General features: G+C 49.8%; 4 protein-coding genes across 6 annotated transcripts; 3 read left to right on the top strand and 1 right to left on the bottom strand.

Annotated features, from left to right (window-relative positions):
* Positions 1 to 214: 214 nt before the first annotated feature.
* On the bottom strand, positions 215 to 5,004 carry LOC120824099 (mitochondrial coenzyme A transporter SLC25A42). Of its 2 annotated transcripts, none has more exons than XM_040184682.2 (8): positions 4,455 to 5,004; positions 4,116 to 4,281; positions 2,913 to 3,024; positions 2,717 to 2,742; positions 2,072 to 2,238; positions 1,832 to 1,948; positions 1,599 to 1,750; positions 215 to 1,487 (listed from the first exon to the last, which is right to left on the bottom strand). In XM_040184682.2, the coding sequence occupies exons 2-8, from the start codon at positions 4,200 to 4,202 to the stop codon at positions 1,162 to 1,164; spliced, it is 987 nt and encodes a 328-aa protein (XP_040040616.2). In that variant the 5' UTR covers positions 4,203 to 4,281; positions 4,455 to 5,004; the 3' UTR covers positions 215 to 1,161. The 2 variants fall into 2 exon arrangements, with proteins under 2 accessions (XP_040040616.2, XP_077964766.1); XM_078108640.1 differs by having other exon boundaries at positions 4,526 to 4,932.
* On the top strand, positions 4,986 to 13,659 carry mau2 (MAU2 sister chromatid cohesion factor). The gene is made up of 18 exons (XM_040184358.2): positions 4,986 to 5,835; positions 6,145 to 6,228; positions 6,444 to 6,539; positions 6,787 to 6,881; positions 8,014 to 8,041; positions 8,225 to 8,380; positions 8,467 to 8,613; positions 8,993 to 9,083; positions 9,182 to 9,285; positions 9,363 to 9,440; positions 9,894 to 9,959; positions 10,064 to 10,147; positions 10,780 to 10,829; positions 10,947 to 11,024; positions 11,111 to 11,222; positions 11,806 to 11,896; positions 12,041 to 12,168; positions 12,351 to 13,659. Exons 1-18 carry the CDS (start codon positions 5,479 to 5,481, stop codon positions 12,423 to 12,425), a joined length of 1,920 nt encoding a protein of 639 aa, XP_040040292.1. The 5' UTR covers positions 4,986 to 5,478; the 3' UTR covers positions 12,426 to 13,659.
* A 1,554-nt stretch (positions 13,660 to 15,213) lies between these two features.
* gatad2ab (GATA zinc finger domain containing 2Ab) lies at positions 15,214 to 33,540 on the top strand. Of its 2 annotated transcripts, none has more exons than XM_040184576.2 (11): positions 15,214 to 15,489; positions 25,314 to 25,625; positions 28,484 to 28,607; positions 28,710 to 28,841; positions 28,950 to 29,021; positions 29,108 to 29,224; positions 29,323 to 29,523; positions 30,241 to 30,490; positions 30,580 to 30,968; positions 31,059 to 31,287; positions 31,392 to 33,540. In XM_040184576.2, exons 2-11 carry the CDS (start codon positions 25,327 to 25,329, stop codon positions 31,523 to 31,525), a joined length of 1,947 nt encoding a protein of 648 aa, XP_040040510.2. In that variant the 5' UTR covers positions 15,214 to 15,489; positions 25,314 to 25,326; the 3' UTR covers positions 31,526 to 33,540. The 2 variants fall into 2 exon arrangements, with proteins under 2 accessions (XP_040040510.2, XP_040040509.2); XM_040184575.2 differs by having other exon boundaries at positions 15,409 to 15,810.
* Positions 33,541 to 34,460: 920 nt separating this feature from the next.
* yjefn3 (YjeF N-terminal domain containing 3) lies at positions 34,461 to 58,084 on the top strand. Its single transcript, XM_040184843.2, has 6 exons — positions 34,461 to 34,958; positions 48,905 to 49,013; positions 53,683 to 53,793; positions 56,362 to 56,475; positions 56,946 to 57,096; positions 57,314 to 58,084. The coding sequence occupies exons 1-6, from the start codon at positions 34,891 to 34,893 to the stop codon at positions 57,508 to 57,510; spliced, it is 750 nt and encodes a 249-aa protein (XP_040040777.1). The 5' UTR covers positions 34,461 to 34,890; the 3' UTR covers positions 57,511 to 58,084.
* Positions 58,085 to 60,948: the final 2,864 nt, after the last annotated feature.

Genomic DNA, 60,948 nt, shown 5'->3' with positions numbered 1-60,948 from the left:
AGAGAGAAGAGCCCTCGATGCTGCCACCTACCGAAGGTGAAGGGTCACATGGTCTCACACACACGTGGCTCAGGAGGGATCCATCAAATTATACGTCATTCATGCTGCAATCGTACATTGGATATAGTGGATATCATCATTCAATATTTAAGTCAAGGAAAATACAAGTTTTTTTGGGGGTGGAATAACCAAGAAATAACCAGTCAATAATATATTATTGATTAATATAAATTGATTTTATTCTAATGTAACGATGAAAAAAAACAAGACATTTGTTCCCAACATGACAGAACATAAACGCTGGAGATCTTTGTTGTTGTTGGATTATTGTAACTGTTCCAATTCCAATTTGAGAGCCATCTGACAATGTGATTCCATTTCCTTATCATGTGACGCCCTCAGGTGGACAAAATCACTCATTGATATTATTATATTATATACAATACTCAGCAATGAAAGCAAAATTATTCACACAAAACCTATGATTGAATGAAATACTTTGGCATTTTTATGATTTTGCAGGCGAGTAAATCGTTGAAAAAAGGAGTCCAAAAACGACCCCTTAATAATATGCACATAAAACAAACCCTTGTACACATGTGGATTTATTTGTCATATATTTGATATGCGTTGCACTGAATAGACGTTTATATGACTCCTCGCTTCAGGATGGACAGAGGAACTGTGCAGTCCTGCTGACATAATCACCCTCCTATACGACCATCAGTCAACCTCAAACCCCCGCTGACCCCCGCTGACCCCCCCCGGTCGTGTAACTGGATATTTAAATAAAAACATATTGCATGAAGAAGTTAAAATCCATACCCCGGCATGATCAGGCTATTTGAAATGATCACCAGCAAAACAAATTAAAATCCATAAAAACTCAATAAAAATCAAGTTATTTCTTGTAGGTCTCATAAAGTCCATAAAGTGCAACATTATCTTATTAACACAACACAAAGTACACAAAGTGATGCTCATTGTCCTGGTTGTGATTGCGTGAACGACTTAAAAGATCCGTTTTCCTCGGCTTCGCGCACCTTTTTTCGTCAGGGAATCCTGACAAACTCTGTTCCTTCGTCTCCGGTCTGCCCCCCCCCCGGACCCCCGCCCCCCCCACGACCCATCGCTGCCACGTGCACCTGAGTCCCAGGTGACTCAGTGGGCGAAGTAGCCCATCCGCTGCAGCTTGAGCAGGAGGTCGTGCGCGAGGTCGAACGTGGTGAGGCTGATCCCCACGGCGACGGGCCCTTTGACCCAGTTCATGCTCAGCCCCTTGTACAGTCCGCGCACGACCCCCTCCTGCGCCGCGATGGCGCGCGCCGTCCCCAGGACGGTGGCGTGCGACCAGCCTGTGACGCCGGCCGTCTGCATGCGCCGACGCACCACGTCCAGAGGGTACGAGGTGGACTGCCCGATGAGGCCCGCGCAGGCGCCGAAGGCCAGGCGCTCCAGAGGGTACGGCTGGGCCCGCGACGTTCTTTCTGCGGCGGGACAAGGAAGAAAACCCCAATGTCACCTCGCCGACGTGATCGCGGACATTAAAAAAGGGGCCGGGTTTGAATTGTGTCAGGGGCGCATTCAGCCGCCGGTACCTGCGTGCAGCTTCTTGAGGGTCTCGTAGGTGAAGAACGTGATCCCCGCGTACGGGATGACGCCCATGATGGTGGGGGTGAAGCCGCGGTAGAGCGTCCTGACTCCCTCCTCCTGGGAGATCCGCACAAAGACGTGCATGATGTTGCTGTACCTGTTCCAAGACAGACCGGCGTTACCGTTGTGAGGGGTTGTGAGGGGATTATATGACGTGGGGGGGGGTCATGGGACTTACATTTCTCTGGCCGTGACGGCCATCCTGGCTCGCACCATGTCCAGAGGATAGGTGAGCATCGCGGCGGTGGTGCCGGCCAGCGAGCCCGCCAGGAAGCGTTGGAAAGGAGGCAGAGCTCTGAGAAAAGAACAAAAGCAACACAACAACCCCCCCGCCCCCGGTGAATAATCGCTAACATGCTCAAAACGAAAAACGACCCGTAGGATCCCAGCTGTTTAAGAAGCCAAACGCTCCACTCACTTGCCCTGGTAGCCGTAGTAACCCCCCAGCAGTCTTTTGTACTGGTCATGCGAGCAGAACTGGATGGCGGCGTAGGGCATGACCCGCGCCATGGTGGCAGAGTTCCCCCTCCACAGGCTGAGCAGCCCGTCCTTCACGTAGGAGCAGTAGATGAGCCGGAAGGCCTCCTGGTGGGGGGGGGGGCACGTCTTAATAATCTCACCTGGATCTCAATACGTCCAAAGTGCACCAGGAGTGAGTGTATGGACGCGTGTGCTGGGACATAAATGAAGTAATACTACAGCAAAGATCTACCAGATTCTGTATATCCTGTTCTGGGAGGGTTTCAATATAGAAAATGTCAAAAAGACAAACATTGTTATCTTATCTGACAACACATGTATGCATTTCATCCATAACACATGTTTGAAAATAATTGTGTGGTTTTTGTCGGGATTTGTACCAAACAAAGACTCACAATGTTGAATTCATATGTTGCATTTAACAACAAAAGGAGCAAATAACTATGTGAACACAAAGCAGAATGAGTTTGATGGTTGTGTGGATTGGTATGAAACAGGAAATGTTCAGATGAGAATCTGCGATGTTATTTAAACTTGATGAAGAACCACTGACCGGCACGCCGAGGCGGGAACCTGAACTCACCTTGGCGGAGAATCTGTTGGAGGACACTGCGGAGAGACAAAAGAAACACAGTGAACCTCCGGGGGCGAAGCGACACGCGGTTAAACATCTACTAAGAGGATCAGCTGCAACTTAAGGGCGGTTGCAGCGGCGCTCGGGGGCGGGACGCGGGACAGAAGCCGCCGGCCGGCCTCTCTGCGTTGGGGTTTTCGCTCACCTTGGAAGATGATCTTGGTCCGATCCAGAGGCGCTATGACGGTTTTGGCTACGGCGCCGGCGAACGCGCCGCACAGCAGGGAGTCCAGCACCGTCCATCTGGGCCTCAGGTCCTGTGGGGACACCGAGGTCACGTCGTGACGTTAACAACCCACTTATAGATAGACGGACCGGCCCTTTCAGACAGTGAAGAGACGCCCCGTGAAAGGCTGTTTTTAAGCATTTAGCCTTTTTATCTGCGGGGCGTTTTATCCTCACAATCAGTCCACGGGGACGTCACGTGCTTATCAACACTCACCCTGGCACAGTGAAATCTGCTCAAAGACTCAACTGTTGTTACGGAACAAAGAAGAGATAACACCGACTGCTTGAGCTGTTCCTTCTGTTGGGAGGGACAGTCGGAGCCAATAAAAAGAAAATCAGAGAGCGCCCGATAAGCAGCGCAATGCGGCGCGGGGTAAACAGAACATTTCACAACTTGGCCCACGTGACGAAGGGACGGCCGTTTAATCAGGTTCCGAGTATCGCGGTTAATAATGGAGCCAAAGTCCCACGCGGACACACGGTGATGCTGCTGTCCCCGACCGTCGTGATGCTCCGCACACTACAGGGACGGATTTAGATTGCTGCTATTTACGGCGCTGGTCGGGTTGAGACGTCGAACCGGAACGTCTCGGTTACACAACATCATTACAGCTCGCTTGTTTTCTCTTTTTTTTCAGGGGGAGGGGTTGAAATCAGATCACATTTGGACAATGGAACCACTCGGAGAATAATGGCTTTTAAAAAAAGGAGATTGTGTTTCGGTCCATGTTCATAAATGGACATAAAATTTTCAACTATTAAAGAAGAAGAAAAGAAAACGATTCCGATCCGAGCTTCTAATTAAATGTGAATATCATCATGGACCGAAGCAGTGTTGAGAATCACAAACAGCTCTCAGCTTCCATTCAGCGCTTGTAAACAAGGTCAAGGGGGTTCCATAACACCCCCCCCCCCCCCCCCCCCCACCAACCCCAAACCCCCCTGAACTGGATCCTTTTGATTTTCGAGGAAACAAGACATTCCAATAGTCCTCTTGGACTTGGTCAATGTTACACAAGTAACACAAATCCCAAGTGAGCTTTTATAAACCAGGTCACGGACACTGTAGATCCTTAAGACCCCCCCCCACACCCCTCCCAGCTGCTGTCCCACCACTCACTTTTGCTTGGCTGGAGGGGGGCAGATCCAGCACGGCGGCCTCGGACACTGGCAGGGGGCTCTGGTGGTCGCTGACGCGGGGGGCCATGTGTGCCCTTCACGGATCACCAAGGCCGTCGGGAACACTCAGTAACTCATTCAGGGGGGAGAGAGGGGGGGGGACACCGCTGAGGAGGAGGAGGAATAGAAACATATATATGGAGGAAACATAAAAGAAGCCAAAACAACAGTCCGCCACGACGCAGCCTGCGTGTAAACAGATTGTTGTCATCCCGCGAGCTTCGCCTTTCAATCCGATTACTTTGCAGCGCGTTCGACTAACAAACCGGGGGACACTTACCGATCAAACAACCCGCTGGAATCGTCCCGAGCAGAGAGCGTGCCAATAAAAAAACAAGCCAGCAAACGCACCTGGATGCAGCGGGGCGTCGATCGCGCTGCGTTCGGTCACCTCCGCTTTGCGTTAAAAAAAAAAGACCCCCGTGTTTACGGGTCCGACGCGGATTCTTGCACGCGTGTCCTGCCCGCTCGCTCCGAGGCTTTTGCCCCAGACTCTGTCGCGTTTACAACAACTTGCACGTAGCCCCCGCAGCCCCCGCCTGGTTGCTGTTGTTGTTGTTGTTGTTGTCGTCGTCCTTTATCTGGAGGAGGTGGTTGGAGCCGCGTGACGCGCTGCGGCGGCGGAGCGTGTTGTCTGTTTGCAGACGAGGAATATCCCGCCGCCGGCCCGGTTCCGCGCACGGGATTATTGACGGGTTTTCAAAAAGGTCTTAACAAACCAAACAAGCTGGGGCAGTGTTTTGGACTACAACGCCCAGGAGCCAGTCCCGTTGCTCGGATGAAATCTCGCGAGGTTATCCAGAGCGTTGGGTTGCCAGCTGTGCTCACGTCTGAGTTAAACTGTCCCCGTTCTATTTTGTTGCCCTAACATTTTGAATATGAGAGCAGTTTCAAAACAAATGGATATTGATGTAACGTTACATTATTATACCAATCCATGTGATTAATTTCAAGAATTAAAAATATCGGTGGGTAGAATTAACCAGAAATTACTTACAGCAGTACTTTTGATGTTAACATCTTCCATGTAGTTGAGATACCACATTTGTGTGTTGTATAGGTTTTGCACTCACAACTAAATGTCTGCGGTGCTTGGGGGAATAGGATCTCTTCTACGTTGTGTTTGTATCTTTATTTTTGTTTAAATCCATATTCATTCATTTTTTAAATTCAATTCCATACATGAATCAATAAATATATAATAACACATTATCAATTTTTGTAGAATCAATGTATACATTATTATGAAAAACAAGTATTTTTATTGAACCATTTAACAAATGTTAGCGATCACACACGATTAAATGTTTCATGAAAAAGCGATGGATTCGGGGGTTTACACACTCGGGTTGAGGCCTTTACTCGACCAAAACTGGCAACCCGGGAGTCCGGCCATAGCGCTGAAAAACTTGTTGTTGTCGGGGAAAATGGCGTCAAACGTTGAGGCCCCGGAGCGCTGGTACCTCGCCCTTCTCGGCTTTGCGGAGCATTTCCGAACGTCCAGTCCGCCCAAAATCCGTCTCTGCGTGCACTGTCTACAGGCGGTGTTTCAGTTCAAGCCGCCACAGAGGATCGAGGCCCGGACACATCTTCAGCTCGGCTCGGTCCTCTACCACCACACCAAGAACAGCGAGCTGGCCCGCAGCCACCTGGAGAAAGCGGTGAGGGACGTTCCATTCAGGAAAGAGCGGGGATGAGGACGGGTGTAGGCCGCGGGCGGCGAAACGCGAAACTCTTAATAGTTTTAATTCAAGGAGGTTAAATGTGTTCGGCGGTTTGACTTTACGGGTTTTTGGCTCGTTTTGGGGGGGTTTAAATATTTGTCGCGGGCCGGTTGCTTTCGCCCGTTCAGCGATGGTAGTGTTCGCTGTAACAAGCCGCTGTATGGGATTATTTTTGGTTCATAAAGATACTCAAACAGCGACAACGTGACGCCGCTAATGTTCAATATATGTTTGTTTTTTTTGCAGTGGTTTATATCCCAACAAGTCCCCCAGTTTGAAGATGTCAAATTCGAAGCTGCCAGCATTTTGTCAGAACTCTTCTGCCAACAGGTAAATTACATCGATACGTTTTTCTCCTCACATTTGAAGCAACACGATCGTTAGCTTTGCCCACTTTACATCCGTCACTTTCTTCCCACTGCGTGGAATTGACGCGGTGTCCCGATGGTACGTGCAGAATAGTGTATGCACGGTTTGTTTTTTCTTTCTGATGTGATTATTGACAATCGATCCTTTTTTTTTTTTTTTTTTAAATCAATTTTCAGAATTTGGTGGACTCTGCGAAGCCGCTCCTGCGCAAGGCGATCCAGATCTCCCAGCAGACCCCGTACTGGCACTGCAGGTTGTTGTTCCAGTTGGCGGTACGTGCCGGAGCCTCGGCGTGCACGCCGTGCACAGGGGTCACATTGTTGCAAAAGCCACCGTGACGCTCAGTTTGAATAAGAGGAACACACGTACGACAGCCAAGCGTGGTGATTGTTCTGTGTGATGTTTGCGCGCACTTGTACTTTGTGCGTTTGTTCATTGGATTTCTGTTGTTGTGAAGGTGCAGACTCTGGGATCAAATAGCAAATGATAGGAATGATTTTTTTTTTCTTCTTCTTTCAGCAACTTCATACACTGGAGAAAGACTTGGTGTCAGCATGTGACCTGCTGGGGGTCGGCGCTGAGTACGCCCGAGTGGTCGGGTCGGAATATACCAGGTAAACGTCACACGCGCCCCTTGTTGACGGCACGTTGCCGTCTGACATTTTCTTAACTTGGAAGTCGCATTGCAAGCGAGTCCCTGCCGAGACGATGTCAAGCGGCAGCAACGTCATCACGTTATAGAGGCGGCACAATGCATCGCTCCATAACAGGGCGGCGTTGCTGCGGCGGCGATCAGTCACTGCTTCCCTTATTCTAAGTTTAGAATTATTTAAAGAGATACGTGCTTGGCATGCAGAGCCGTAGTAGGACGGGATTGTTTCGACGACCCTCGAGTTCTCATCGATATGAAAACCTGATATTTAAGGAAATGCATCTTTGGAAAATGACCACGTGAGATCAGAATGCTGCAGCGGTGTGAGGGGCAGCTGAACCTCCGTGAGGTCTAATCTGTGACGGGTCCCGATCGTAGAGCCAGAGATACCACAAAGATGAGTGATGAAGACGACGTGGCTGTTGTCACTGAAGTCATGGGGGGGGGGGTTACCTTCATGACGTGGAGAGCAGGACACACAGACGACCTTGTGTTCATTTAAACTGGATTTTCCACAAGGTCAATGTGGTGTTTCAAGTTAAGTAACTTCTTACTGTCCCGATTCTGAAGCGTTAACGTTGGTCAGGGAGACATTCATCCAAATAACGTAAAGGGTTGGAACCTTCTTTTCAAACGGGAAAGTTAACTCATTTTTATTACTAAGAATTTGAGGCGCGCAAAAACACTATTTACAAACCAAACATGAGTAAATGGTGCAGTCGGCCGGTTGATGAGGACGGTTCGCCATCTGAACGCCCGTTTCAAACCGCGACAACAGACTCCGTACAGAAAGGCCAGAGCCACATCATTTGAATTTCTGAGATCATATATCCTAACCCTATGCGAAAAGGCTCTGGCTGCTTTTTGTAGATGTTATTTTCCACCCCTCTAATCACGTATTAGCATTGCAAAGAAAACAATGAGGTCTTTGTCACCCATTTGATTAAAAGCTGGACTCGGTTAAGCCAGTTCTGAGGACTTGTAACTCGCCGTGGTCCCCGAGCGCCCTCTGCTACCAAAAACATCTGTGGCACAAAGTGCGTTTTCATATAAGAAATAGTGACTGACGTGGTGTTTTCTTTCCTGCTCTTTAGGGCGCTGTTTCTCCTCAGCAAAGGGATGGTGAGTCATCGGCTCCACTTTACTTTTCATGCTCTTCTACGACATTTTACTGTTACAACGTGGCAGAATAAACAAGAATATACCAACCAAATGCTTGTTTTGTTCACACCGTTTAGGAAGTGTTGTTTTAAACCCAACATTTTATCAAGTTTTAACTGTGCATTTCCATGTGTTTCTCCGTAGTTGCTGCTGATGGAGAGGAAGCTGGGGGAGGTGCATCCCCTGCTCACACTGTGCGGCACTATAGTGGAAAACTGGCAGGGAAACCCGATCCAGAAGGAGTCCCTGAGGGTCTTCTTCCTGGTGCTGCAGGTCACTCACTACCTGGATGCCGGGCAGGTAGGAAAGCAGACCTTTTTTTTAATTTTTATTTTAACTACCCGAAGCCGAGCACGGTAGACATGGCTGTGTTGACGTCCCTCCAGGTGAAGAGCGTGAAGCCGTGTCTGAAGCAGCTGCAGCAGTGCATCCAGACCATCTCCACCCTCCACGACGACGAGATTCTGCCCAGCAACCCGGCGGACCTCTTCCACTGGCTGCCCAAGGAGCACATGTGTGTCCTGGTGTATCTGGTAAGGCCACTTCCGTCACTCCCGGGTCGTCCAACAGGAAGGTTTGCTCCCCACTCACGACGCAAGCGGTTTCTCCCTTTAAAAAGAAAAGGCTTAATAACAACGAGGTTATCAGTTGAGTTTTTTACAGATCCGCCGTAGCAACAATAAAGTGTAACTAACATAAGTTCTCCAGCTCCTGGTTTCTCTGCTGGTTTGGACCTCATGACAGATGGTGGGCCTAAACTACAGCATGTTGAAAAGAGGATGAAAATACTGTTTGGATTATTCCTTGAGGCTTTTCCTCTTTACGATGCATCTCGCAGCTTTGAAAAGAACAGAAAACCATCGTTTTTAGGAATCGCTTCACGCCGCTTGTTCTCTGCTCGTCGTCTTTCAGGTGACCGTCATGCACTCCATGCAAGCGGGCTACCTGGAGAAGGCTCAGAAGTACACCGACAAGGCTCTTATGCAACTAGAGAAACTAAAGAGTGAGTCTGGATATTAAAAATCTTGTTAAAAAAAAGGCCGTTGCTTTTTTTTTCCTTTTTTTTTTATGACTGTAAAAACAACCCTTGTCTTCCCGCAGTGTTGGACTGCAGCCCCATCCTCTCCACCTTTCAAGTCATTCTGCTGGAGCACATCATCATGTGTCGGCTCGTCACGGGCCACAAGGCCACGGCGTTACAAGAGGTGCGTTCCGCTCGCTTTGCCGCAGCGCGGTTTTCAACGAGTGCCCGTGAAATGAACGCTCTGCTCCGTCCGTCCAGATCTCGCAGGTGTGTCAGCTGTGCCAACAGTCGCCCCGACTCTTCACCAACCACGCCGCTCAGCTCCACACGCTGCTGGTGAGTGGCTCCTACCAGAGAGCCAAAACACAAAGTGTCTTCATAATGTCCACTGAAAACACACCCAGACATCTTTTAGTGTTCCTATTTAAGTCTACGTTCACAAAAAACATTCACCATTTCATTAAGAGGTATTTTCATTTTGGATAAACTGTTATTTTTGAGTCATTTACATTTGAGAATTCCCAATTAACAAATATCTCTACTCATTACAATTAGAGTTACCTTATTTTTTGTCACATATCATACATTTATATGAATATTGGTAGGGTATATACACCAATAGATTATATATATATATATATATATATATATATATATATATATATATAATCTGTGTTGAACGTGCACATGTGTGGACCAGCCTGAGAAATAAACTTCTGTTTAACATTTGGAAACCTGTTATTTTAAAGGAACAATGATTTGATTACCGTGTTTTCCTAAACGTTCCAGGGTCTGTACTGCATCTCGGTGAACTGCATGGATAACGCAGAGGCACAGTTCACCACGGCTTTGCGGGTGAGTACGTGACGAACTGTCGTCGGGCGGCGCTCTTGCCTCTTCTACACGACGCCGCGCCGGCGCTGGCTCGCTCTTAATCCCAAGATGCGGTTGCGTTTCAGCTCACCACACACCAGGAACTGTGGACGTACATCGTCACCAACTTGGCCAGCGTCTACATACGGGAAGGGAACCGACACCAGGAGGTCAGTGAAGTAATAACGGGGCACTTCTTCAAGTTCCAACCATATGTACCACTGAAATGAGGGCGGTAATATTCATTATATCAAGTTAGTGACGAGAGAGCTGCACTTTCACGATTTGTCCACCAGAGAGCGACGTTTTCAGGTCTGAAATGTCCTCTTGTCGTCAGTGAGTCACCGTCATCAAAGCACGCTCTTATTTTGAAACCCGATTTAAAGACAACCCTTTTTTAATGAGAACTAACCGGTGCACTTGTAAGCCAACAAACCGTTTCGCTGCTTGGTTAGTGAGGTTTGTTTGAGCCAGTTAGTTTGGACGCTTTGTGTGACAGTTTTCTGATAGCAGATAACGTGATTTTTGGCATGATCTCATGAGCTAAAGGTGGTGCTGAGGAAGTGGTGTTTATAGTTGGTCTTGGAGAGGCCATGTACAGGCTGTATGTATATTCATTGTACTTCGTCGCTGCAGTAACTTCACTTCCTTCAGTCCGTGTTCTCCCATCACGTGTTGGTCGTTTCCGAGCACGTTACTCGTGATGCAGGACGACGATGGTCCGAGCTATCCAATCAATCGTGTGTCCTCCTCACAAACCGCAACCCCTTTAAACTCATTCTCTGTTTCACGTCTCCTTTAGTTGTACAGCCTCCTAGAGAGAATCAATCCAGACCATAACTTCCCAGTGAGGTAAGAGGCATCCGGTGTTTACAGCTTGTGTGTGTACGGCACAATACATCAAAGCAATGCGTTTTGTTTCCACGGCTTCAGATGATTCAATTAAAAGTTTTGTTTTTGGGGATTCAGCTCTCACTGCCTGCGTGCTGCGGCCTTCTACATCCGAGGACTCCTGTCCTTCTTCCAGGGGCGATACAACGAGGCCAAGTACGTCCAATCCTTAGCTGCTGAATGCGATCCCTCCCCCTTCTGTACATCCTCTCATCTGCCCCCCCCCCCCTGTGGTCCTGCAGACGCTTCCTAAGGGAAACCCTGAAGATGTCTAATGCTGAGGATCTGAACCGACTGACCGCCTGCTCCCTGGTTCTGCTGGGCCACATCTTCTACGTGCTGGGAAACCACAGAGTAAGAAACCCAACTTCTGCTGGTGTTCTTTGTCCTTTTCGCGCCGATAATCTTCCATGAGCAGCTAGAGCTTCGTTTGTAAAGCCTTTGGCAGAAATGTGCTTTTATAAAACTGAATGCATGCCTCGTCTCGGGCCTTATTACCGCCTATAATTCACTTTAATGCCGCGCGTGACTGTGAATACAGCACATAAGCCTGCTTGTTTTTTTTTTGAAGTTCTAAACTTGAGTTATTGGATCATAACTACGTAGAAGTAGAGCCAGCTCAGGTTCGCTGACTCATCGACAGATAAGATGACAAAGTCCTCGTTTTAAGGCCTCAGGCTGAAAGCCCAAATCAACTGAGGAACCATATTCAACATTCTATCTAGACAAGCCGTTGCTTAGCAAACGCGGTTGGAATTAATCGGATGAATCCCGGTCCGCACCCCCGGGGGTCCCGCTCCTTAGTCCTTTTTATTGTGATTATTTACACCTGTGTTCAACCTTTGCTGGCACGTCAAAATGGCCGCCGCGGAGGGCGGCGGTTTGTAGATGTGCATCGTGGTTTCCGTCCCTCTTGATTTCCCATTTTCTCTTTTAGGAAAGCAACAACATGGTGGTACCTGCCATGCAGCTGGCCAGCAAGATCCCCGACATGTCTGTACAACTCTGGTCCTCGGCGCTGCTGAAAGGTACGTGACGACCTTTCCTTTTATGCCCTTCGACTCCCCAAGGGGCCCGTTTGAGTGCCGGAGTACCTTTCCGTCCCGCTTGAAGCACTGAAGTCTCCGTTCTGGAGGTGTGGTGGAATGAAGGTGTGCGCGCTGTGCTTGCAGACTTGAACAAGGCCCTGGGGAACACCATGGACGCCCACGAGGCCGCCCAGATGCACCAGAACTTCTCCCAGCAGCTGCTGCAGGACCACATCGCCGCCTGCAGCCTCCCCGAGCACAACCTCATCAGCGTACGTGAGAAGCCCCCGACTGCTCCTCGGGGGCTCGTTGAATGACGCTCTCTTCAATGGGTTTCCGATACTGTTTCAGATATTTTAGTGCAAATGAAAAGGCTCAAATTGCCGGCCCATATTTGTACCCGGATCTATTTTCTGCATCTTGCTGACTGACTTTTTTTTCTTCTTTTGTTTAGTGGACTGACGGCCCTCCTCCTGTCCAGATCCAAGCCCAGAACGGCCCGACCACCAGCCTCGCGAGCCTGCTATGAGGAGAAGAAGAACAAAAAACGTGTGTGTCTGGCGTATGGCGGAAGCTGCTACATCATCATCGAAAAAAAGAAGAAGAAAAAGAAGAAAAAAAACCCAGATTGGAGCCTCGACCCGCCATCAGACCGCTGCAGCCCGAGAGGATTCTAACAGGTCGCAGAGTTCCGGCCTTCACTTTATTAGTTCCTCAAGATTTTGCTTCCTGATTGTCCGCCACTTCTTTGGTTTGTTGTAAAGCAATTACAGCGACGGTTGTGCATGTATTTCACGCTCTCTGGCGGCACGGACGCGCGTCGATGCGAGCCGGGGGGGGCGGGCAGGCAGGCGCACGGCGGCGGGCAGGCGCACGGCGGCGACCGGTAAAGCCACGCCAGCTCTGTGGTCGCCGGGTTTCTCTTCCATTGGTCGGGGGGAGGGAGGAGGGGCCAGATAAAGGAGCAGGCAGTAAAGAAATGTAGAAGAAATTAATTTATTCATGTCAATATTTTTGTATCTGTTGGTAAATATTTTACATCTTGCCTTTTTTGTATGAATCCTGTTTTTTTTTCATGCATGGAAGTTACTGACGTGGACTCCCCGTACAATAGTTTGGGTTGCAAACAATAACTCCTGGTTCTGGTTTTCTTTGCACAAAATCTATATTCGAAAGAATAGAGACATCTTGTAATATATTTTCACACATTAATCAGTTAAAAAGTGTCACGCTATGAATAGGCGCTGCTCATAGTGTCGGGGGCCGAAATATCGGACGATGTTTAAATACATGCGAGTTTTATATCATTTGGTGGCTGCGAGTTTTGCCACGTTCCCTTTTTAAAGCAACACAACTGATGTATTTTTCCATAATATAAAAATTCCTTGCCGATGTATTCATTTGTTTTAAAATCAGATTTAGACTTTTGGAGCTCACAGTAATCTTCAGATATTCAAAGAGGCAAATTTATTTTATTTTGTTATATTTTCATTTGTCTTGATAGCTAAAAGGTTTCTTTACAGTTTGTTTGTATAGATTTGCCACTTGTTGAACCTTTATTGTACAGTGACATTTTATAAAGGCAATTTAGTAAAGTGTGATATGTATTTTTAGCTATCCTGTGTAGAAATCTCAATGCTTGGTATTTAAGGCACTCTGTAAGGACACGGTATAAGCTTGAGTACTAGCCATATTCTATCCAATGCCTATGTTTTTAATGCTTACATTGTTTTCAATAATTTTCCAATAAAAATATGATTGAATACAGTGTGATTTACTGATTTTAGTTATGGGTGGAGATTGTGGGAGGAAATGGCAACAGAAATAAGCGTAAATTCGGACGTCTTTATGAGATAGTTTGTGAATTAGTGGTGTTGACGTTTTCTAAGTTACCTGTAGGTGGTGCTAGAGTTCTCCCATGAGTTTGCATGCATTCAATTCTAACATTAAGGTTTCTTTGCAAAATATGTAAAATATTAATTTTTGTGATGCATGCTGTGTTACATTTCGCTGTGCTATGTTAACGTGTCCCAGGGAGGGAACGCACAACAGTTAAAGGAGTTTTTGACATGATTTATCTGCATTTAACAAAGCCAGCTCATAGACAAGTTAAGGATGCTTCTTTCACTCAACGATCTGTATTGAGACTCTTATTCAACAAACTAACATAAAGAAGTAGTGAGATGTGACATGTGACCACTAAGGAGTAGACAGTTAAATAATCCACTCGAGGAGCCATTGTCAACCAGGACATTTGTGCCCACAGTGTGAAAGAACCACGGATCTTCTGCACCATCACCTCCCTGACTCGAACCCCTTCAGAGCAGATGGTGCACATTCAGAGAGTGTTGTGATTATTAGCATGGCCGTCTGAGCAGCCAGGACACATAAATATCTCAGCGAGAGATGATAACCACAGGAATTTCCACACCAGCACCCACTTACCTGCATGGTGAGTTAATCATGTGGTCCAGAGGTGTCACATGATGCGCTGGTGGCTATGCGTTCACGCACCTCAGAGAAGTTTGACACTGGACTCTTAACAGCAGTAGTAGCTAGTATCCATTGATCCTGTTGCCATGGAGACCGATCTACTAAAATGTCTACTTGGCAATCAATGAATCCGATTCTGCCTCAACTGGCATCTGGCAGGAAAAATGTCTGTTTGAATATCGAGCGTAAACAGTCACGCAGATTATATTTTATGCATGTAAGCGAAACCCGTATATACACACACATACATTTAGGTTCAACATGATGGTAATAAAGGTTTATGAATCACTGACTCACGTATTATAATGTGCACCAAACTAAAGAACCAAACAGTGTGATGCTTTGAAGAGGGGCATTACTGTTCTAGTTAATTGGGATCTAGTGGTGATTGAGAAAAGGGAGACATAACAGTGAAACCTAAATGCAGGGACTGACTATCTGATAATTAATAGAAGGTAAAACATCTACATCTACGGGTCAAATTAGCAGGACCAAAAAATGTTTGCCTTTGTTTATGTATCACAATTTGCAGTGAGGAGGAGGAAGTGTAAGTTTGGATAAGGTAACCAAGTATGGCTAAGTGCATTATTTGAAATCTTTATTTCATGTTTTTGGAGTAGAAGCACACACATGAGTTTCTGTCACAAGAAAGCACTTTATTGTTATAGATGACCCAACAAAGTCAATAGGTAGCAGACAATAACAGCTTCTGGTCGTAAGATTAAACTGTGGGGTTTAATTACCCGAGTTGGCTACTGTTTGGGGACTTTATGTTGCCATTAAATACTCGTCCTCCCCCTGTTTTTTTATTTGTTTCGTTTCATTCTCCCTTCACGTGCTGTCTCTTCCGTCTTCTTCCGAACGCAACATTTATCCTCGCGGCCCAGCAGTGGGCGGTTTTAACATTTCCGAGGTGTGTGTGAACGCAGCATGACGCCGTCCGCGGTGGCTCGTTACATTATCAGCCGGAGTGGCAGCGGACAGCAGAGAGGGGATCCCCGGGATTTTTTTTTTTTTTACGCCGAAGCCACCGCGTTACTAACATCAAACATCTGAACATCGCGTGGGGGGAAACTCGGCCAAGCATCCTCCTAGACTTCGTAAGTCCACACTTTACATTATCGCGTCAACTAATCCCATATTTACATTTTCAATTAGCTCAATTATTACGGCGAAGTTGAGTTTTCTTTTCTTTTTTTTTTTCTTCCTCTGTCGGCGTTAGCGCTGCTAACGTTAAGTTAAGCTAACTAGCATAGCCTAAGCTAACGTGCAAGGTAACAGTTTGTGTGTCGCTCGGCTACACGCATACACCTAGCGAGCACGGACCGCCGAGGACAAACCGCCTCGAAAGTCGATGAATATTTAAACAAACTTCTCCCCCGGCAAACTTGTACAGTGATGCATCTCTAGTGTGATATAATGTAAGTTATTTTTATAGTTTAACCCTCATTACGCTACAGGACTCTGTGACGGAACAGCGTCTGAGCGCAATCAACGCTTCATTACGGGTGAATACGTTTAGCGGCTGTCTGTCTGGGGCAGCCGAGTGTCCAGGGAGTTAGCGCTAGCAGGCTAACCTAGCTCGCTAGCTAGCCCCTCGACACTTTAGCTGGGTTGGGGTCGGTTTCATTGTCTGTCGCGTGTCGCTATTCCGGACGCGTGTGGACCTCGAAGCTAACTTATCACAACACGCAGGCTTGCGTTTATACGCGCGACGTGCCTCGTTGTTCGGAGACTTTCTGGTAATCTCTGTACCCGGTGGTAACGACTGTTAGCTCGCGTCGGCTAGCCACTCGTCTCGTAGCCGGACAGATGGACAGGTTGTTGTTGGCAAGTTAACGTTAGCATGGGGTAGCTTGTTGTTGTTGACGACGAGTTAGTTGGAAATAATGGGGACATTATTTGGGTGAAGTCGGGTCACGGAAGTTCATGAACACAATAACCAGTATCGTCGCCGGTTGTCGCCAAGCCGACTGTTCTCAGCCGCGGATGGCCACGATTACCGCTTCATCGGCCACTGATCTCAGAACTTTGTCGGATTAGCTCGACCGTGAAAAGCCTTTTTATGGAGGCGCAATGGTGGACGGCGGTGCCTCCGTTCGGGGTGTGAGTGTGTGTGTGTGTCCGTCCGCGACGGTGTGGTAGCGATCGACCCACTACAGACGACCAGACGCGTTCTCCGTGTCTCCGCCAGAACACCAACAGTTTTGAGAACATGAGATGAAATTCACCACTTTATCACTGTAATGAGGTGTCCTGTGCTCAAGTCTAAGGGCACGCTGAACACGCACTGCGCCGTTCACTTCCGGTCCAGCACTGCGAGGCCGTGACGTGATGGGATAATGTCATGTGGATTGTGAGATACATCCGACTTATTGTAGCATTTGAGGATCTTTTTTTCCACAGCGTCCACAGCGAGGTGGCAATGAACCCCGGGTCTTGTTGTTAATGAGTGGTCGGTTCAAATCCGTTGTCTCTTCACCTGTCTTTGAGGTGCGTTTGGGATGACCTGCAGCACTGTACATCCCTGCGTATGCTGGAGAAGTGCCCCCCTTTCTAGAGGAGTATTTGCACCCTCGGCTAGTGATGGGGCACACGTGTCGCTTTGCATTTTTGTGATTGGCCTTGGATCCGCCCGAGGAGTGGCGCCTCTAATGAAAAACCCTGACTGGACAGGCGTGACTCCAAATCCACTCCTTCATTCCGCTCGATCAAGGCTGAAACGTTTTGATGACACATCTTATTTTCCATCTCACACCAGGTTTCGTTAATTGTGTCTTACAGATTAAAAGGCACGTTGCTCATTGTTAAGGCTATGCATATCTATATTTCTTATTTTGAGCAGTGGTTATACACACAATCACAACCATACACGAGGGCATCATGCTCAGAGACTAAAGACGATGCTGAATCCCCTGTGAGGATAAAGTTCCAGATCCAAAACATCTGGAATGAGGCAACAACAGCCAGGGGAGGGAGAAATGCTGAATGAGATGGGGTCCCAGGATTGGTAATGGTCCGGCACCGAGAAGCCTGAGTGAAAAAAGAGGACAGGGTGCAAAAATAGTTAACCCGCCCTGTCCGTTTGCATCAAATGCCAGCGGCAGTGAGTAGTTCTTTCGGCCACTGGGTCTCGGGTGATTCACGCAGCCCAAGGGGAGCAATTCTTGGAGATTTGGCTGACCGGTTTCTTGTTTGCCCTGTTGGACTTCATATTGATTCAAGCATACGTGTTAACAGCGTGACCAACCTCCCTGCAAGAGGTACGTTTGGGGGTGATGAGTTGAGCGTGGCCTTTTCGTGATAACACAAATACTACGTTCACTACAAACCACTGTACAGTGAGTAAAAACCAGCTTATAGCCACAACGGTCCAATCGCATGACGCCCAATGAAATACTGCATTTAGTTTTCCCCTCAGTGCACAGCAGTACGGCATAGCAACATGTCCTGACACCTGTATTATCAGTTTGGTAACCAAGTCTGCTAAACATCCATCTACCTGCCAGCCCTAACATGCCAACTTGGACGGGTAACGTCTCATGTGGATTGTGTGAACATGTATTTTCATAGTCATCAAAACAAGGGTTCACACCAGTAAGTTTCCCAGTTTATGACGACCACAATGAGGTGTTTTTTCACTAGAGTGCACAGCCAAATCCCGGCTCCAGACAATTTTCTGTTGGCGGCAATGGCGGCGCACGGATCATCGCGTGAGATGCAAGTAGCATGTAAAGCAACGCTGAGGCATTAACCACCAAAGACTGGCTTTGCGTTAAACACGCTAGCTTGATGAACATACCATGTGGATGCTGGTTTAAATAAATGTTGTTGAACGCTTGTGGATGGCTGGGGTTAAACGCTGGGTTCGGTGGTGACGTGCACGCGTTTTTTGGCGTTGGGCAGAATCCGGTGAAGTTTTATGTTGTCGCGCGAGATGAAAGATGAAACAAAAATGCCTGAAATGGTCGGCAGTTTCTGTGACGGGTTCGGCACACGCCATCGGTTGTCTTCAGCGCTGCATGAGGAAATGAATGACCTGGTTATCATTCCTGAAGCACACCGTCATTCAGAATGCCCCTAATGAATGAGTCCATCATCCAGCGCCTATCGTGAGGAAAATTGTGATATTCTAGACCAGTTGTTCTTGGGTATGATGGCACATATCATGGTTTTAAGAAATAACCTGGGCATTGAATTATTTTTTTTTTTTGCTGCATCTAAAATCGATCAAATAGGAGAAAGTTTGGTACTTAAAAAACAACAACTACTAGTCCAGGTCGGAAAGGTCACACATGCTTGTAGTTTCTTCCTTGATGAAGAACCGCTTCATATTCTCTGATTACAATACAAATCATTATTATGTTTGAGTGCAAACTCGACTCCTGTCATTAGCTCCTGCTGTTCTTCACCCCTGTTTTGGAAACGGGCAGACCAGCTTTAATCGCTCATAAACATGCTCATGTGGGTTTCAAGTGGAGTAAAACCCCCAAACTCAAATGTCTGAGAATGGAATTTTTAATGTGGAGGAGTTGTTGTTATTACATCCATGACCTGTTGCGTGTGCTGACAAGTACAACAGGAGCTTGGCCACACCCGTGGTGATTTGGGGTTTGCCCACGTAAAGGCTCATCTTGTGCCACGGATTGTCGTTTAAACTTAATTATGCAGCCTTGTTTCATTAACGGTTGTGGGTGTCCTCCGATAAAAAAAAAAGATTTTGACAATTTTGATAGAATGCGTGTTTGTTTATGACTGCTGTGACTCCAGTAAGAAAAGGCACGCTCATTCGTAAAGCTGGTTTGGCATAGATACCGTATACCTGTATGCTGGCTAATAATGCCCCAGAAGACCAGTCGACCTCAGCTTCAATTTGCAAGCAGTTAATTTCCAATTACCACCAGTCTGTGCACCGGAAATCCTTTTTTAATTACTTTTTCATATCTGAATCCGCTGCTGATCACTGTTTTAATTCTCTCCGTTCTAACAGTTAGTGAAAGTCATTTAAAAAAAAAAATGTGACAAGCGACCCCACTTTGCCCGGCTGTGATCTTCAGCGTTGTGCGCTGCTGATGCACAGCTCCTGGTTATCCTGTCGGGTACACGGTATTTCTGTGCACCATTCACCTCCCTCCCTTCTCTCCCCACTCTGGTCACTTCCTGCCACCGTCCATTTCTGAGAAATGTAATCTGATAGCAGTCTGCTTGTGTCCTGGCCCTCCAGTCTGCATGTGGGTACGTGCTTCTGGTTTTATAGGATTATGCAGTAACCATTTGGAAGCAATTTGGCTGCAATTGGAGATTATCCCCGTCTGTTATAGCGAGTGAACATTTGTGTTTAGAAAGTGTATCCATTGATTTTAGGCTTAAAACTGCGGCAGACGGTTGACTAGTGATTATAAGTTGCTTAAGAACGCCATGACCTCCACATTCTTTGTGTCATTCTATGGTCAGTAAATGATGTCTGGTGCAATGGCTCGAAAGGCCACCGAGGGCTTTTATGCATTGCACATGTGGGACTACACGGGCCCGCCAATCCCCGAAGAGATGCAGGAAGGATGCGTCCTTTCTATTTGTGACTTAGTTTTCAGGATGGAACAGAGTATTCGTCCCAAACCGCCCTGTCCGTGTGGCATGTGACCCAAACAGTCGTTTGTGTCCCACAACAAGTTAAGCGGAAATGTGTATCCGGGTGCACGAGGTGTCGATCGTCAGCTGTCTTAGCTGTTAGTGTGATTGTTTGTGATATCTTTTTTTTTTTAATGCCCTTTTCCCATCGACACCATGTCAGAATTTAAATTCTGTAGGAAGAATTACGCCCAGCCAGCCACTGGTGAACGTTAAAGAATATTTCAATAAACATTTTTTGCTTTCTGCACTTGTAACCGACCCCGAGACCCCAAATCAAACATACCAAACATTGAGTACGGCTTCCCCTTTAGTTGGTCCTCTCTCTTTGTAACAATAAAGTACATCAGTGTGTTCTAATGTGTTGTCACGCATTGATAAGTGCTGCGCCTGCTTTCATTTCCGGGGCTTGTTGTCGTTGTCACGTTGCTGAGGGAGAATCCAGGTGGAGACATGCGCACACATAGAGACACTATGTGTGGCCCGGGCTCCCTCTTGCTCACACACACACACACACACACACACACACACACACACACACACACACACACACACACACACACACAGGCAGCCTGGCAGATTCAGGGTTAAAGGCTTCCATTTTGTTAGGTAACACCCTAATGGTCTGATCTGTCAGTGGCGTTAAAATGGCAGGGGCTTAACCCTTGGCGTTCGGGACACAACCAGTAGGAACGCGCACACACACACACACACACACACACACTCTGGGCTGGCCGAGCCCACAGCAGAACGACTCAGGAGGAGGGGAGTGTGTGAGGCAGGGAAGGGTGGAAGGAAGGACGAAGCAGTGAGGGAGAGCGAAGACAAGGAAGAGTATTTTTCACTTGGGTACAGTTTGGTTATGGCTCCGCTAACCACATGCGCTCTGCGCCCTCCTCCCTCCCCCAACTGTGGCACCACCTCAGCGAAGTCCCTGCCCCCACTCCTAGTTCGCTGAGCACGGATTAGCATAGGTAGTCAGATTTTATTTTTCTTCTAATTAAGCGATATCCCAAAGGGAAAAAAGCGTGGCTCTGATAGCCTGAAATTATTTTGTAATTAAAAAAAAAAAAAAAAACATTTTAATGAGTCCGATTAGGTGTAATTAAAGTGGAAGTAACCTTTGTGGCGATGAGTAGTAAACAATCACCATGAATCTTAGATATTCACCGCCTCGTCATGTGCTACTTTCAGCTAATTCAATATTACCAAAAGCAGGTTAGCTTAGCCACTGCTTTTTATTGAGCGATACTAATCCATACACATATTGCTTTTATTGTACCATATACTTGTTGTTTCCCCCCCACTGAACCCCAAGGACGCTGTTGGAAAGCCTCAGTATTTTTAAAATGGCTGTTAATGTGTTGGCGGGCTGGGCCCGGTCCCAGTGGGGAGATCATTAGGGTTGGAGATGAGAGCCTTGCGTGCTGCTTGGAGGGGCGTTTGCCATTGATCCGCTTTCTGTGAACTACCGGACGCTCTAGAATAAAACCTGTAGTGTCAATCGAGGCCACAAGATTTCCATTTTTCATTCGGTCAATAGCATCTTATCCTGCATCCTATCCGGCTGCACTAAGCGCCACATGCCCCCATCGAATTTTAAGAAGCTTCATTTTAGCCCGGGAAGATAAATGGCCATTTATTAAGCGCATCGATTTTTGAGCCGGCGTGCTTTGATGCAGTTACTGTTTAGTAAATTAAACGACTTTGTACAATGGTTTCGGTGGGCAGTAGAAACGCCCTCGTCCTTTGTTTTGTTGCAAGATGGGCTTTGCCCTTAGGCCTTATTATTCTGAATAAAACGAGAGGGACACGCGTGCACTCCTCCTCCACGGTCTCCCGGGAGGAGCAGACGCAGATCACTAATCACTGGCGGCAATCTCCTGCTCTCCTTCTCACCCTTTCGCCATTTTCCTGTGCTGTTGTAACGCGGTAATGGGTTTGCATTTCAAAGTGATGTATCTTCATGAGGTGAGATTAGGTGGCAAGCGCCTTTTCACACAATGTGGATAACAAAGACCGGCATCCCAAATAAATCATCATTCTCAAAATGACACACAGTGGCATTGCACCGTCACTGCTCAGAAAGGAAGGTGGCCAAAAACGGCAATTTAGTTTCAGCAACTCAAACAACCCAAAAGTGAAGCCTGGTTTCCTGCCCGGCGACCACTTTTTGAAAAGGTTAACGCTGGAACCTGTGTAGAGAATGTTTGTTCAATGTGTCACCAACGTTATGCGGATGCCTTTTTTGTGACGTATCCACTCAAGGGTTCAGCTTTGAACTCTGTGCTTGGATTTCCTGCCATAAACTGGAAGCGCGCCACGCAGATAAGACGCGCATCCAAAATCAACAGGAAGACAGTCACGTGTTCTCGTTTCAGGAGCAGACGGTTTCTGAACCCGATTTTTTTTTTTTTAGAAAAGGCCTGAGTTTCCTGTAATCCGAGCCTGGCCCTCGACTGCATGCCCCCCTCCCCCCGCCCCCCCTCCTGCGTGACTCGTAAATCAAAGTAGTGTAATGCGACGAGGCTGGCCGGACCGATGGTGTGAAACGGATACCGGGGCGGACCTCTGATCCACAATTGTGGACGTGAAGAGGCAGCGCTGCTCCGGGCCCGAGCGGTCCGGGGTGGGCGGCGGCTCCCTGTGGACTTCATGATGGACAAGTCGGGCGCGTCCGTGAGATTGTAGTGTCAGTTTCACTTGGTTTTACACGCTGGATGGATGCAGCTCTGGGAGTAGCGTAACTGGCAGGAACGCTTCGAGCATTGAGTGTGGATCTTTCTTTCAGCTGATTGCCTGTCAGTGGAAAACAAAATCCTGATGTCCAATTTCCATCAAAATTGACGTCTGAGCCCAAGTGGGCGACGGAACCACCACCGGCTTCGGTGCGGCGGCTGATGTTGCAAAAAGCATCATTATGGCGACGTGCGCTGAATGTGATGGAACTGCATTTTAACGGTCCCGAGAGGTTCCGATAACCTGGAGTTTGTGAATGTCCTCGGATCTCACATCCCGGCCTCGGGGCTCCTTTGTAGAATCAAGGCGCTGAATAGACAATGGGCTCCCTTCACTAAAAGGCCCGGTGAACTCGAGCGTGACGCAACAATCGGTGCCAGCACACACGGTAACTTTGGAGTGCGCACACACCACCCGTAATCACCACACATGCGCGAGCGACGGCTTAATTCGGTGTGTTCCACGCGCGTTGCTTAGCAGCCGCGCGGCTCTCCCGGGACAAAGGAAGCCGTCGCCAACCTGAGGACCCCCCCTCCTGTGTCCTCCCAAAGAGTTTAATCACTTTGTACACGGCTCGGTCCACTGCCACACCGACGCAGCTGCGTCTTCTCAATCTTACAGGAAAGTGCGGATTCTGAAGCCGTGTGTGTGTGTCTGTGTCGACATAACAACCCACTGTCGTCTCTGGCGGATAGACGGCCTTTGTGTCCACGGCTGGTACAGCGGGACACATCTGTCCGTGTCAGTGCTTTTGCCGCGTAGTTGTTTCGTTTGGGATGTTTTTTGGGTTAGTGTGTCTCGTCTCCAGTGAAGGAGGAAGCAAAAACTTTGCAGATGTGCAGAAAACAAGCTGCAACCGTGCTGCAGACGGCGGGTTGTCGAAATTGCTGGAGAGCAGATCTGCGTGCGTTGCTTTGCGGTGGATGTGCGTAGGATTCTTCCGGGGAATTGCGACCTTTTCTTTGGACTCTTTAAACCTCTTTCAGATATGGATCAAATATTCCGGATGGTGGGCATCAAGATGTTTATGCCTGTCGGCAATCTTTGACTCCTGATTGCAACACCAGTTATTCATACGGCTGACGCGTCCACACCCCAAACGCCCCCACACAAGAGGTCTGTTGGACATGTTTTGAAATGTCCGAAGACAAAGTAAGTCCCATGCCCCTCCTCCCTCCCTGTGTGGGACGTGCCTGTGTCCTCTCAGTCTCCCTCCCTCCCTTCGGCCGCTCTGGCTCTCCAGGGGTTAAACCTGCGTCTTCTCTCAACCAGTCTGAGGAGACCAGTCTGAACCGGTTTTTCGGGGAAGCGCTGTATGTGAGTCTTTGGATAAGGGCATGTGGAGCAGTGATGATGTCACGTGGGACGATGGAGACCTAGAGTCCGCTCTCAGTTCAGATACACAAGGTCCATATTTGGCCCCAAATCACCCACTACCATATCAGATGTACTTCTGTTGTCGACGTGTACTCATCATCATCATTGTTGTTTTCTTCATTATTATGAAAGTGGTGCTTCGTGAGAATGTGCCTGTTCCATAATGAGTGCATGTCCTACATTTGGTTTGCTCCGTGTGGCCCTTTTTTCTGCTGTGTAATACGTGTAATATCCTTCGGTGGGACGCGGTGAGATTTGGGTCAGCATCTGGTGCGCTGGCAGTGACATGGCCGTGTATACGGACAGAACTCCAAAAACAATACTTGCATATTACAAGGAGGATAATTCATGGACTCCCGCGCCGTGTTTGGTTTGTAAATCCGGTGATGTCTTTATGAAACAAACACATTAATGGCATCTCTATTAGTCTGGAATAAAATGTTGTTGATATGGCAATACTCCCATCAAAGTGATTTAACCAGCGTCTGTCATCCTAAACCATGATACTGTAGATGTCCTTTAGCACTGACCCTGTACAGCTGGCAATGCAGGCCTCTAGTTTTGTCTCTATTTCAAATAAAATTGAGATTTCAGTGCTCCTGCTGCATTGTTTATTTCAGGCTCGCTTGGTCCTAATCCGTCGGCACGGTTACGGTCCACTTCGGTCCAGTTGCACAACTGTGCTTTGTTCTCAACGGACCTGTGCAGAGTTCTAGGTTGCTTCTACTCAAGTGATAGAAATATTACAAAACAAAGGAGCGCCTTGTCATTTATTGGAATAACAGGTCCACCTTAACTGCGAGTCTAGCGTGCGTGCGTGCGTGCGTGTGTGTGTGTGACACGATGATGAGCTGTGGCTAACTTCTATTTAATCAGCAGGTTTCTCCGGCTTTTAAAACATGGTAATTAGTTTTGTGTTTTGGGAGTCGGAGCATTTATTTGCCTTCTAATAAACTGTATGTACACACACACACACACACAATGCGCTGCTACCTTTTTGCCCACTCGGTGAAACCTCTACCATAATGATGCGGTGAAGCTTTTATTTATATCCATCTGCTGTGCAAACCGGTACTGTGCCATCTAATTTGAATCCACTCGCACGGCCCCGAGGTAGCCGGTTCTACTTGTTTACGCGGTCTTATTGCATACCAACCGTCCCCCGTGTCCCCCCCCCCAGGGTGAGAGCAGCCATGTCAGAGGAGGCGGTGCGTCAAACGCGCAGCCAGAAGCGGGCTCTGGAGAAGGACCACGTGGCTCCCCTGGAGCCCCCGGAGGACGCGGACAGCAAACGGGTCAAGCTGGAGAAGGGCGACGCGGCGGGAGCGCCCCTCCCGGCCGCGGCGGGATCCGGGGATGAGGGCGACAAGCCGAGCAGCGAGCACGCCGCCCGGGTCCCGGCCAGCATCCTGAAAGCTGGGGAGGTGAAGGCCACCATCAAAGTGGAGGTGCTGACCGGAGACGAGCCCGTCGACATGAGCACGTCCAAGAGGTGAGCGGAGGAACCGAGGCCTGGAACGCTTGATCTGTTGCTGTTATGTGGGGGGGGCTTTGCATCATCGAGGAACATAATTGTTGTTCCGTTGACAGTGACCAGTTGCAGCTATTCCTGCTTGCTGGGCTCCGGTGCTGCAGAATAAACTCAATAAAACATGTTGGGTCAAGAAGCACTATAGTTAAGTTTACAACCGCTCACTTTATGTGAGGGTGTAAGATGCAAAGAAGCGGACTGTAGTCCAGTGTCCGTACTTCTGTGCTGCTGTTTGGCCATCGCTTGGGTAAAAAGGAGGAGGCTGTGAATGGCGAGCGGCGCTTCACACGAGCCGAGGCCAAACTATTTCCCTGCATTTCTGCGCAGGAGTTTGTTTGAAAACTTGTGATTATTTATGCACTCCAGGCGTCGGCTTTCGCGCCTGCAGGCGCCGTTGCGGGTCGCGATCGTGTCTGCCGGAGTTTCGGGTTTCTCTCTTCACTTTGCACCAGCGAGTGGTCTGACAGGAGCCGTACAGGAAGTCGCTGTGTGGTCGTCGGCAGCCTGCCCCCATTTTGTGAAGTTTTGAGGGCCGGGCTCCATTTTCTGCCTCGGCAGCACCTGAACTCTGCCTCACACTTCACACAAAATGAAGGCTGCGTGTCACAAACTGGTTCCAACTGGCCGTTGCCATGGTTTCCACATTGGAAGGAGCCGTTGGAGGAAGGAGGGGGGGGGAGGTGGGCGTGTCACATGACCACACAGAGAAAATGTCCCGTGTTTGTAAGGCCGATGGATGCACACACGGACGTGACGGTTAAAGCGGAACAGAGAGGGGATTCAGCTCTGAGCGCGGCGGCCCTGCGTGTGGCGTGACCTTTGACCCCCTGTTTAACCCCCAGCATGTGTTTGCGCGCTCTCTCCCCGCGAAGGTGGCCGCCTTATTGTTGTTTGCTGCAGAGTTTGTATAAATGCAGCGCGAGCCGACGTGTTGAGTTGTTTCTCGTAATGGAAAGCGTTTCTCCCTTCTGCTGTTTTACATTTTACATTTGAATAAATATGTGACTGAACTCTTTTTTTTGGGGGGGGGGTGTCCATCTGTTTCATGTTTTTTTAAATGACTATGGACCATCTCACTGCGCCCAATAAGGACTGATTCAGCAACCCGGCGGTCGGGTCGGCGGGAGGCCGGGACATGCAGAAACTCTGGAGCTTACGTAACAAAGCTGCCGTGTGTTGTGACGCTGGATTAAGCTGGTGGATACAGAGAGCAGCAGCCAGTCGGCCCACAGAGCCTCTGCGTCACCCGTCTGTGATGCTGGTCGTTTCCGCCACGGTTTACCATGTCGCATGCGAGCGAAGGGAGCCGCAGGACTCGGGAGGAGAGCAAAGGCTTCAGCGCTTTGGTAAATGGAATGACCCGAAAACCAAAAAAAAATAGGATGCGCAACAGTGTTGGGCCACAGGTGGGTAAGACTAGTCTAACACGTGTGCAGAAAATGATCTGATAACGTGGAAGCAGGTTGGCGCGTGCACGCACTGACGCCCCGTGCGTCTGGCCGTGCACACACTTATCGGAAACGTCTTCCTCTCCAGGAAGTGCGAGGCATCCACGACGTTTCCTCGTCTCCTAAGCCGAGGTGCAAAGTTAAACAGTAGTTTGTTGCGGTTCGTGTTGTGATTGCTTGTCTGCAGAAAGTCTCATCTCCCGATGCGAGTACAAACCACACGGCAGAGAGGCGACTCTTCTGAAGCGAGCGCCTCTGTTGAGGGAAACCGTTGCACAGCTGTTGCGAGGATCGAAACGATCGCAGAGAAGTGTGTGTTTGTGTGTGCGTGCAAAAGTGCGAAGAACTGAGTCCGTGAGTTGGAGAATAGAAGACGAACAAGTAAGCAAGCGTGGGGGAGGGGACGTGTGAAGGAGTGAGTGAGTGAGTGACTGAGTGAGAGAGAGTGTGTACACAATAGGTTGGCTCCGGGCCATGTATTCCCCTCCCCCCTCTTCTCTCCCCCCTCCTCCCGGCCCCCCCCTCACTGTCACCCTCTCCACTGTCTCCACCGGAGCTCGGCTTGTGACTTTGGCGTCGGCAGCTGGGAGGGAGGCCAGAGGCGAGGCCCAGGCTGTGCCGATGCAGCTAGGCCACAGGCCTCGCCGCGGAGGGAGGGGAGGGGAGGGGGGGGGAGGCCTCGCCGCGGAGGTAGGCGAGGGGTGAGGCCCTGTGTCGGTGGCAAACGTGGGCCCAAGCTCGAAGCCTGCCGTCCGAACAATTACGTAAGCCGGCTGCGCGTTTGCGTGCACGGCTTCTCATGACTTCTTACACGCCGTCATCCGGCGGGTCGCCGACCTCATAGACCCCCGCTGTGAAGGAGGCAGTTTTGTTCCCCACACGCCAAAAAATGACAACCACCCCTTTTACTTGTAATCTCCACCCCTCCCAGGATGGAGGCCTACGCAGCTCGCCACTAGTGGCCCTTTGTTCCGCTGAGTCCTCAGGAAAAGCCACTTAACGTTTTATCAAAGGCTTTAAGTCTTTTCTTCTGTAAAAAAAACCAAACGGCTGCCCTGTGGTTGGCGTGTTGTCGTGGTCGGCCGTGTCTGTGGCGAGGAAGAGGGCAGGAAGTGTGTGTTGTGTGACGCCACGTAATGGCTGGTTGTGATCTCCCCTGTGCCGCCATTACTCCATTATTGATCTCCTGGCTCTTGTCTTCTTGTGTGTCCCAGCACACATTTGCGCCGCGGCGGGTCGGTGATGTCATTTGCTTCACACCGCCACCTACTGGCCGTGAGGCAGAACCGCAGAAGTTCACGGCAGTCTGTGCGTTGTTCAGTCTCATGACAGACGAGACAAATCCTCAACGGGGTCGTTTTCTCCCCTCAGCGACGTGAAGAGTGAGCGGCAGCCGGCGTCGCCGGATGATGTCATCGTGCTGTCGGACAACGAGTCGTCCAGCCCTCTCATGAACGGCCACTGCTTCTCCAAGACCGACACGGATAAACTCATGGTAGGAGAACGCCGTTTACTTTTTTGGCCAACGGTGATGAACGTCCGCTAACTTTTCCCCTCCCCTTTTTTTTTTTTTGTTAATCCAATGTGGCGTCCGTAGAAGAGTTCTCCTGAGGAGAGGGAGTGCATCATCAAACAGCTGAAGGAGGAACTGAGACTCCAGGAGGCCAAGCTGGTGCTGCTCAAGAAACTGCGACAGAGCCAGATCCAGAAGGAGAGCAATGTGCAGAAGGTAAAACCCATCGGCAGGAATCTTTTGTATCTGCTGCTACTACTGTTTTTCTTAAAACGTATGCGTATCCATTTCTTGAGAGTAATGTTGCACTGCGTTCATGTCCAGTTGGGTGGCGCTGCGGCCACTCCTCCTCCTCTGGTGAGAGGTAGCATCACATCCAGCAAAGGACCCCTCCAGGTAGCTGCGCCTCGTTCCGGCCGATCTCGAGTCACTGGGCTTTCCTGTTCTGTCCTGAATGTTAAGACGCTCTGTTGTGTTCACAGGTGACCGGTCGAAGCTCGGGCACGGTGATCCCTCCTCCTTTGGTGCGGGGAGGGCAACACATGCCGTCCAAACAAAACTCTCAGATAGTCATGCCACCCCTGGTCAGAGGGGCCCAGGTGAGCGGGGCGGGGTGGGGGGGCTCTGAAGCACTCGCCCAAAGGAAGCGAGTCGAAGGGCTCTTTGTTAACCTCTGGTTTTTCCTCTTCACCGTCAGCCCATCGCAGTGACTCCCCAGCAGATAGCCAGTCTACGCCAGCAGCAGCATCAGCACAGCGGCTCGGGGCCCCCGCCGCTCCTGCTGGCTCCCAGGGCCTCTGTGCCCAATGTCCAGGTTCAGGGCCAGAGGATCATTCAGCAGGGACTCATCCGGGTGGCTAACGTGGCCAACAATAATGTCATGGTCAACATCCCGCAGGTGAAGACACGAGCGCGACACTCATAGAAACGGAAATTAATATTTATGCATGTTGCATGTTTTAACTGTAGCACAATTTTGGGAGAAAGTCATTAATTTTATTTTGCACTTTAATGAGATTTGTTCTTTGTCTTTAGTCAAATCGCTTCATTCCAATTTTGTATTATTAACCCACCGAAGTATTCTTAGCAATAGTCCAGCAGCTCTCAGGCGCGCGCACACACACACACACACACACACACAGCGAGAATCACGGGGCTTTGTCTTCTGTAATGATCTCATTCCAAAATTAGAAATGTATTGAAAAAAGGTTCACTCCATGTTTGTCGGTGTTTAGCATTTTACAAACTACATTTCCTCTTCAGTCAGAGGCCGTTTATTCTCCCACACGCACTTCAAGCATTCTCAACACCACTCAAAATCCCATTAATTAAACCACATTAACCCCAGATTAGATGCTTGCTAGTATGTTGCCTTTTTATTTATTTTTGTTGCATCCGCCACAACGAAGAGAAGCCAAGAGAAAAGGGAGCTGGACTGAATGTCTTCAATCCATAAAAGCTGCTGCATCATTAAATATGGATGTGTTATTGTTGACGTGCACGGACCTTTACCAACCGACCGTTATCGTGTTGAATATGGATCCTGTCATAATGGCAAGGCATAGATCCCCCACCCGCCTCCTGCTGAAGTGCGTTCTGTTGTGTTTGTGTCCAGGCCTCTCCGACCAGCCTCAAAGGCTCTTCAGTGTCGCCCAACTCCAACCTCAACGACTCCCCGGCCAGCCGGCAGGCGGCCGCCAAGCTCGCCCTGCGCAAGCAGCTGGAGAAGACGCTGCTGGAGATCCCCCCGCCCAAGCCCCCGGCCCCCGAGTTCAACTTCCTGCCCTCGGCGGCCAATAACGAGTTCATCTACTTGTTGGGGCTGGAGGAGGTGGTGCAAAAGCTTCTGGAGATGCACGGCAGGGGTGGGTACAGCTTCCCCCTCCGCGAGTACGTTGGTGCTCCTGGTGTGTCGCATGTTCTCTGAAGGAGCTTCCTGTTTCCCAAAAAATAGGTAATCTGGGCTCGGCCGCCGCCATTGCAAGCTGCATTCCCAAAGAGCCATACACGTGCGCCCAGTGCAAGACGGACTTTACGTCCCGCTGGAGAAAGGAGAAGGCCGGGACCGTCCTCTGTGACCAGTGCATGTCGTCCAATCAGAAGAAGGCCCTGAAGGCCGAGCACACCAACCGGCTGAAGGCGGCCTTCGTGAAGGCCCTGCAGCAGGAGCAGGAGATCGAGCAGCGCATCCTGCAGCAGGCGGCGTCCTCTTCGTCCTCCTCCACTAAATCCACCTCCTCCCCCTCGCTGTCCAAGAGCGAGGTGCTGGTGTCCCAGCAGTACAAGCACGTCCGGGCCGCCATGCAGCACCGGTCCGTGCCGGCGCACCACGGCCACAAGCAGGTGATGCAGATGGACCCACGCTGTTTTTAAAAATTATTTTTAAAAAAGGTGTTCACGTTTATTAACCCCGCCTCGTGTCCCCCCGCACAGTCTCACATGTCACACAACCTCCAGTCGATGGGCGCCCGCGGCGTGGCCCACTCCTTCACCTCCTCCTCCCAGCTGCAGAGCGCGATGGCGGCGGCGGCGGCCCAGCTGGGCAGCAGGGCGGGCAAGCACGCTGCGGCGCGCCCGCTGCAGCAGGGGGCGAAGGTCAGCGCCGGCGGCAGTAACCAGGGCAACGTGGCCGTCTGGAAGAAGCAGAGCGGCGGCAACACGGGTAGGCGTCGCTCGCACGTCCTCTCGTTCGCTGTTATCTCCACCTGCGCCGCGTTGACCACCCCCCCCCCCCCCCCCCTCCCCGATGTGTTTGTCCCCTCACAGGTGTGACCATGGCCTACGTGAACCCCAGCTTGTCTGCCCACAAGACCAGCTCCGCCGTGGAGCGCCAGCGGGAGTACCTGCTGGACATGATTCCCTCCCGCTCCATCTCCCAGGCTGCCAACACATGGAAATAATGCAATATATAATACTATTACCCCCCCCCCCCCCCCCCCCCCTCATATCAATAACAGCAGTCCTCATGATCACTCTATCCAATCCTTTCTGCCGACTCCGCCTCTGGTCCAAACAGCGTTTTCTGGGGGGGGGTTATTCCTTCTGCTCTTTTTCTGCTACCATCCTTGAGTGGACGACAGCTCGGGTTCCTGAGATCCGGATTGAGGGACATGTTTACTGTCGGGGGGGGGGGGGGCGGGGGGGTCCTACATGGGCTCGTACAAACTTCTCCAGCATTGTTGAGTAGTGAGTAGAGACAAATAAACTCCTGGATTTAAGGTGGGAATGAATACACAACCCCCCCCCCTCTCTCCTCCATGCAACCTCTCCATTACTCTCTTCGCCTTACGTCCTTCCCCTCCCACAGTCTGGGCTGGACAGGATTGGGCCCGTGTGGCGGCTGCACCGGAGGAGGAGGAGGAGGGGGGGGGGGGGGGGGGGGGGGGGGCTGTGGTTGAGCTTCGAGGACCCTCCACGACACAATAACTGCTTCAGCTTTGCAAAAACCAAGAAAATGGAGAAAGACAAAAAAAAGGACTAAAAATGATGTGTGCTCTCTCACCCGCGGCGTGGACGAGATACGTGGACGCCGCTGGGTGGTTTTGTACGGCTGACTGTTCATCTGTAAGTCATTTACTGTGTTTGGAATATTGTGCTCCCTGATACTTTGGAAGTGGTCAGAATTCACAGGCTAATGTTACTGTCGAGGTGGTTTTACATCTGCTGGGTTCCATGTCGTGGCCGACTTTTAAATACTTTGTTTTTTCTAAGATAAAGAGGAAGAATGGAGTTTAAGGTGTCACTAACTCATGTAAAGACACGGTATGTTTGGAGGACTATTCGTATTGAATAATGAGAAAAGAAAAAAAAAAGAGAGAAAGAAAGAAAGCGAGAAGAGAGAAAAGCCTTCCAAAGAACTAGTGGAGCCCAAATGGAATCCCTTCTGCTAGAAGGTGTCTAGTTTATTTGAGCCCTCTGGATATTGAGGGTGTGAGGAATGTCATATTAGTGACATTGTTTTTGCTTTTAGTCATAGATTGTGGTGCATTATTTTTCTTCTGTAGACAAACTGTCTCTGGGTTTATTTATAGTGTCTCATGTTAGTTAAGATATATATATATATATATATATATATATATTACGCTCATGTCCCAGGTTTAAGTGGATCACCACTCAACTTCCCACACGTGCGTCCAGTGGCTCCCACTCTCCTCTACGATCAGTTCAGAAACTAGTTATGCAACCCCCCCCCCCATAGCAACACACATCTTCAAATGAAGGTGTGTGTGTGTGTGTGTCGGTTCCTCACACGAGCGTTTCTATCAGGTCGCAGCAGCACAGGATACGCTAGTGTTTGGTTAACAACGTGCTGTCGTTAGTGTCTTGACGCCCGGGGGGGGGTGACAGAGAGAGAGGGATGTGTTTTTAAAAACCTCACACAAAATATTCTGACCATCCGGGCCGTTATCTTCCCCCCCAATAGCGGTCCATTTAGAAAGAGACAGCTCGCTCTCCTGTGTCCAGCCTGCTCTCTTAAGCCCCCCGTTATTATTATTATTATTATTATTATTATTAGGATCCACACTGAAAGGTGGTGCCCCCCTCCCCCCGTACCGTTGGCCTTTCATTTATTATGAAAGCGTTGCCGATGGAAACACAAGCATACAGAGTTTCATGTTTTTATCTTCTTGAATTTGTGTCTACGGTAGCATCGGTAGATCTTCCAGGTTGTACAGAAGTCCCCCCCCCCCCCCAGCTAAGTGTAACCCTCTGCTGTCCTGACTACTGCCTGCTGCTGTCACAATATCACCATTCCGTTTGCTTCTGGGATCGGGGGCTCTGCAGAACCCAGTGCAGTGCTGCCCGAATGGAGGAAAAAAAAAAAAAAAAATGTAAGAAAAGTGTTTGTTTATTTTTGTTTCTTTTGAATTTTTTCTGCTCTATCAAATAATAATAAAACTAATTTTAACCCCTCTGTCGCGGCTGCTTCGCCTGTTCATTCACAGCCTAAATTAAATTCAGTGTTCTCTCCTTCCTCCCCTGAAGCAGAGGACGTTCTTGTCAGGTAGACCGATAACGTTTTGGCTTTTGAGTCTAATATATTGAGTTAAGCTGAACTGAGTGGACGCGCGGCTGCAGAATATAGAACCGGGTTAAGCGCTCGGAGGTTTTCACTTGCAGAGCTCACGTGAGTGCACGTCCATCATCACCAGCCCGTGAAGCCCGTATGGAAGAAGGACTAAAATGCAGAGCGTGCACGCGCACTGATTCGCTGTTAAATTATCTGACCGCAAAATAACAGCCGGTCCAAATGGTAACATAACGTAACATAAATTCTTCCACCGGCGTTTCTGCATCTTTTCTGCAGTTCATCGTGTGTAAGCAGTTTATGGAGCAGCACCAATAGTGCCTTTAACTTCTAGATGTGCGCGTGAGTCTTCATCCCCGCACGGTGACCGGTGCGGACTGAGCTGCAGTAGCACGTCACCGCCTCCAGGCGGCCGAGTGCGCCACATTCCTCCTCCCTAAACCGCTTTATTTGTGAATTGTTGCAGGAATGAGGATTTAGACCCTCCATCTTTGTATAAGTTCTCGGATTTAACCGTTAGTCCCGTGAAGAGACTTAATGTCCCCCGTAAGGAGGGAGGGAGAGAAAAGGCGCGACTGCAATAGAAGAAGAAAGTGGGCTGTTTGTCCCTGAATTCCTTAGCAGAGGAATGGAGCCATTGGGATGATATATGCTCCCCCCCCCCCCCCCCCCCCTCCCTCTAAATGAGAGGTGTCAATCACTCCGATTGTTGCTCTAGATTCTCCATCAGGGGAGCGTGATGGAGAGTGAGAGGGGAATTCGGGACGGGGGGGGCGGGTGACCAGCTATGATCGAGGCGGCCTGAGCCAATCAGCTGGCGAGCTCCCTGCCTCCTGCTTCCTAATTGGCTGCCCCCCCCCCCCCTCCTCCCTTCCCCCGCGCAGCTGATTCCCGGAGCCGGCTGGTTTTATTAGAGGACGATCCGGGACCACGGTGGGAGGGAGACAGACATTCAGAGACCTTATTCAGAGACACGGTGTCTCTCTGTGCGTGTAGGTGCGTGCGTGCAGCCGCCGGTAATTAGCTTCCAGCGTCGGAACCAATCAAGAGGCAGGAAGTCCATTTACATCCTCCGCTCGTCCCCAGAATAAAGAGGTTAGACGGCGCGCGGGATCCGACCCACGGACCCATCGGCTCACCCCTCGCCAGGTTTGCAGAGTTTGTGCCGGCTGGGAGAAAAACAACAACACCAACAAACAACAACAACCAACAGCAGCAAACAACCCAGAGCCCGCGATGGACAAGATGAACCAGAGCTCGGCGGAGGCGGAGGCTGAAACCATAGAACCGCTGCGGTACCTCAGGTAGGCGTGCACGTGCCCCGGGATTCCGATCCGGTCGGAAGGACCCGGATCCACGGGACGACGCGCGGGGGGGGGGGGCGCGTCACCGTGTTGCCCCCAGAGAGTCTTCATCTGGCATTCCGTTTGAAGCAGAGGGGGGAAAAAAACAGGGTAAAGGGAGAAACGGCAGATAAATAAATTATTTAAGCCGACGTGCTTGATGGCTGTACCCCCCCCCCCCCCCCCCCAAAAAAGAAAACTACTCGAATTTCCTTCCATTCGTCTCCACTGAAGCCTCAAATTGAATTACAGATATGAGCTCTCATTGAATCAGTGGGCTGCGTTTAATTGGAATTATCACGGACAGCCGATGGGTGAGTGTCTTCTCTGGGGGGGGGAGATGCTCCCAAGGGGTCCTGAGGTTAGAATGGAGACAGGTGGGCAGTTCTCCCCAACTGCGCCACACTCCCACTCCCACGTGCACTTATCGATGAATCCGTTTGTGTCCACTTACAGTTCCAAACAGCAGAGTGCACTCTGGCATTAAGTCACGTGGATCAGCTGTAAACAGGGTTTGACTGTTAAAAAACATTTATTTTTTTTATTATTCTTAAAATGCATGATTCTTTTCCCATGAAAAGGTCTCCAGCACCAGAGAGATTCTTGCGGGGGCCCCTGTTGTTGTTGTTGTTGTTGTTGTTGCACACAGCCAGCAGTGTTTGCTTTTCTGTCTTTTAATTTACTAAACATGGACGTGTTTTGTCACTGGAGCAAATGTCCCGGCTGCCTCTCCTCCTTCAGAGCGCTTCCGGCACGATGAACCTAATGCAGCACATTTCACATTTATTCACGCGAAGCCCGTGAATGATTTTACAACGCGCTTGTAAACATCTCCGCGGTAAACTGTCCTCGTGTGTTTTCAGCCTCTGTTTCAAAGTCTTCCCTTCATTGCCCCCGACGATGCGGCCATCGTCCCTCGGGGTCGACATATTGTTTCCAGACCTGCAAACACTTCCCTCGTGCCTCTTATGTAATCTCTTTTTAAATCGCGCCGTGGTCATTTATCGTATCAGATATTAATCAATATCCGGCAGACAGAGTAGCCGTTGTGGCAACTTGTTAAAGCAAAAGATTTGGCAAAGAAAGTAAATGAGACGAGATGATTACTGTGTAGAACTGTAAGCCTGGTGGGGGGGGGGGGTAAAAAAAAGCACCCAGAGGAGATAATGACATTATTCCCCGGAGACGCTGCGATAAAGCTGCTCAACCATCTGACGAATCGTGCATTACGCGGTGCATCGTCCCTCATCTCTCCAGCTGTTGGGCTGATGTGAATGGTTGGGGAAGGACTCATTTAGCCGTGCGCCTCCTAGTTCCAACAGGGGCGGAAACCAGCAGCGTGGCATTTCTATAACAACCTGTTTCTCAGAGCAACTTTTGAATTTAACAATCCGAGCCCTGCGGCACGTTTGTTCTCCCAGCAGCGACTGCGCCAGCACAACGTGTCGCAATGGTTCAAACCCACGCCACTCCACCTGTGAGGCCGCGCCCGGAGCCACGTCCGACTTCACCTGCTCAGCCATCGGGTTCCCCCGTCTCCCTTGGCGACGACGCATCCTGGGCTTCAGCTCCCCGCCATCCGTCCACCGCGGCGGTAGCTCCATTTGCCCCCCCCCCCCCCCCCCCGTGACAGCGCCGGTATTTATTTATAGGCCAAATGGAAAGATTGGGGCTGCGAGGCGGACTGGAGGGAGATCAGCGCTGCGTGTGGACATATTTTCCCTCCTTTCCGTTCCGAGCTGGAAGGAAATCCTATTATCCGATATCTGTCTCGTCGATCTAATCGCTGGTGACTGTTTTAACTCCCTCTTTCTTTCAGCTGGTGCTTTAATCCACCAGACCGAAAGATCTAAAGCAGAAAACCACTTCCAATCCGGTTTTGTTTAGTCTCCAGGCAGCAGCCTTTGTTAATGAATAACGCGCGAGAGGCCGAGCAAAGACGTCGTTCTTATCCGTCACTCTGTTCGCGTTGAACCTTTTTGGAAGGATTTCTAATTGTCATTAAGAGACACGGTGGAGGAAAACAATACACGTCCCCAAGGCGCCTCCACTTAAACATTTTAAAAAGAGTTTTTCTTCAGCTCGAGTCGGCTCGAGGGGAGAAGAGAGGCGAGCGCAAAGGTCAAGCTGTCCTGCAGATTGAAATGAACGACGGCAAATTGGGTCCGTTTATCTTCGCTCCGGGTTTTTGACACAAACACAATTTAACAAGCTGTCTGTTGGAACAGCAGCCGCCGTTAATGTGTGTGTGCGTGTGTGTGCGCGTGCATGAACATGCACTCATTAATACGGCCGGCGAAGAGACAGAAACCACCTCAAACGCCGTCTCGGGAGGAGATTGCTAATCATTTGGGCTTTAAATTGGCAGGACGGGGTCACAACGGGTCGAGTGTTCAGCCGCTTTCATCACGGCCTTAAACCTGTGTGATGTTTCTCTCCTCACATTTCTTCTCTCGACACGGAGCTTTTATGTTGGTCCCAAGTGGAATAACACAAACTGTGGTTTGAGGCTACACAACAACAACAACCGGTAACAAGTCCACGACTCACTCAACACAAAAAGGGACCATGTCTAATTAAAAGTCCTCGCTGTGCAGCGCAGGAATCCGTCGACTTGTGACTGTTTGTACTTCATGTGGAGGCCGAAGTCTTTCAGATCTCTTTTCCTTCTCAAAAGTATCAGAACTCCACCAGGATATTATTAGTGACACAGCGTTATTTCATTTGACAGGTTCCCAGTACGCCTCCATTAACTAACGCTAATTAAGCTATTATGCTGCTTCTCTGGGATCTTTCTATACATTTACTCATTTTTGCTGATCTTACAGGCGACACGCTTTCTTTTCTGTAATTCATTGATGACCCGTCACAATTAAACGAAACTCCTTTATTACAGACTTACTATTGAACATCACAGGTTTGAGGTGCATTTTCTCTTCTGTTAAATACATGATTAGTCCCCCGTTAACACACACTGAGAGTTGGTTTTATATTTTGTAAAAGGGCCTCATCCCAGAGCTGCATGTTACGATGCATTTACTCCATCGGGGCAAAATGTGTGTGGTGTGTGTGTGTGTGTGTGTGTGTGTGTGTGTGTGTGTGTGTGTGTGTGTGTGTGTGTGTGTGTGTGTGTGTGGTGTGTGTGTGTGTGTGTGTGTGTGTGTGTGTGTGTGTGTGTGTGTGTGTGTGTGTGCGCGCACTCACAAGCTCGTCTTCATCACCCGTGTCTGCCTAGCAACAACCAAAAGGTTGCCTCCGCGATGTTGCTAAGATACTTAAAGGTCACATAGGTCATTGCACAAGACCCCCAGTTACACGCGTTGTGTGTGCATGAGAGCGGGTTCTAACACACGCACACTGATGTGTGTTCTGGGGGTTTTAGAACCACAGCGGTTTGTTAAGACCCGGCTGCAAAGAGTGAGGCCTCGGATTCACACACCTGGATCGTGAGACTAAACCACGAGAGGAAATAAAAATAACTATTATTTTAAATTGTTTAATACACCACATATATACAAATATAATCAGGAAGGCTTCAGACAGATTACCCAGGACAAGGTTTGAGGCACAGTGTGTGTAAATGTGAGCTTTAGGGCACATGTGGGATGAATGTGTGCGTTTGTTTTATGTGAAACGATGATACTCGCGCAGGCTTCTGTGTGTGTGTGTGTGTGTGTAGACGGGAAGCGTTGCCCTCGTGTGTTTGTGGGATATTTATAAAGCCGACAGGCGTGAGAGGAGGAAGAAAAGATGGATTATACGGGTGCGCAGGTAGTTCAGACGTTGAGGGTTTTTTTAAAGAAGAAGGTATTGCGATTGCTGAAACTGTCGCCTTCTCTGTTCGGTTCCTTTCACAGCAATGAGGGAGATTTTCTGTAACTCCAGACCTCATCACCGCCCCTCAAACAGGCTGCAATTAAAGGGCAAAGGGAGCGAGAGGCTGTGTGCACATGAGCCCGTGCGCTTGTTCTTAAGAGGCTTTAGCGCGCAGGACTAATCCAAGCCACGTCCGGCGCCTCGAGCATCGATCATCTCCACGGCAACGATCTCCTTCCTCGAGTCCTTTGAAATAAAACCACGGGTACGTTTTCACCCCCCCCCCCCCCCCCGAGGAGCATTATTCGTTTTTTGGAGTTTTTGTTTTTCTCGCCCCCAGTCCGTTTCCCCTGCCGCTCGATAACCGACGTGACATTCCAGTTATTCCCCCCCCCACCCTCCAGGTACCCGTGACTCATTCCTCCGTTTACCGGCCTGCAGACTCTCGACAGGAAGCCGTGACCTTTTCTGTAGCGTTGGATGTCTATTTAAACCTGGAGAAGAAGTTTAGAGCTGCATAGAAACGTGGAATGGAGGGCGGCGGTAGATCGATAGTCATGTGAGACGCTTTCCTAATAAGGGTCAGAAATATCGTGATATCGGATTTATTTTTTCATAAATCTCAGCCCTCGGCTTGCAGCAATCTTCCAATGATCATACAAACGTGACGGCAGTGTCCCTGTTTGGGTCACGTGGCCTCGCTGGTTGTCAGAAGGGGGGTTGAGGGGGAGTCAAGGGGGAGGGTCATCTCCCTTCTCCCCTTGTGGGCGAGTGGTCGGAGCTATTCTGATGAATGTGAGTGGAGAGGGTTCTCATGGTGACAGAATGGGAGCGATGCCCACGAGCAGCTCGCCTCATGCCGTGTCCGCTGAAAGGAAATCCATGGGGGGGGGGGGAGAGGGAGGAGGAGAGGAGGTGCGGACTGACCAGAAAACCGAGAGAAGAAAACGGGTAATGAGATCCAGATGTGGAGGTGGTGTCGATTCCCACTTGTCACTCACGTCGGCTTCTTGCCAGTTGCCATAGAAACGAAGGGTGGCTCAGACATGCCGGGTGATGTTGCCGTTGACTCGGTGCTGTGAACCACAGCCTTAGCGCACACACGGGGGACGCGTTGACCCGTTGACCTGTTGACGTCCTCCCTCGGCCTTTGGCCCGATGGGATGACGTAGCGCTTTTATCAAGGACTCGCGTCGTTATGAACGGAAGTGAAATGACAGAAAGAGAAAACTGAACTCCGATTCGATTGTTGTGTTTCTTCTGTCTGCGGATGCATTCGTGTCCTCGGGAATTGAAACAACATTTGGTGTCCGTCCGTTGGCGTTGTGCTGCGACTGTTTATTCATGCGTGTTTTGTTCTCAGCATTTTGACAGCGTGCAGCCGGGAAGGCTTCCATAATTGTCCGTAATTGGGTCTGTTGTCTCGCTCTGCTGAGTCCTGATTGTGTTTGGTTCGCGGATCGCAGGACGCCGTCGCCGAATTCTGATGCCGTGAATACTCGTCTTCTGTATCGCTCAACGTTGCTGTTGTCGCACAAATTCAAGTTTTTGAAAGTCGAGATAAAAATGGAAACATTCTGCTTATGTGTTGATGAAGTTTTCTGCAAACCGTGGACACGTTGGACGTTGCATCTCGCTGGCAACAAAGCTGCCGCGTTGAGGTCATAAAAGACATCCTGGTTTCTGTTAAAATAAGAAGGTAACGTCGACGCTTTCGCAACTACCAGATCGTTACCTCGCGACTAATGAGCCTCTCGGCTCCCCGGCCGGCGTCCATCTTTCCGACGCGTAATAAGACGATCAGAGGAGGGAATTCCTGCACCTTTTGATGCTTTGACGGACAGAATCCCCCCGTGGCCTCTGGACCAGCGCGTTAGCGACAGGAGGTCGACAAAGGAAGCGGCCGGCTATCAACTAGACGCAAATGAAAGGAGGATTCATTATTCTACATCTGAACTTCTTCTTTTCTTTTTGTCAGAACCAGACGTCTACGTTTGTGGTGATGGTGACCAGGTACATTTTTCCTTCCGCTCCGATCAGCGAACATGAAGCCCAGAGGTCCGGCCATTAGGCTCGCCGACATGGGAGATGATAAGAGGCTTTCAATGTAGGACGGCAAAAGAAAACCATTATTTCTGAAGAGCGCAGCCTTGGCTCCAGAGGACCGGGGTCACTAAAGGCCACTCTCTCCTAACTGGCGAGCGGCCCGAAGAGGCCTCGGCCAATAATTGCTCCCCGCCGTGCGCCCCCAACGTGCCGCGTCACTCCAGCACGATCCCCAATTAGCCAGACGGCCACAGCGACCAGAGTGGGAGAAAAGCTTCAGACCAAAACCCTTTCGGCAAGTGATGCAAAGCCACTGATCGCAGCTTCCAGCGGCCCACCTGCAAGCTTCCGGCGGACGCTTCAACGTGCACAACATCGCACGCGCTCCGACTACCGGATGTGTTCTGATTCTGGTTCTGTTCGCTTGGGATTCTTTACTTTGGATTGGAATATTTAAAGTTAAAGTGTCTTTGACCCTCCTCTTGCCTTTTCGGAGACCCAGCGGGGGCGAGAGAGAGGAAAGTTAAACACGTTTGTCTCACTGAAGGTCGAGGTAGCCGGCGCTCAGGACAATTAATAACGTTCAATTCAGTTGCGCATATTAATATTCTAACACTGTTCTTAATGTTTTATATTATCCATTAAGGGTCAGTGGCTTTAGGCTGCGCATAATTGCTTTGACCATTTGTGCCCGTTGGGCGGGACATGAAGGCTTTGCTTGAGCAAAAAAGTTACTAACTTTATATGAGCTTTATTGACGCTGAGGTGACTTCACAGCAGTGGAAGCGGCGATGGCGGATCTCCTCATTCATGTCGGTCTGGTTGAACACGCTGTAGTGACAAGAAGACGCCCATCTACGAATAGAAGCTAACGGCCATTTGTGTGTGTGTGTGTGTGTGTGTGTGTGTGTGTTGCCTCCACATCACACCTCTGCGGTGGGCCTCTCGCACACCAGCACCTCCTTCTCCTCCTGCTGCTGTTGCTCTTTCTCCTCCTAATCTTTTTCGAGGGAGGTGAGAAGGCTTGACTGTACACACACTCGCGCGCCCCCACGCAAACGCACAAGTGGCATGTGTGCATGACGGAGCGTGTGTGCCTCCCCCCCCCTCCCAGGCTCCCCGAGCTGTGCAGCTTGTGTGACATTCTGTGTGGAATGTTTGGGAGGTGCCACAGGTGCCACAGTGCAGTGGAGCCTGCCACTGGCAGCCGGAGGTTACAGCTGCCGCCATCGGGCATCATCACCCCCGTGCATGCACACGCACGCAAACACGCATCCCATCGTTGGTGCGAAAGGTCGGCAGAATGCCAGTTGGTTCTGTGGCCCCTGTCATGGTTCCTCCCACCGCTGCGCTCATCAATTATGCACAACCTGCGTCGGCACGCGCTCGCATGTGTGCGTGTGCGCGTGCACGGGGGGGCGTTGTTGTGTCAGAAACAAGACCTTTCTTTGTGCGAAGGCCCGTGGCCGAACGTGTGAGGCCCGGAGACGTTGGAGGCTCATTAAAGTGCTCTCGGCTGTGCGCCACTAATTGCCTTCCAGTTGTCCCGCCTGCCTCATGTCCCTCATGAAACTGTCCCCAAGAGGAGAAGACACACACACACACAGGATGGTTCAGTGGAAACAGCGCAATTTCATTTATGCAGAGGGAGTTCAAAGAAGGTGTTGGAGGGTTTTCAGCAGCACCCCCCCCCCCCCCCGCGTCATCGCCTCGGGAGTCTCAGAAGCCACTTGGTGAGATGTTGAAGCAGAATTACTGCTTTTATTTCCGCCCTCGTTTTGGATTTGAGTGGTTTTAACCTTGACCTGAGAATAGAACAAGATGGACGATACAATCCTAAATAAATGGTCCTTTTTTCTTCCTTCCTTCCTTTGACAGCTGAACGTTGCCCCACTCCAGCAGACACCGTAATTGGAACCTGCAGTCGACGACACGGCGTCACCGTCTGGTTTGAAGTCTCTGCCGAGTCGTCTACCGAATCCCTTCTGCTGATTATTTCTTCCTGCTGCTTTAAATGGAGTTCTGCGTCGGATGCGGTCGACCACGCCGTTGTCTTTCTCCCCCCGCGTGGCTCCCGGGGGGGTTCAGTTCAGACGTTCCCTCGGTAAAGAATGGAAATCACCTCGGAGAAAACTTCTGCACCTCTATTTTTGAGGAGAAAACCTTGTTGTGCTGGGAATCGCTTTTGATGCGTTCTCTTCTTGAACCTGCACGGCCAAATGCTCCTCTGTGGTCACACGCTACACGCTACACGCTACACGCTACACACTACACAGCAGTGGTTGCATGTTTAATGGAGCCTCTTTAGTGGATTATGTTAATATGCTCGCGGTGGCAGAATTAACAAGCGATTTACTTGCGCGTTTTGAATATTTTGTGCGTTTGTCTTTATCATGAGGGTATTTGGGGGTCCGGTGGTCACACACAGTGACCCGTCTCTCAGACCCACAACACGGACTGCTTTCTGGATCCAGACATCCCCGACCCATCTGCCATCCGCGTCGGTTGCCGTGGCAACTACTTGGGCGGCTGTAACGCCGTCCCGTCTCCAAGCAGTCGTGCTGTGAAGTTGTTGTGCTAAACATCTGTGTGTGTGTGTGTGTGTGTGTGTGTGACAGACCTCCGGGAGGAAGAATGAAAGGAAGGGAAATAAAAGAAACGCATCCCTGCTTCGTGCACAATGTGTGCTGTTGAATTACCACAATAAATTCCATTCAATTGCGACGAGTAGTTTATCTGCAGCTCTCATGAGCTTATACGATGTATTATCAATATATTATACACAAAGATAAAATACTTGATTATTTTCTCACTGAAGCTTTGCTTCTCAATACTTTTCCTTTAGACAAGATTATATGTTTATAATAAGCAGGTCCTGATTAACGTTGTGCGCGAGCTTTCATTGATAAACATATTTTATCTGTGAATCTATTTGCTTTATCGATATATAAATGCCTGTTGTCATAAAGTGGATTCTCCGCTATCAGTTCCCAGTCAACGTTATCCACGTAATGAGGGGGGGGGGGGGGGGGGGGGTCTCAGTTTACGGCCCCTGAGAAAAACATCTAATCAGCCGCACACAGCCGAAGGGGGCTCGGGGAGGAAGATGGTCGCGGCAGGCTTTCATTAGTCTGAATTTAGCCTTCGTATCTCAGCGGTGCTAATTATGCCTTGTTGCTTTCTGCTCCTCTCGTCTGCTGCCTCTCCACCTTCCCCATCCGCCCTCCACCTATTCAGCCCGCAATAGTCACCATCGCTCTTCTGCAGCTGATTCGCTCAGTTTCCCCCTTTTTTTTGTTTAATACATGCGCTGAAGAGCAGTGGCGGTCGTCCCTCTCCCAGGTACGGCCGGCTGTGACACATTAATCATATGAATATGAGACAAATCAAAGACTGATGATGATGATGATGAAGTCAAAGTGCCCCCCCGTCTGTGTGGGCCTCCTGACCAGCATCTTCTCAAAGCAGCGTTGAGCGACAGTTTGGATTTTTCCCAAAGGTCCAGCTCTCCGCTCAGCGACATTGGCAGGAAATGTTCTGTTGTGGACGACGGCATCGCAACATCTACCTGCGCAGCAGCAACCGCGTTGTTGACGATTGTTGCTTCTACTTAATATTTATAGAATTAAAAACAAACAAAAACAAATCATCGGTAATGTGGCTCAGGCGACTGAGTGGATATAAAGAGGCATAATTCATTTTTTTTGTTTCTAGCGCGCTCTCTGTGAGACTCTGAAGCGTTGTTGCCATGGCGCCCGGGCAATCCATAAGTGGCACGCCAGGGAAGAGAATGAGGTCACCTTACAGATGGGCCGCCATCTGCTGGCTGCAAAGAACGCCATGGAATGCATCGATCCCGTTCAGCAAACGCGGTGAGCGCTCCCAGAAGACGTCGACATGTGGATTCAGCCGGCAGGTCTCTGTGGTCACCGACGGACGTCCTAGACGATTGCTCTTGTGCGTCTGCGTAGGGAATGTAAAAACGCGGAGATGACGACGGCGGCGGTGTCACCTGTGGCTGCAGGCGAATGTGGCTTGGTGCTCCGGTTCGTCCACGGCCCGGTGGTACCTGGTGGTACCTGGTGGTGCCCGGTGGTACCTGGTGGTGCCTGGTGGTGCCCGGTGGTACCCGGTGGTACCTGGTGGTGCCTGGTGGTACAAGTGAGCGATGAGAGCGAGAGGCAGGAGCCACTCATTGGTATTATCGAGAGACCGGATGTGAGGAACATGAGCAGACGGCTAAACTGATTAAGGCTGATCTGAAAGAACGATGCTAGAAGACATCATGGATGTCTCTGTCTCTCTGACACACACACACACACACACACACGCTACTTAAAGCCAGTTGAAAATGATCGCTAAAGTGAATCACGGCACAGTGATTTGATGAGAGTTGAGCAGCATGAAGGGGCCCATGCTGGGCACTTAGAATGGGACCATATGGAGACGGGGGGGTGGGAGGGGGGGGGGCTGAGGCTGTTTATGAGACACTCTCACCACGGCGACACCTGCTCCTCCTGGACATCAAATCATGCACAAGGAAGCATGAAGCGCGTCCAACGTGTGCGTTTAAAATAGCGAGCACTCGTGGCATTGGGTGCTTTTTTTTTTTTTCTCCTCGCAGTCGTTTGAATTGTTATTCTCATTTGTACCGACAAATGCACTGCCCCCCCCCCCCCCCCTCTCTATACCCCCACATCGCACCTTCCCCCTGTACATCGGCTCTTGGCTGGATGCTGCAGGGCTTCCTGGAGGGACACGCCGGGAGTCGTGACTGAAGATGAAAGGTACCCCGAGATGACACGTATAAAATGAGTTGTGCTACACCTGCAAAGGCTGATGATCTGGTTTTAATTGGAGGGGGGGGGGGGCGTCATTCTGGCACTTCCTTCGAGCGGCCCGGCTTGGCAGAACATACGCTTAGCTGTCTACCAGCTTGATGCCAAAATTCTGAGCAAAAGCTTTTAGCTGGGGGGAGAAAAAGGCCGCGTCCGTGACAATGAGGTAATGGGTAATGGATGAGAAAGGGGAAGAGATGAGAAAAGTTGGATCAAAGGGGAAAGCATCAGTGAGGAGAAATGAGAGGGGGGGGGGGGGGAGGAGGAGGAGGAGGAGGAGGAGGTCCATAGTTAACATGCTTCTGAGTAACAGTAGGAGGTGAAGCTGTTGGTTTCCGCCGGTTTCAACGCTGAGGAGGTTCTACAGATATCGTCCTCTGCGTCAGACTGAGTGATTCATTCCAGAGACGCGCCACCGTCCCCGGTGACTGAGACGCTCTCGGCTGAATCATCGTGAGGCAACAGGTGAATGAATATGTAAACGCCACAGATTAGTACTGTGGAGAGGGCAGAAACATACATAAAACATGCCAGCATATCAACAGCTTCTTTCATGTAGCACTTAATCCCTGTTCGAAAGGCTTAAAGGTGTCATCGGTTGAGTCTTGAGCGGAGCGGGGTGAGGGGACAATTTGTCCTCGAGAACCCGCTTTATATGTTGAGTATTGGAGACATTCGACCGACATCATCTGTCTCCGTTAAAACTCCACAACACAGAAGTGCACCCAGAGAGCCGCCGAGTGCGATATTTCACCTTGAGTTATTCTCATCACACCCGGCGAGCGGCCTGCACAGGTGCAAACCAGGCAGAGCGAGGGAGGGAGGGAGGGAGGGAGGGGGCGTGAGACCTGACTTCCAATGTCCCTCCTGCGATGCTGCGAGGAGGCTTCACAGCCGCAGGCGTCGCGCCGAGCGTTTGACTGGCTGACGTTGCGCCTTCAATTTAACACGTTTGTCTGTGGGTGGGGGGGGTTCCAGTGGATTCGGTGTTGTATTCGACAGGTTCGTAAGTTGCTTTATCTTCTGCGTGAGCTGACGAGGAAGGACGCACAGCTTTCTTCCGCACGTGCATGTTGCACATTTTGCATTGTGAGTCTCTTTTCTTTACGCCCATCTATTATCTACACGGTTGTTTTTCTTCTCAGCGGCCTTCCACTCCTCGCTGCTGCATTTTCCTGGCGTGCCCCCTCCCACCCCCCCCCCACCCCCCCCGGGGACCATTAAAGTTTCATTTCATCTTATCTCATGCAAGGTAAACAGACTCATTAAGTGAGTTGTGATCACAGTTGTGCGCCGCTACGATGGAGGTAACACTCTGCGGGGGCACATGACATGTAGCATGAGGGAAATCAGCCCTCTCCCTGGGGGGGGACGCAGCTGCACGGCCGAGGCCTCAGCTGCAACACAAGCTGACGCTCGAAAGCCCTCGTTTCTCTTTAGCTGCCCTGTAAACGCCTGCGCGCACACACACACACACGCGCACACACACACACGCACACACATCTGGTTCAATCAAAGATCAGAGTTGCACCTGCTTTCCCTCAGAAGCAAAGCCTGGTGGGTTTGCACGCGTGTGCATTTTCCCCAGCGTGCTCCGGTAGTCTGAGGGGGCGTTGGGCCTGAAGGCGCTGCGTCTCTCCTGGACGCCGTCCCTGCTGAACGCCCACCGCCACTTTGCCCTCGTCGGGAAATGTGAAGGATGGACAGTTAAGTGGTGGTTTCAGCAGCAGCATCATTGTTACTGTGATAACGGCAGTCGTGCACTCAGAGTCCTCCGCCTGCCCGCGGCGGCACGGCGTGTTCAGGGTGTCAACACGAATCGGATTTCCCGGCCTCCGTTTTGAACGGAACACCCCGTCTCCGTGTACAATCAATTTGACTCGATTAAAGGGCCCCGTGGACCCGGGTGAACTTTGCAAAGATCAACTTGTCACAGGGACTCAGGAAACATCCCCGAGGGGGGCCGGGGGGCCGGGGGGGGGGGGGCAGCTGCTGCTCCACCGGCTCAGGTAAATGCCAGAAACCCCACTTGGAAATACACTGGCTGACACACACACACACACACACACACACACACACACACACACACACACACACACATACACACACTGCTGCGTATTAAAGGAACACAAGCAGGCTTAGCTTTAATCACACTGTCAGCACAGAGGATACGCAACGAATGAATGTGTGCACTTTATGCAGATACACACACACACACACACACACACGCAGACGCACACAGGGTAACCCAGATATTCAGATACAGCTCCTTTACTATAATTGTTGCTCCTGGAAATGGGATCTGAATAACTGTCGAGCGGGAGGAGCCTAATTACAGTATTTCTACTAAACGCGATTCTTTTATTACTCTTCCGTTCATGCAAATGTCTCATTTTAAGTACGTAACAGCGTCTGGCTTCATCAAGAGATCATTTAATGAGCAGTGGAGTGACTCTTAAGTTCGTGCCACATATTGATCTTGTGCATCAACAGCTCTGCTCTTGTTGGGAGTAGTTCTTTATTTATTAGTGTGGACCAAAATAAACAACAGCATCATATTTCAGCTGCAGAGTCCATGTTGCGGTTTTTATGCAGAGCAGCGTTGTTCTTATTGCTCTGCAGTACCGGCGAGCACCACCAGGTGTCTGTAGAGTTAAAGGGATGTTCTCAAAGAAACAAGGATTGGACACCAAATGAAGACCTTCAAGGTGATCATCATCTCCCCCGTTCACTCTAAAACACACACACACACACACACACACACACGGGCCTTCACGCTGAAAGCATCCGCAGGCTCCAATGGACCATCATTGGTCACAGTGTCGCATGCAGAGAGAAGCCAGAGGACGCAGAGGGTCAATGAGGACAACATGATGCAGGATTAGATTAACAATGTTATAACTGATGCTCAATCAAGTTGTGTTTGTATACACGCAACACAGGCGCTTTTAATATTTAATCAGTAGTATATTTATATCCTCAGTTAGTTTCTACTCTGTGGCTGTTTGGGTTCGGAACTGTAACTGGAGGGGTCTCCGGGGGCCTCCTGGTGGGATCCCAGAGGCCCGACGTGTCGTATGTTGGTCACATTTCACTTCACTCGCGTAAATACATTTTTTTTTTTTTTTATGTGCATCATCGTTCCCAGTGATTCTTTTTGTGTCCCCCCCCGCTGTGAATAACACCGTCTTCCTCTGTGTCCGACAGCAAAGGGGAGGCGGCGGCGATCGAGACGGAGCTCCTGAGGGACTACCGGTTCGGACAGCAGCAGCTGATCGAGATCTGGGGGCAGGCGTGCGCCCTCGCCATCACCAAGGTAGGCGCCACTCCCGTCCCCCCCCCCCTCCCTTCGTCGTAGGCGGCCGTGTGTTTGTTCCTGTATGTGGTTTTACCCTCACGCCGTGCACAGAAGTGGCGCGTGCCGTTGGCCGGATGCTGCTGTTCGTGTCCTGTAAGGTCGACGTTAGTTTGTGGTTATTTATATAAATATATATTTTTTCCAGTCTTAGTTAACCCAACATCTTTGTTTAACCTTATCAAATTAGTTTGTCGCCTTACGCAAATTTATAATTCTGATACATTCAACAGAAACATTCTTATTTATTTATTACAGATTTACTATTTGTTGTGAAATTAACTTTTTAATGTGATGTTTTGTGCTGCAGGCTTTTATCTGTTGTCCTTTAAACCAGCAGTTGCCATTTACTGTAATTGTGTGTGTGTGTGTGTGTGTACACTCACCATTCTTTATTTTGTGTTTTCCATGAATTGAAGGGATTTATCTTCTCTGCAGCTGCGCTCTTTCTTTGTATTGAAACATTACAACAAATAATCCGACTAAAAGGAGCCACGCAATTTCTTTTTAAATGAATGTTCTTTTCGGTGCCAAGTCCTCCGACCGACAACCTCAACCAACGCGATGCTGCGCATCGGCCTTCACAAAACAAGAACCCACGCTAAACCATCAAAGAGGGCAAAAGGTCACAGCTGCTGCTGCTCACACTTTCCTATTTCGCATTAACTTCCACCCCCGAGATGTCTGATTACCGCGTGGAGGAAACGCTCTAACGCTCTGTGACATTAAACCTCCGAGCGTTGGAAGCGGCTCACCTCTGGGCAGAGCACCCGGGCCCCCTCCGGGGCGGGGGCTCCTCTCCTCCGGGGTCTGGACTGTGTCGGGCCAACGGTGCGTGTGTGCGTGCGTGTGTGCGTGCGTGTGTGTGTGTGTGTGTGTGTGTGTGTGTGTCTCTCTCCAGCCAAACCAGGAGGAACAGACGTGCAGACGTGCAGCATTCTAACACATGACGTACTTACGTTAAGACCAGCGATGGGGTGCTGAACCCAACAAACTAGTTTTACTGCTTAAACTTAAAGATAATTGAGGATGGAGGGTTGGAAATGCCAAAAGCTTTTAAAGAGCATGAATAGAAAAAAAATAAATAAATACAAACAACGTATCCGTGGTTCGCAGTAACTGAGCAGCTCAATGGGACAAAAGCATATTGTAATATTACTGTTTGTCTGCTGGGTGTGTAAATAAATAAGCAACATGTGCTTCACATATACTTTATAAGGTGGTAATGAGTCAATATTGTATTTGCAGCTTTTACAAACAAAGGAACCGTTAATGCCGGTTTCACCACGGTGTGATTTTAGTCATCATTGCATTCATGCCTGCTGTCGATTTTATGCATCTATCGTGTTTCGATTTTATAGAAATTCTTATTAAACACTGGAACCTCGCAGTGTTCCACCGACTATAGTGACATCACTGCTATTTAGGGGGGGGGGATTACAGCAGGAGGAGACGCAGGCTGTCGGGTTTCACCTCCTTCCCTGCCGGCCTGCTGCTCGTTGGCTTCCAAAGTACACGGCAACAAATAAGCATGTGCACGAGGTCGCACGCAGACACACACACACACACACACACACACACACACACACACACACAACAACACCTCCGGCTGCCAGAGAGATTATCGGTCTTTTGTAAGTAAATCTTTTACTGTTCCAACAGCCAGCAGGTCCAGACTGTCTGTCTGCGCGTCCGTCCGAGTGGAGACGGGAGACCTTTCTGTGACCACACCAGTAAATGAATTAATAATTATACTTTAACCTCTGGTACAAATATCAAAAGGCGTGTTTTTCCTGCATGTAGGAGTCAGTGCGTGTTTCAGGTTGATTTCAAAGGGGCCTCACACTTTAAGTGTCTGTTTTTAAAGGTTATGTACTAAATAATTTGATAATAATAATTTTTAGAGCAATAGATGAACGGAAAACTTTTCAGGTGGTTCCGTTTGTTGACAGCAAACAAAGAAACGTCTAAAAAAACAAAAAAAAAACAAACCATCTGTCTGCACTTTTCAAAAAAACACCATAAATATCTTTCTGGAAAACACTTCAACAAGATTATTAACCTGCGACTGAATCGTAAAACCTTGTTTATACGAAACTATATCGGGAAAGCACGTCATTTGTTGCCAAGGCAGTTTGAGCTGCCTCAAAAATATTGATATAAAAGATTACTGCGTAATAAAGTGTATCAAAGTATTCCGGTCTGTCATCACTGCCGACTGAAGCTTTAGTGCGTTTTAGGCTCCATGTGTGTGTTTTTTCTCTCCCAAAGACTCAACACACCGGTTTTATCCGTCGTTTAAACGGCAACCGAGCGATTAGCCAATCAGCGCCGGGGGGGGGGGGGGGGGGGCGGGACCGATGCCGTCCACACGCCTTCGCTTCCCGCCGCGTCTTTTTGTTGGCGTGACCTCCTCTACTTTCCTCTGACCTTCCACGTTCCACAGTGACCGTAACACAAAGCTCTTTACTGCAACCGCTTTTGGCTCCAAATGCAAATTGGGAAACGGATCAGAAACGCTCTCCGTCTCCTCTCCGCGTCCGAGTAAAATGCGTTGGGATGGATGGACGGTTATTGCTGTCCCTTTTGCGGCCGCTAATGGTTTCAGCAGCAACCCGGCGTTTGATTTCACAGATCCTCCAGACGGCTTTTAGCTTTGAGAGGAAAGCGCTTTTGTTCGTTGCTCGTGGCGGTCAGAGGAGATCCAGAGAGAAGAGGAACCGCGCTCAAATTAAAGCATTTAAAAAAAAAAAATCCATTTCAGGAGTCTGGAACAAGCTGTAAATCAAACAGTGACATGCGTATTTTCTTCACCCCCTCATGAAGATGTAACGGGGAACGCATTGAGAGTCACGTTAGCTCTCTTTGTGTTTTTCGTTACGAGGGTGTTTTGCATTTCTTTTTTTTTCTTTTTTTTTCTGGCCGACGATCCACCAGAAGCTTCATCGCGAGAGGTGACCGCTTTCGCGACGCAACGCAGTCATTGGATCCATCGTCACTGGATCCTCATTGCTCCCCCTGGTCTTTTACTCCAGTCAAACGACGCCTCTCCGGGGCGAGTTCACGGTTGGGGGGGGGGGGGGGCAGCGCTGTCGGAGGCGCTTAGCCTTTAATAGCTGGTTGCAGTAATTGCACTCAGCGTTGCCCTCTCGGGAGCAGGCTAAGAACACAGTGCTTGACGTTATGACACACACACACACATAGACGCACACACTCACAGAGGGGGCCACTTAAAATGAACCCAGTTGGATTAACATCAGATTACAGTGTAAAACTCACTAAGAGCTTCTGTCTCATTAGATGTGAGAAGGAAAGACTGTGAGTCTCGACTCGACTCGACCCCCCCCACCCCTGCTCCTCGCTCCTAATATTACCCCCCCCCCCCCTCCTCCTCCCATGTGATGATTTCTGTTATGATGGAGGTAACTGCTGACGTCCATCGCTCTCTTAGATGCACTCCGAGTCTCGTTATATCCCACTAGACATGTTCCTGCTCCTCCACATGAACTTCCTCCTGCAAGAGGACACACGAGTGGAAGTGGAAGTAAATGGATTTCGTGGAAGAACTGCGGCCTACTTCAAGCTGCTCTACGAACTTTGGAGGTCAAGGGTCAACAGCGCACCAACCTTTTTTATATGACAACCCGAAGGTGATCACTTAAATGGCATTGCTGTTACTCGATAAAACATTTACGGGCGACTGAAAAGGAGTGAGGACTTTTAAATGACGGCGTGGCTACCTTTTGAATTACAGGATATTTACAAAAATACCTCGTTTGCTGCGATATATATTTATGAGGACCCACATAAAAAGAAGGCCAGCAATAAAGGTCTTTACTAGGAGGAGCTCATTATCTGCCCCTGCATTCAAAGGCTGTGATTTAAAGCGTTTCTGAGGTGAACTGCACTCGTAGACTATTTAGGGATGGTGACGGAACTGGGCTAATTTGAATTTACGAGACGTGCTCGGATGCACGGTGAACCGTCTCCTTCTGGAGCTCCTCGTCCGCGAGGCGCAGCGATGAACAGTCATTCTTTTTATAACGGAATCGCGCACAAACTCTCCATGAACACCTTGGTTGAAGAATCCGTGGAAAAGGCCACAGACACCTCCGGGGCCTTTCAGTAATGAGCGTTACTAAGAGAACACGCGCACACACACACACACACACACACACACACTCAGCTCGTCGGTAGCTGTTGCAGATGGAAAATTAACCACTCAGGTTGACAGTTCGCCCGTTCCTCAGCAGGGACGGCGTCCAGGAGAGACGCAGCGCCTTCAGGCCCAACGCCCCCTCAGACTACCGGGCTCGTTTAAGAAGGTGCGGGCTGATTTACAAGGGATTATGTGGCCAGCGTTGCGAGGCGCTGGCTGCAGCACCGGCCCGGGACGGAAAAGTGCATTACACACACGGAAGCGTCCCGCGGCGAGGACACGCTGCTGCTTTTTTTTTTTCCACCCGCAGCCCCGGGGTTGTTGTTTTTTTTCCGGGGGGGGGGGGGGGGGGGTAGACAGACAGAAGAGGCAAACGGAGCCCAGTGCCTTTTGCCCCCTCGCCTGGAACGCCTGGAATGCTGCCGGTCGGATGGATTGAGGTGACTCTCTGTGTTCCTGTCTCTCCACCAGGCCTTCCCGCTCAGCTCTCTAGCCAAGAAGCAACCCACGGTGCTGGTGATCTGCGGCCCGGATCAGAACGGCTCCATCGGCCTGGTGTGTGCCCGACACCTGCGCATGTATGTAAGTAAACTACAGCCGTCCGCCATGGGTGGAACCCGAGACAACGGGCCCCCTAAAGGGCCCCACTACCTCTCCTACAAACAGTGGGAAAAAGTCATTTTGTGTGTCTTTGTGGGCTGTTTTTGTCGTTGCTTTGCGCAGTTGGTGGTTGTTTTTCACCCTTTTTAGAATAGTTTCTTTTGCAGCTTTGTTCATCTGGTCTGTCGGTGGTCTTTTCGTGTCTCTTCCCTTGTTGGTACGTGTCTGTTTGTGCGGCGTGAGGTCCTGCGGAGGCCACCCCCGAGCGCATTCGCCCCCCCTCGGCCTGTACAGTAATCCATCAACGGCAACAACCGCTCCAGCCTCCATTATGTTCAACCGCACCACAAACAATCCATCGGAAAACAAAGTGTGGTGCTGACTGAGTCGATGATGTCACCCCTAGGAAACTTCAACTCGCATCGGGACCCCCACACGGGCCCCTCCGCGCTTCCCCCCTCGGGCTCCTGTAAACGGCCTCGGAGCAGTTATCCCATTACGCTCCCCCCGCAAGGGCACTCAGACAGCCGTGATGTCATGCCGTCGTTACTCTCGTTAAAGCCGTCTGCTATGATGTCATGACCGAGCAGTCTGCCCCTCCGGCCGCACGCCGCACGCCGGCTGACATTCGGACGTTTCGAGACGGATGGTTTTTGAAAAAAAAAAAAAAAAACACATTACAGACCCGACAAAAAAAAAAAAAAGGGAGGCTGTTTCTCACAGTTCATTTCAGTTCTCGGCGCTGTTGACTTTGTTGGACGGGAAATGTTGGATATGTGTTTTCTGGATCTTTGCTTTGGAGCGGACTGCATCTGTACACTTTACCACATGTCTCTGACACGCTTGATTTACTGTGCATTGATAGTTTTTATTAAAACCATGTTGGACGGCTCCCTGCGGGGCGTCTCTCTCTCTCTCTCTTCCCTCTGTCTTTTTCCTGCTCGAGGCCAAGGACACGAGGTTAGAGGTCAGCTCCCGGGGAGATTTATAGATTCCGCATTCCAGAAGTTGGGCTCATCCAGAGCGCTGAGAAAAAACCAAAACAATAAGACACGTCTTTTTGCGCGGATCTATTTGTGTCTGGTGTTTTCACCGTCTGCTCGTGTCTCACCCCGTGACTCTTGTCACCTGTCGGCAGACATTTGACTTCATCTTGAAATGAGCGTTTTTATCATTGTTACTTCCAGAATGACTGCGCTTTGCAGCAGGCCGGCCGGGATCACACAAGTCTGACCGTCAGCAACTCTTGATGGTGCGATGTGATCGCTGTCAGCAGGAAGACGTGCATGTGGTCGTTGACACGCACACACGGCGATCAGATCAAGGAAAACGGGCCATACGTGTCCACAGAGTTATGTCTGCAGCTGTCATGCATCGTATGTATAAATACATATATTCCGTCATCAAAGCTAGTGTTGAAAGAGTATAGGAAAAAAAACAGAGGACGTGATGTCCTGTTTGTCTCGCTGTGTTCGTCGCTGCATGATGTCACGACAATGATGATTAGCATGAATGACACGAAAGCCTTTGTTGCACAACCTTAAAGCAAAAACATGACAAAGGAAACCTGCTCATGTGGATTCATTCCTATACGAGTTGCATTTAACTGTCTCATATGTACAGTTATTATAAACCTTCACACAGTCCAGTCATTTAAGTTGTCAACAGTCATTTGAAAAGGGCTTAAAACAGCCACTATGATTCAGTAAATGGTTCATTTTTTGTTACCATCCAACTGACATTCTATTTATTTCTGAAGTATTAGGCACCAGAGCGGAGTATAAAGTCGTATTCTCACCGCGTGTTTTGACACTCTGGTCACGTGTCAAAGTGTCGGCCGCTTCACCAGTTAAAGACTCGAGACGCCGTCAGAGAGAAGGAAAGAAAAAAAAACCCCACACAGCCTTGTTTCTGTGTCGCGCCTCATTTCGACGGTTCCTTTCGTTTGATACGGTTAGATGGTTGTTGATGAGGTCAAGGGCACGGCGAGGGGGGGGAGGGACACACGCACATTGTGTTAGAGGTGGAGATGTTGAGCTCACGATGGAGATGAGGTCAGGTGATGCTGACGTGACAGATCACTTCTTTTGTCTATAACTTTGTGTGTTTTTTCCACTGAAAAACACCAGATGATGAGCCTGGTTGCCGGGATGCAGCGTGACATTTGTCTTCCTCCTCTGGATGACAACGTTTGCTCTTAACAACCAGTTTTGTTTTAGGGTTTGTGTTTGACGCGGTGTAAAGGTCAGGGGTCGCAGGTGCTTCCTGCTGAGCATCCCCAGACCTCTTCACCAGCGGGTGTCTGGATTTCTACTCCTCCACAGCTCCCGGTTCATAAGGGAAGTATTCATTCTGGAGACGGAGCGTAGAAAACCACAACGTCTGACCGGCTGTCATCGGCGTTTTCTCGGGGAAAATGGATCAAACACATTGTTGGCGGGAATCGCAGGCTGTCGTCTCAACATAGCGTAACCTTTTTTTTCTCTATTTTTGTGTGTGTCCCCCCAACGTCTTCTGTCCCGTGTTCCTCCACCGCCTGATCTCACACAGGAGTACGAGCCCACCATCTACCACCCTCAGCGCTCCTCTCAGAGTCTACACCAGGACTTCACCGTCCAGTGTGAGAAGATGGACATCCCCTCCCTCTCTTACCTCCCCACAGAGGTCAGCAGCGTTCTTGGAGAGCGGCGCGTTCTTTCAGCCACGTTGCTGATTGCAGACGTCGCATGAGAGCTCAATGAGGAGCGATTGTGAGCGGCCGGTGTATTGAAAAGAGGGTCAAAGTTCACAGAGTAGCGGCGTAGGGGCGGATGGGCGGGTCCGTGAAAACTTCTAATTCCAAAACACAATCTTTCAACACAGTTTCTGCACAGCAGGGACTTCGGCAGGAATGTAAGATATCTGCTCATAGTGGAATATGTTCCGAGGGTGAATATGTATACAAGCCGGGTAGCTTAGCTTAGCACAAAGACTGCAAACACAGGCAAACCGTTAGCCCGGCTCTATCCACAGGTGACACAATCCGTCCAATGAATTCATTAATTGGTAATCGTTTTAAGTGAAACTGATTTCTAGATGACCAGATTTACTTTTTTACTCCTCCAATTGTTCACGCCGGGCTCCGATCTGTTCAGGTGCAGCTCATAAACGATGCCTACAACCTGGTGATTGATGCCATGATGGGCCCGGATGCCGACTGTGCCAACCTTAGAGAGCCCTACCCCGGCATTCTGGTCACCCTGAAGCAAATCAAGATCCCCATAGCCAGCGTGGATGTGCCCTCAGGTAGGTGGTCGCACAAACCGTGGACATCGCGCCCGCAGGCTCACAAACACAAACTTGATGAATGTCCTCCAGGCGGCTCCACGACGAGGACAGATCTTAAATAACAGCCGGCTCGGTGTGAGCTCTTCGCACACCGGATATATACCGCCGCATATACTCCTCACCATCCTCCTCGCCTTAAACTCCTCTCCTTCTTCTCCTTCTCTGCCTTCCTCAGGTTGGGACGTAGAAGAGCCGAGTCAGGACGGCATTAACCCAGAAGTTCTCATCTCACTCACAGCGCCGAAGAAGTGCGCCATAAGTTTCTCTGGAAAGCATTTCTTAGCCGGGCGGTTCCTCCCCTACGACATCCAGAAGAAATACGACCTGAACCTCCCAGACTACCCCGGCACAGACTGTCTCATAGAATTGTAACATATGGGAAACGTAAGACCAAGAGTGACCACTCCTCGATTTTTAAAACAGTACAGTTGATCCCTTCTATTGTTTTGTATTTTTTAGATTGTTATTGTGATTTAATGTTTAACAGCTCGGCCGTGTCCGGCTGCACGTTAGCCGAATGTGCCGTTGAGCTACAGTAGAAGGATAACATTTAGAGTCAAGTCTTTTTAGGGAACGGCATGAGTTTTTGCGTCAGTCTACTTGTAAAAGCTGTAGCATCACACTGGTTACTTTGCAAAAGACAGGAATTTCTTCAGAGAGATGAATTTTCTATTAACCACTGGGATGTTGTTTTTTTTCTTTCTTTAAAACTTTTTTAATGTTCATGTTCGGATGCTTTTGCGTTTAACTTTCTACTGAAATGTGCTGCTGAGATTAAGTGTTGTGTATGAGGGGCCATTCTGTTTATTAACATATTATTAACATAGTGTATTCGGTTACTTTAGTTAACCTGCACTTCTGCATTGCTTTCGTTTAATTTATTCATTAGCTGTTACAAAAAGGCCCAGACAGTTCTCGTTGTCAATAAAAAACAACTCTTGGAGCATTCTGTTTGTTGTGTTCCTTCATGTCAATCCGCAGGGCTGTAACACCACCTAATGGGATGTGAAAAGGTGGAGTAGTGACAAACCTACAGAGGATCGCAGACCAACTCTGCAGTTTCCATGGAGCCCGTGAGGCTTTTTTTTCCATCGTTGTTTGGTTTTTCACCTTGTGTCCAGCAGATACGATGCTAATAAACCACTGAGACTGAAAAAAGTCACAGCATGGAAATTACAAAAAATAAGTCACAGCATTTAAATTTGAAAAGAAGTCTGTGTTAAATTTGGAAAACAAGTTCTAGCAAAGAATTTGGTATAAAGGTCCTGGCATTTGGTATAAAGGTCATAGCTGTCACGTCTGGACCCTGGAAGGAGACTCGGACTCAGGATCAGAGCTTCCAATCTTTCTTTATTTTTAAAGGACAGATAGTAACTATGTTCCGGGACAAATCTAAGTGGGAATTCCGAAGACAGGCAGTAGGTCGGCAACGCGGGAGGCAACAGATGGTTCTGGTCCAGGGGAATAGGCAGGTTCGTGGTCAGAGGCAGGCGGAAGGTCGAGTCACAGGTTCTAAGGGGTTTAGGGGTAGATAATCAAAAAAGCGGTTCAGCAGAGAAGTGTACATTCAATACCTCACAACCTGCCCGCTGCGTCGGGCTGCTTTTATAGGTATTTCTCTCTCGCAGGTGTTTAGAATTCCGGTGATTGACTCCGGAGGACGCGTTCTTTGGCTCCCCCTAGTGGCCTCCTGCCGTCACGCTGGGGTTGAGACCTCACAGAGCCCCCTCCTCCACGGCCGGCTCCTGACGGTCGAGCCACTGTAGACGGCGGGCGACCCCGCGGGCGAGGTGCAGGGCGATCCGGGCGCATCCGATGAAACTCCTCTATTAGTTCTTGGGAGAGGACATCCCGGGCCGGGATCCATGATCGTTTTTCAGGGCCGTATCCTTCCCAGTCCACCAGGTAATGGAGGCCGTCCCGCAGACGTTTGGAATCCAGCACCGCCGTGATAGCGTATGCCGGACCCCCATCTATCTCCAGTGGGGCAGGTGGCGTTGGTGTCGGTAGAGATGGATGGAGAGGGCTAGCATGGACAGGCTTCAGAAGAGACACGTGAAATGCTGACGAGATTCGATAATGTTTAGGTAGAAGCAGTCGGTAGGTTACCGGGTTTATGCGATGGGTGATTTTGAATGGTCCGATGTATCGTGGCCACAGCTTCCGGCAGGGCAGACGCAGCTTCAAGTTTCTCGTGGATAGCCACACCCTCTGACCCGTTTGGTAGCTGGGAGCGGGCCGGCGTCGTCGGTCTGCGAACTTCTTTTGCGTGCTGGCGGCTTGGCGGAGGTGACGATGGGCGGTCTCCCAGACTTCGCCACTGCGTTGGAACCAGTCCTCTACGGCCGGTACGGGACCGGGCCTAGTGTCCCAGGGAAACAATGGGGGCTGGTATCCCAGCACACACTGAAACGGGGTTAATCGTAATGACGAGTGGAATGTAGAGTTCTGTGCGTATTCTGCCCAGGCCACGTACCGGGACCAATCATGTGGATGTTGTAAGCAATAACCACGAAGGTACTTCCCCAGTTCCTGGTTGAGTCTTTCGGTTTGGCCGTTGGTCTCTGGATGGTATCCGGACGTCAGCTTCACCTTTATTCCCAGCCGGTTGCAGAACGCCCTCCAGACCTGAGACGTGAACTGAGGACCTCTGTCTGAGATGATTTCTTCTGGAAGGCCGAACGGGCGAAACACCTGGAGGAACAGACACTCTGCCATCTCTATGGCTGAAGGAAGGTTACACAGGGGTATAAAGCGACACATTTTAGAGAACCTGTCGACTAATACTAAAATAGTAGTAAACCCCTCTGACGCCGGTAGGTCGGTGAGGAAGTCCACTGCCACATGGGACCACGGTCTCTGGGGAGTGGGCAGCGGTACTAACTCCCCGGCGGGGAGTTGACGGGGGGTTTTAGTTTGTGCACAGACCGGACAGGATAGCACGTAGTCCCGCACGTCGGGGGCCAACGAATTCCACCAGTATTTCTGGGACAAGAGCTGAGTGGTTCGGGTAATGCCTGGATGTCCTGATCCCAACGAGGTGTGACTCCACTGGACGAGTTGAGGTCGCACTGATGCGGGGACATAGACCCGGTTGGCAGGGGTGTCAGGTGGTGCTGGGTCTGTGCGGAGCGCGTCCTGGATGACGGACTCGAGCTCCCAGTGGATGGGGCCGACGAAATATGAGTCCGGTAGGATGGGTTCGGGATCGCCCATAGACGCCGGAGACCCGTATAGTCGTGAGAGTGCGTCCGCCTTTGCGTTCTTCTCTCCGGGCTGGTACAACACGGTAAACTGGAAGCGCGTGAAGAACAAGGCCCACCGGGCCTGACGCGGGTTTAGCCGTCTTGCCCCTTTCAGATACTCCAGGTTGCGGTGATCAGTCAGGACCATGAAGGGGTGCCGAGCTCCCTCTAGCCAATGCCTCCATTCTTCCAGGGCGAGTTTGATGGCTAGCAGTTCCCGGTTGCCCACGTCGTAGTTTCTTTCCGCCGGGGACAGTTTCTTTGAAAAGAACGCACATGGGTGCACCTTGGGGGGACTCCCCGTGCGTTGGGATAGAACACCCCCGACCCCTTCTTCGGAGGCGTCCACCTCGACAATAAACTGGCGGTCGGGGTCCGGTTGGTTCAGCACGGGAGCTGAGGTGAACGCCAGCTTAAGGGTGTCGAACGCCTTCTGGGCTGCGTCAGACCATGGGAGTTTGCCTTTCTTCTGGCTCGTAAGGGCGGTAAGTGGAGCAGCCATTGCCCCGAAGTTCCGGATGAATCTCCGATAGTAATTGGAGAACCCCAGGAACCGCTGGAGCTC

This window comes from Gasterosteus aculeatus, chromosome 8 (assembly GCF_964276395.1).
Source record: "Gasterosteus aculeatus chromosome 8, fGasAcu3.hap1.1, whole genome shotgun sequence".
NCBI lineage: Eukaryota > Metazoa > Chordata > Actinopteri > Perciformes > Gasterosteidae > Gasterosteus > Gasterosteus aculeatus.
The sequence above is the reverse complement of the archived record's forward strand: the minus strand, read 5'-3'. Positions and strand labels throughout refer to the sequence as shown.

Excerpts from the sequence above, each read along its gene's own strand:
- LOC120824099 (XM_040184682.2), bottom strand. The coding sequence starts at position 4,202 with ATGGCCCCCCGCGTCAGCGACCACCAGAGCCCCCTGCCAGTGTCCGAG. Across the intron at positions 2,239-2,716 it reads CCAACAGATTCTCCGCCAAG|GAGGCCTTCCGGCTCATCTA; the intron begins GTGAGTTCAGGT and ends CCCCCCCACCAG. Across the intron at positions 1,751-1,831 it reads GCCGTCACGGCCAGAGAAAT|GTACAGCAACATCATGCACG; the intron begins GTAAGTCCCATG and ends GTCTTGGAACAG.
- mau2 (XM_040184358.2), top strand. The coding sequence starts at position 5,479 with ATGTTTCATGAAAAAGCGATGGATTCGGGGGTTTACACACTCGGGTTG. Across the intron at positions 8,381-8,466 it reads ACTACCTGGATGCCGGGCAG|GTGAAGAGCGTGAAGCCGTG; the intron begins GTAGGAAAGCAG and ends ACGTCCCTCCAG. Across the intron at positions 9,441-9,893 it reads CTCAGCTCCACACGCTGCTG|GGTCTGTACTGCATCTCGGT; the intron begins GTGAGTGGCTCC and ends TAAACGTTCCAG.
- gatad2ab (XM_040184575.2), top strand. Across the intron at positions 25,626-28,483 it reads GACATGAGCACGTCCAAGAG|CGACGTGAAGAGTGAGCGGC; the intron begins GTGAGCGGAGGA and ends TTCTCCCCTCAG. Across the intron at positions 30,969-31,058 it reads CGCACCACGGCCACAAGCAG|TCTCACATGTCACACAACCT; the intron begins GTGATGCAGATG and ends CCCCCCGCACAG.
- yjefn3 (XM_040184843.2), top strand. The coding sequence starts at position 34,891 with ATGGACAAGATGAACCAGAGCTCGGCGGAGGCGGAGGCTGAAACCATA. Across the intron at positions 53,794-56,361 it reads CCCGACACCTGCGCATGTAT|GAGTACGAGCCCACCATCTA; the intron begins GTAAGTAAACTA and ends GATCTCACACAG. Across the intron at positions 56,476-56,945 it reads TCTCTTACCTCCCCACAGAG|GTGCAGCTCATAAACGATGC; the intron begins GTCAGCAGCGTT and ends CGATCTGTTCAG.